Consider the following 72089-nt stretch of genomic DNA (forward strand, 5'->3'; position numbering starts at 1 on the left):
TTTTTTGGCCAGCACTATGACACTGTGCTACTACTACTACTACCACCAGTATGTTGCCATGGTCCTTCTGTGCTGCTGAATTGACCGCCGGCATTGTCCTCCTCCTCCTGACTCACTCGCTTCCACCAATGCACTCTGTCTGCGTTCACACTGCCCGGGTCACCGGGTGCATTTAATTTTTTGGCCAGCACTATGACGCTGTGCTACTACTACTACCACCAGTATGTTGCCATGGTCCTTCTGTGCTGCTGAATTGACCACCGGCATTGTCCTCCTCCTCCTGACTCACTCGCTTCCACCAATGTACTCTGTCTGCGTTCACACTGCCCGGGTCACCGGGTGCATTTAATTTTTTGGCCAGCACTATGACGCTGTGCTGCTACTACTACCACCAGTATGTTGCCATGGTCCTTCTGTGCTGCTGAATTGACCGCCGGCATTGTCCTCCTCCTCCTGACTCACTCGCTTCCACCAATGTACTCTGTCTGTGTTCACACTGCCCGGGTCACCGGGTGCATTTAATTTTTTGGCCAGCACTATGACGCTGTGCTGCTACTACTACTACCAGTATGTTGCCGTGGTCCTTCTGTGCTGCTGAACTGACCGCCCGCATAGTCCTTCTCCTGACTCAGTCGCTACCACCACTGCACTCTGCGTTCACACTGCCTGTGTCCACTGACAACTCTGCTGCGATGTCATTGCTAATTGCTGCAAAAAAAACAACAAAAAAAATTACAAAAACCTCTCTGGGGCCTTTTTGGCGTCAGCCACTCATCCTCCTCCAGCGGTACCTTCGCCGCCAAGTGCCATTGGAACTCGCCTTCACCGCTTTGACTGCTTAACGCGTATATCCCTTTTTAAAACCACTTATTACCAATTAATAGCCCCATTTAAAGTGTTGATTTCACTTTAAAATCCATTTTCTCTAGAAAAAAATGTTTTGGGGGAATTTTTTATGTTGAAGTTATGTTGCCCCTTATCACCTCGATAATCCATGCAATTTGGGGGATTGTACCATGTATGGGGGCTTTGTTATTAACGTTAAAAGAAAATCCGCCTCCGGGCGGGAATCCACGCGTGATTACGCCATTCACGGCAGAAAATCCGCGTGATTGCGTGGACGCGAACGAAAATCCGCATGCGGCGGGGCCGAATGCAGATTTTTTTTTGCAACCACGCGGATTTCCGAATTCGTGGATGAGGCACATCCGAGCATCCCTGCTTACCAACAGGAGGTTCCAGAGGGGAAGCCTAATGGGGTCAGTTGCTCTTGCAACTGTTTCATTCCCATAAGAATGCTGGTCATCCCGGGGCCACCAGAACTCAGGATTTACTGGGCGGATGTGCTTGGTGGCCTTCATTGGCAACAGATTGTAAGGAGTTTGTAAGAGAGTGCGCAGTGTGTGCTAGAAGTAAACCCTCTCGTCAGGCCCCTGTTGGTACTTTGTAACCCTTGCCTGTCCCCAGTGAACCATGGACCCATGTGTCCATGGATTTTGTGGGTGAACTCCCCAGGCCTGAGGGCAAAATGGTCATTTGGGTGGTAGTGGACAGATTCAGTAAGATGGCTCATTTTGTTCCTTTGAAAGGACTCCTCTCGGCCCAGGAACTGGCTGATCTCTTCATCCAGCATATTTTCCGGCTGCATGGCATTCCGGAAAACATAGTGTCAGATCGGGGAGTCCAATTTGTTTCTAAGTTTTGGAGAGCCTTTTGCCATCAACTGGATATGGACCTTGCTTTTTCATCAGGCTACCACCCACAGACCAATGGCCAGACCGAGAGAGTTAACCAATTCCTAGAACAGTTCCTCAGATGTTATGTTGCAGATGCGCAAGCTGATTGGGTAAAATTTTTGCCGTTCGCAGAATTTGCGCACAACAACCTGAAAAGCTCCTCTTCAGGATTTTCTCCATTTCAGGTGGTCTCGGGAAGATCACCTAAGTTTGCTCCATTGCCAGTGGCATCTACACCATTCCTCTGGAGGATTGGCAGAGAGCTTCAAAGAGAGTCTGAAGCGAGAATAAATCTCGTTTCAGACCTCATAGATAGCAGGGGCATGTGTGCCCCTGCTAAAATGCCGCTATCCCGCAGCTTAATGGGGGTCCCTGATCCCCCAAATCCCCTCCGTGCAGCGGGGGAGCGCTTCCGCATTGGGGCAGGGCTAACCGCCGCAGACCTGCCTCCCGCGCGTCTATCAGACGCGTACCTCCGCCTCTCCCCGCCCCTCTCAGTCTTCCTTCGCTGAGAGGGGCGGGGGAGAGGCGGCGATGCGCGTCTGATAGACGCGCTGAGAGGCAGGGCTGCCGCCATTAGCCCTGTCTCCAGGAAGAGCAAAACTTATGACCAAGTTGGTCGTTGATTTTGCAGGGGGGGTTTGGGGGTGAAGGGACCCCATTTAGCCGCAGGATAGCGGCGATTTAGCAGGGGCACACATGCCTCTGTTAACTATGAGCTTTGAAGCGAGATTTATTCTCGCTTCAGAGTCTCTTTAAAGGAAATTTGGGGAATGGTTAAGAGGAACCTAGGGAAAGCTTTTCAAACCCAGAAGAAGCAGGCCAATAAAAGGCGGTCTGTAGAGTGGAAGTTTTCTCCAGGAGATCTTGTGTGGGTATTGTAACGATTGCGGAATCGTCTCCGTGGTCAGCGCACCAGATGTGCGCTGACGCGGCGGATTTCCTCCACAAGCGTATATTTGAGGACACCTAGGCTAGGTGCTATGCACCCGCAGAGGGCAATTCCCTCCGGCAGATGGCGCTGTGGAGTGCAGGCGAACACAGTCGCTGCACAGCCACAGATGTCAGACGGGAATTGTACAGATCCAGGACAAGGTACGATCAGGCAGGGCTGGATAGCCCACAAGAAACAGAGCAAAGGGACAGAACCAATGTGTGTCCACCAAACTAGTCACCACCCAGCGACGGTGAACACACAACGGCGGAAACGAAGTGGGAATGCAATCGCAAGAATGGCAATTGCCGACAGAGACACAAGACTGAGCAAAACAGGGCACGAGGGTAGCAAAGGCACAGCAAATAATACAATGAGGAGATACGGAACATAAAAAACGCTAGCTAACTGCGAACACCGCACTCATTCACAACAGTGCAAGCGGTTATGCGCGGTCTCCACGTGATAAGCACAATAGAGACAAGCACGCCTAACTAACCATTAACAGACAAACATGAAACAGAGGACGCGAGCGCTTGCTTAACGGTTACCTCACCGAACCTCCAGCAAGCGTAGCAGACAAGACAGACACACGAAAACAGGGACAAGCGAGAGATAGGATCCACAGCACTAGCGAAAAGTGGCTAGCGCGATCCCAGGAGACAGAACAGAAGGATCCACAGCGCTAGCGAAAAGTGGCTAGCGCGATCCCAAGAGACAGAACAGAAGGATCCACAGCGCTAGCGAAAAGTGGCTAGCGCGATCCAAAGAGACAGATCAGAAGAGATAGCTGGTAGCAACCGCTGCACCAGCTATACTCCAAGAACAGAGATCAGAACCATTTCCTGTCGACCGCCGTTGGGACAGGACAATGGCAACAGAACAAAAAAACAAACAAATACAACCTGACTGGGCTAGAAGGGGAGCCTAAAGCAACCCCCAGGAATTAACTATACTAGATAGCAATGGCTGACACTCCAGCAGTGTCCATCAGGAACAGACCATGGAATGGAAATGACCAGCCAAGCCTTCTGGGAAACATAAAGCTCTTATAGTGCCAGTCATCAAAGAAGGCAGGTAGGGGATTTGCATAACGAATGTATGCAAATTCCCCAGCAAGAGAACAGACCAGAAACTTGCAATGGAAAGACAGGTCTCTGTTCCAGAGACCTGCAGCCCACAGACTAGAGGAATGGACAAACAGCTGTCTGCCTGTGCAGCCAGCTGAGCGGATCATCACAGGTATCCACTCGGTATTTGGCCTTAAAGCAGCTGTCACCCAAACTGGTTCCTAGATTTATAGGACCATTCCCAGTGTCCAAGAAAATTAATAATGTCACTTACGCGATTGATCTCCCAGCCAGTATGAGAGGTGTGAGATCATCCCATGTGTCTCTATTGAAACCAGCAGTGCACGTGGATTCCTCTCCCCCCCCCCCCCCCTGTGTTGGTTGATGACCAACCAGAATATGAGCAGAATTCCGTACAGTATCTGGTCCACTGGAAAGGATATGGTGTGGAGGAAAGAACTTGGGTGCCAGATTGTCGCATGCATGCGGAGGAATTAAAGAAAGAATTTCATGACTCACATCCTGGGAAGCCGGGTGGGAAGTGTCCGGAGTCAGGGGGGGGGGGGGGATACTGTAAAGGATTGCGGAGACACACAGTACAGCGGCACAGCAACATGCGTCTGGTGTGTCTGAGACTAGTGCACACAGATGGAGAGCTACGTGCGTGCGCGCTAGGAGGCGCTAGGAGGCAGGCCCTTTATGCCAATAGGAGAAGGATCAGCTGATCAGGACGATCAGCTGATCCCAGCGCAGCAGATGATTGGCTGAGTGGGGCTGGGCGGCGCTGAGGAGAGCTGCTCTATATATACTTCTTACCTGTCAGTTGCTGGTTGTCTGCCATTGCGAATACTTACGTGTGAGCACTCAAACCAGTCAGATCCCACAGTGTGTTAGAACCAGGAGGACCTGGGAATTCACACTGAGCCAGATTACTATTGTGTTATATGTTAGAACAGTTCCAGGGTGTTGAGACCACGGACCTCACACCCAAGCTTAGGAATATTGTGACATCACTGTGTTATACTTTAGACCAGTTCCAGGGTGTCGAGATCACGGACCTCACACCCCAGCTTAGGGATACTGTGTCATTGCTGTGTTATACTTTAGACCAGTTCCAGGGTGTTGAGACCACGGACCTCACACCCAGGCTTAGGGATACTGTGTCATTGCTGAGTTATACTTTAGACCAGTTCCAGGGTGTTGTAACCAAGGACCTCACACCCAAGCTTAGGGATACTGTGTCATTGTTGTGTTATACCTTAGACCAGTTCCAGGGTGTTGTGACCAAGGACCTCACACCCAAGCTTAGGGACTCTGTGTCAATACTGTGTTATACTCTAGACTAGTTCCCGGGTGTCGAGATCTAGGAGCTCACATCCCAGTCTAGGACACTGTTATATTCATATGTTATGACTATTTGCTCTGTCGACCTTTCTCTTACTTTCTGATTCGGTACCTCTGCATATCTGTCTATCTGTTGCCAGACCCTGCCTGTACCCGGTTACCGAATCAGTCTTCTGTCTCTGTACCTCATCTGCTCGTGTGTTGCCGACCTGGCCTGCCCGATTATCCTAGCTGTCACTCTCCCTGAGTGTTCAGTTTATCAGTATTAGCAGTGACACCATTCCACCAGGTGTCAGCTGCAACCAGGACTCCCGCACCTCAGAGAGTCCGGCCTGTTAGCAGCCAGTGGTCACTTCCTTTGGCTGCAGTACAGTTCACCATCTAATACTGTTATCCCTGGTTACCAGGTCATCACTATCTAAGAGATAGTTTCTGCACGGCCCAGGGCCACCTGCCCCTCAGGTGGCTCTTGGCCGAGTCACTTATATCTCCCGCTCCTCGGGAGATAGCCTACAGTTCATCAATCACATTACTCATTAGGTGTCCAGAGGTTAGTCATACCTGTATTATTGGTGATTCTGCAGATCATCCATAATCAGGTATACATCTGTATTGTTGATGATTCTGCAGATCATCAACAATCAGATTCTCTCTGTGTGCTGACACGATCGTTACAGCCCTGAGGCTGGAGCCTCTCCAGCCTCTGCCTCGGCCCGGCCCTGAATATAACATCCCCCCACCCAACATATCAAACAGACTGTCGGCACATATAGCCCCTATCAGGAGCTTCTAAGTACGACAATGGTTAATTTGCATATATTGAGCAGTGATGCACTGGGAGACATCTTGGAGCTCACTCCAACCTGAATTATCGCAAATACTTTCTGTTTTAAGAAAGCAAACTTTTGTAGTTCAACTGAATTAACTTATTCCCCACACAGATATTGAGAGTACATGCATGAGGGGAGGATGTCACATCACTCCAACTGACTTACTACTTGTCAGAACGTTATTGCCATGCAGCGCACAATATAAGCAGCTCAAGGACGATAGGAGATATGTATTTGTAATATATTTTGTCAAACTATCTGCAGTGCAGTGAATCATCGAGAGTAGCCACCTTTTGCTTTGATTACTGCTTTGCACACTCTTGGCATTCTCTTGATGAGCTTCAAGAGGTAGTCACCTGAAATGGTTTTCACTTCACAGGTGTGCCCTGTCAGGTTTAATAAGTGGGATTTCTTGCCTTATAAATGTGGTTGGGACCATCACTTGCGTTGTGGAGAAGTCAGGTGGATACACAGCTGATAGTCCTACTGAATAGACTGTTAGAATATGTATTATGGCAAGAAAAAAGCAGCTAAGTAAAGAAAAACGAGTGGCCATCATTACTTTAAGAAATGAATGTCAGTCAGTCCAAAAAATTGGGAAAACTTTGAAAGTGTCCCCAAGTGCAATCTCAAAAACCATCAAACTCAAACGCTGCAAAGAAACTGGCTCACATGCAGACTGCCCCTGGAAAGGAAGACCAAGAGTCACCTCTTCTGCGCAGGATAAGTTTATCAGAGTCACCAGCCTCAGAAATCACAGGTTAACAGCAACTCAGATTTGAGACCAGGTCAATGCAACACACTTCTACCAGCAGACACATCTCTAGAACAACTGTTAAGAGGAGACTGTGTGAATCAGGCCTTCATGGCCTTCATGGTAGAATATCTGCTAGGAAACCACTGCTAAGGACAGGCAGCAAGCAGAAGAGACTTGTTTGGGCTAAAGAACACAAGGAATGGACATTAGACCAGTGGAAATCTGTGCTTTGGTCTGATGAGTCCAAATTTGAGATTTTTGGTTCCAACCACTGTGTCTTTGTGCGACGCAGAAAAGGTGAACGGATGGTCTACATGCCTGGTTCCCACCATGAAGCATGGAGGAGGAGGTGTGATGGTGTGGGGGTGCTTTGCTGGTGACACTGTTGGGGATTTATTCAAAATTGAAAGCATACTGAACCAACATGGCTACCACAGCATCTTGCAGCGGCATGCTATTCCATCCAGTTTGCGTTTAGTTGGACCATCATTTATTTTTTAACAGGACAATGACCCCAAACACACCTCCAGGCTCTGTAAGGGCTATTTGACCAGGAAGGAGAGTGATGGGGTGCTGCACCAGGTGACCTGGCCTCCATAGTCACCAGACCTGAACCCAATCGAGATGGTTTGGTGTGATCTGGACCGCAGAGTGAAGGCAAAAGGGCCAACAAGTGCTAAGCATCTCTGGGAACTCCTTCAAGACTGTTGGAAGACCATTTCAGGTGACTACCTCTTGAAGCTCATCAAGAGAATGCCAAGAGTGTGCAAAGCAGTAATCAAAGCAAAAGGTTGCTACTTTGAAGAACCTAGAATATTACATGTTTTCAGTTGTTTCACACTTTTTGGTTATGTACTATACTTCCACATATGTTAATTCATAGTTTGGATGCCTTCAGTGTGAATCTACAATGTTCATAGTCATGAAAATAAAGAAAACGCTTTGAATGAGAAGGTGTGTCCAAACTTTTGGTCTGTACTGTATATATATATATATATATATATATATATATTAGAAAGAGTGAAATTGCACTTTCAAGTTTAAACAATTGTGTGCATGGTTAAAAGTTCTATCATGCTGCATATGGACTGTACTGCAACAATGCAGTAGATGATTCAAGCTTCTCTGTTTCCATAAGTGTGACAAAGAACTGAAGCTTCTGGTATAGTGAACAACAATATATACACGGGACAAAAAAAAGCTGTACATTTTCCTTAGCAGACAAAAAGGTCATTATTCTTTTGAAGTACAGCATGCATGCATCAGCATCAGAGAACTGTATAAATGGTTCTTTTTTTGTACCTAACAACACACTGAGTTTCATACATTTAATTGTAAATCAAAATGGGAAAGGTAAGCTAAGCTTTTAGTATTGCTATATTAATATTACATGAATAGATTATTAGGAGTTGATCGACATGTTGTAGATTACCATATCTAATTTTGTAAATAATACATACTTGTATAATTATTATTATTTATATGTTTTATATGAAGTCAGGTGTACAAGAAAGCCAGGACAGGACAAAATGCATGAACTTCCCTGTCTACCTTCTTTTCCATATAATGGTTCTACATCATGGCTCATGACAAGCACTGTGCCACTGATTTGTCCTTATCTCTTTTTCTCAGGTTGTAGTGTATTATCTCTTTTTCTCAGGTTGTAGTGTATTACCTCTTGGAAATGATATTGGAAAGTACCACTTGCCATCAGTCATATTAGCATATAGTAACAATGGTATAGAGGGGGCAGAACAAGATATGCAGGACAGAAAGAAGGTTAAAATATACGATATAGTATAAAGGGAATAGAGGTGCCAAAAGAATAAAATCTACTAAAAAATTGTAAAAACATAAAGAGGAGGTACTCGGGGTTTACAGTGGTTACCTTTGTGGTGCTGCTATGTGAGTATACTGCATTTACTCTAAACATTTATCATTTGTTAAGAATTACTACACTATAATTGGCTCTCGGTGTTCTGTTTTTAATATAAATGTATATAGGATGTCAGTTAATCCCCTACCGTTGAGATAAATGAAGAGAACATAGTCAATGGAGCAGGTAAATCTCCAGTGCAAGATTCTTTGGGAGAGAGGCAATGAGCCTGTCTGTTCTTATGAAGAGGGCAGGGGCGTAGCAATAGGGGTTGCAGAGGTTACGGCCGCATCGGGGCCCTTGGGCCCTGAGGCGTCCTCCCTCAACTTCAGTATGAGCTCTCTATTGGTCCTGCGCTCATAATAATCACTTATATAGATACTTTAAAATAGTGGTAATTATTAACAAAGTGCTCCCTATTCCCTTCTTGCACCTCTGACACTGTAGTTGCCAGTGGCCGGTTTTGGTGCACCGTATCAATTGTAATGTATAGATTGCTTGGGGGGCCCCAATGTAAAACTTGCATCAGGGCCCACAGCTCCTTAGCTACACCACTGGAAGAGGGCAAGCAGAAGAGATGAAGAGTAGTAATGTATTCTCTATTAGCCATAATTTTCATTAACATTTCACATTTTCACATAAATGAGAATATGAGTGAAAGCATATGAGCTTGATAAAACATTTTCACACAGATGAGAAAACATGTAGACATATAACGACATGTGAAAATGCATTTATGCCAACTGCTTTGACATCAATGGGCATGAGAAAAGTCATTTTCGCACAAAAAAGAATATTTGTGAAAAATCATGTGCATACGAAAAATACACTTTTTCTATTTATTTATTTAATTATTATTATTATTTTGTACAACAACAATACAACGTTTGTAAAGCACTTTTCTACCATAGGATCAAAAGTGCATAAGCTTGTCTCAGATTAGTACAAAATTGCGTTTTGTGATGAGCTACAGTGGAAAAAGTTATGTGATCATAAATGCCAGACTAAACAGGTGGTTTTTCAATTTTGACTTAAACGCTTCCAGGGTTGGTGCTGTCTTGATTGGGTTTCGCAAGTCATCCCAAAGGGTAGGGGCAGCATGGCAGAAGGCTCTGGCTCCAAAGGTTTTTAGTTGGACTGTGTAGGTGGTTAAGCTTTTAGATCCTGTTGATCTGATGTTGTGGTTGTGGGAGGTGTGAAACAGTTTCAACAAATCCTTCTGGTATATGGGGCCTAGGCGGTGTATAGATTTGAATATTAGTATGCAGATTTTGAAGTGGATTCTCCATTTTATGGGTAGCCAGTGGAGTGAGCAGAGGATTGGTGCTCTGTTGCAATGGTGGTTTTGCTTGCTAACAACCTTGTGAAACATTCTGTACTGGCTGCAGGCAGTATAGTTCTTTATTTAGGAGGCCTGCATAGAGGGCATTGCAATAGTCCAGCTGAGATGTGATGAAGGCGTGAACTAGGGTATGAAGATGCTCTGAAGGAATGAGGTGCTTAATTTTTGTGATGTCCCTTAGGTAGCAGTAATTACTGTTCACCACATTTAATTGCATATATCAATTAAAATAGTATCTTAAAATAAGTTTGTCACTGTTTTGCATGTCAATATTGTTTCCAGATGGCACTCACACACATCGCGACCGCTTCCACAACTACTCAATCACACCTACACTAGTCTAGCAGTAGGAGAACAGAGGCGCCAGCAGGATAAAAGCGGATAAAAACTTTAAAATTTGCTGGGAGGAAGTGGTGGACTTACCTCCATAAAGCAGACACGAAAGACTGTCTGAATAGTAGCAATCACATTTATTAAATAGTACCCAAAAAAAGTGCAACGCGTTTCGCAGGCCCAGCCCGCTTCATCAGGCAATAAACGTGGGGACAAAACAGAATTTCGGCATTAGCAGGTGTAGCGCCTCTGAGGCGCTACACCTGCTAATGCCGAAATTCTGTTTTGTCCCCACGTTTATTGCCTGATGAAGCGGGCTGGGCCTGCGAAACGCCTTGCACTTTTTTGGGGTACTATTTAATAAATGTGATTGCTACTATTCAGACAGTCTTTCGTGTCTGCTTTATGGAGGTAAGTCCACCACTTCCTCCCAGCAAATTTTAAAGTTTTTATCCGCTTTTATCCTGCTGGCGCCTCTGTTCTCCTACTGCTATACCGTGTCCACCCCTGGTGGAGGGGTGATCTACCCCCTTTCGCATCTACAGAGAGCGACTTCTTATCCCTGAGTGAGGACAGGTCTAATCTCCTCACCTGCCTATACAGTGGCTGCCTTTGTGGTAACCCATGTTTGTGAGTATAATTTTCTCACGATAACCTTTATTTCATTTATGCTTAACATACTACACTATATTGGGCTCTCGGTTTCTCTACACTACACTAGTCTATTGCTTTGTCCAAAAGCCAGCTCCAGAAAAATATATAGATCAATCAAGGGCCGCCTGTATATGTACAAACAACAGTTCCCCTGAGATGTACTTATGTGGCAGTATTAGAAGTCCGTCCCTTGACTGCACTGCACTAACAGTAAAAAAATCAATGTAAAAACCACATAAAAATATTCCCGGTTGTAAAAAAATATATAAATGGCTCTCCCATAGATAACCATCTCTAATTAGATAGTTTAATTCACAGTTCTTCGCTTATTGCAATCCTACTGTCCCAGCCTTAAATAAAGTCCATGCGCGATGGTCCGCTGCAGCGGGCATATTTGTATTAACCTCCTTAGCGTTATGGACGAGCTCAGCTCGTCCATTACCGCTGGAGGGCGCCGTTTAGGCCCCGCTGGGCCGATTTTGTTAATTTTTTTTAAATCACGCAGCTAGCACTTTGCTAGCTGTGTGGGGGTTTCGATCGCTGCTGATCCGCCGCCGATCCGCCGCTACCCGACACGAAAGGAGCCCCCCTGCATACCCCGTGCACAGCCTGGCCAATCAGTGCCAGGCAGCGCTGCAGGGTGGATCCGGACTCCGGATGACGTCACGACATCGATGACGTCATCACGATCATCGCCATGGCGATGGGGGAAGCCCTAAAGGAAATCCCGTTCAGAATGGGATTTCCAGGCGGGCTAATGCGCCAGCGGCGATCGAAGGGTAGGGAGGGAGGCCGCAGGGAGGGGGGAATCATGTAGCTAGCGCCAGGCTAGCTACATGATTACAAGAAAAAAAGCAAAAAATAGTGCTGCGCTGCCACCCTGGCGATGTTGATAAAACGCCAGGGTGGTTAAAGTCACGTATCCACAAGAGGAGTGGAGGAGAGAAAGTCCAAAGCTTGATGTTGCAATCCGGCTCTACAAAGGCCTCGGTTCCGACCGAGAACACCCCGGAGTTTAGAGCCGCTCGATGTCAGGAATCGTAGTTCCGGCAAACCGGAAGTCCTCGGGTGATGTCACCACACTCGTAGGACCAATCAGAGCCGGCGCGTTTCAATAGGCACGCCTATCTTTTTCAGGGCCTCTACTGATTGGTTCTCAGACTCCTTCCTTTATTCTCTATAGCTCCACCTCGCTCTTTCATCTCTATGTGGATTCACGTACCGTGTTGGCAGTTGCCTTACTGGGGAAAATGTTTATTTCATACAGATATCACTCTTCTCCTCAGTATTTCGTTTAAAAAGCAAATAAATCTATATCACTATTTAATCCATTTGGAATTAGGCTGTCTAAAATGTAAATCCATTCTGTTTCTTTTTTAGACATTTTTTTAAATGAAATTTCTACCTCTCCACTCCTTCTCCACTTTTTGTATAGCATAGAATGCCAGTGAACTCAGATTACCATCATGTTTCTTTTTGAAATGTTTACTTAGGGGAAACTTCACACTGCCACCTTTAATGTTATTTATATGTTCTCCAATTCTGGATAGTAGCTTCCTCTTGGTCCTACCTACATATTGTTTTTGACATCCACACTCCACCACATATATAACCCTTGTGCGCATACAATTTAAATTATCTTTAATCTGAAATTCTCCATGTGTTGCACAGGATTTAAATTTCTGTATAGGGCCCATATATCCAGTGTTTTTACATGGAGCACAGAATCCGCATCTTTTGAAAGAACCCTTTATATTTTTCTTTTTATCTAGTTTTGGTACAGTTGGGGCAATAGTACTTTTAATATTTGCTGCTCTACTAAAAGTGAATTTAGGTTTCTCAGATAAGATGCCATTCAGTGTTTTATCTTGTTGCAAGATATGCCAATACCTTGCAACGATTTTCTTTACCCTATTGGACTGCTGAGTGTACTGCATCTTAATACTTAGAGGAGAAGAGGTGGGAGGCCTATTCTTAGAGACCAAGAGATCCTCTCTCTTAAGACCCCTCACCTCTTCTTCTATCCTTTCTAACGTTGCCCCCTCATAGTTCCTTTCCAGGAACCTACTTTTCAAGGTGGCAGCCTGTACGTTATAATCATGCACATCGGAACAATTTCTGCGCAATCTTAAAAACTGACTTTTGGGAATATTGGCTAGCCATTTAATCATATGACAACTGTCTAAAAATATAAAACTATTGGTATCTAACTTTTTAAAGAAGGTTTTGGTATTGATATTACCACCTTCTATAAATATCTTAAGATCTAAAAAGTTGACCTCTCTACTACTATACTCACTAGTAAAAGTCAAATTATATTCATGTATATTTAAAGGGACTCCGAGCAGTGCAGAAACTATGTAAAGATGCATATCATTTTAAAGCTCTCTTTCTCCTCTTTCCAATGATATATAAACCGCTGCCCTACGCCTTTTAGTTTTCACTATTTTCGTGATTGAAATTGCCGCGGCGTCTGCTGAATGGAGCTGCTGACTTTGAGAAAAAGTCGCCCTGTGTAATACAATGTAACTATGGAAAGATGTATATCATTTTAAAGCTCTCTGTGATAATACACAGGCAGTCGTGGATGGGCTTGAAGTACATTAGAGATGGCCCGAACGGTTCTAATGCAAATGTATTCACGCAAACTTCGGTGGTTCGCGTTCGCGGCGAACTGCAAACTATATGCGAGTTCGACCTGCCCCTATACTACATCATTAGGGTCAACTTTGACCCTCTACATCACAGTCAGCAGACAAAGGGTAGCCAATCAGGCTACACTCCCTCCTGGAGGCCCCCCCCCCCCTTATAAAAGGCAGGCAGCATCATCCTTTTCACTCACTCGTGTGGCTGCAGTAATTAGAATCAGAATCATTTATTTCGCCAAGCATGACTGGGTCCTGTCTGGAATTGGGTTTGGCACAGTACATACGCAGCTCGAAAACACATAGTTACAAAAGATAGGTTTAATTATGCAGTTAACAGAGCTAGAAAGGAGAAACAGAACAAAAACACAGTATACAACTAAGATTAAAAATCACAGTATGCATAAAAAGTACGCAAAAGTACACCAAAATCTGCATGGGGAGATCGAACAGTTAGTCTGGAGAGCAGGTTGATGGGGGGGGGGGGCAGTATGTGAAGGGAGTTCAGGAGGTTGAAAAACATAATGACCTTAGCCGAGTCTGCCGTTGACCTGCAATTATTCAAATAAAGGGAGAACAGCAGTGGAGACAGGACGCAGCCCTGGGGTGCCCCCGTGTTGGTGACCATTTCTTGTGAGTAGATGGTCCCCAGCTTAACGACCTGGGTCCTATTGGAGAGGAAGTCCATGATCCAGTTGCGCATGGTGGGATGAACCCCCAGTATGGCAAGGTCTCTCAGGAGAATGCGTGAACAGATGGTATTGAAGGCAGAGCTAAAATCCAGCAGTAATATTCTGGCATATGTGTTTAATCTGTCCGGGTAGTCGTAGATGTGCTCCAGTCCGATATTTATGGCATCATCAGTGGACCTATTTGCCCTGTAGGCGAATTGGAAGAAGTCTAGCAGGGGCAAAGTGGAGAGCTTAAGGATAGATAGGACCACCTTCTCCAGGGTCTTCATGATAACCGATGTCAGGGCCTCGGGTCTAAAGTTGTTAAGGTCAGAGACCCCCTGTTTTTTAGGAATGGGTATGATGTTAGACCTCTTGAAACATGCTGGGACCTTTCCATCCTCCAGAGACTTGGAGAAGATAGCAGAGAGGATGGGGTAAAGTTGCCGTGCACAGGTTTTAAGACAGGCTGGAGACACGCCATCGGGGCCCGAGGCTTTCCTGGCATTTAGTGTGGATAGGAGGCGCAGGACATCGGCCTCGCTCGCCTCCAAAGAGAGTGTGCCGATGTACTCGGTAGCTGAGGAGGGGGTGGGTGGAGGTAGGTGTCATTCTGGAGCTGCCTGGCTCTCAAATCTGCAGTAGAATTTGCTGAGTTCTGCAGCTAGTTCTGGGCTGGGTGATGCATGTTGGGGGGGAGACTTGTAGTTGGTGGCAGGCAGCCTTGAGCCCTTTCCATACAGCCCGTGAGTCATTCGAGCATAGGTTATCCTTCATCCTCTTAGAGAACTCCCTTTTGGCAGCTCTCAGTTCTCGATTAAGGTCATTTCTCGCCCTCCTGTAGTCCTCCAGGTTGCCTGACTGACTTGTGTGCCACTTCCTTGTGCTTCAGCAGTTGCCGTAGTTTGTTGGAGAACCACGTAATTTGTTGGAGAAGGGAGAGAACATGCTGTAGACATGGGGAAAGCTTAGTTAGGCTCATGTGTTAGGCTTGTTAGCTTGCTCCTTCTGTGCCACTGCCAGGCCCAGCACATTCAGAGACTACCTGTGTGTGTGACAGCTGCACATTTGTACTACCAATCCCTGCATACCTGTTCAGTAGTGCACCTACCTACGTGATGGCAAGCAGTGTTATATTATATACCAGTCACTCGCTGCACCTGTTCACGGAACCTGTGTTTGTGACAGCTGCACATTTGTAATACCAATCCCTGCATACCTGCTCAGTAGTGCACCTACCTACGTGACCGCAAGCAGTGTTATATTATATACCAGTCACTCGCTGCACCTGAGCACGGTACCTGTGTGTGTGACAGCTGCACATTTGTTATACCAATCCCTGCATACCTGCTCAGTAGTGCACCTACCTACGTGACCGCAAACAGTGTTATATTATATACCAGTCACTCGCTGCACCTGTTCACGGTACCTGTGTGTGTGTGACAGCTGCACATTTGTAATACCAATCCCTGAATACCTGCCTGTTCAGTGCACCTACCTACCTACGTGAGCACCCGCAGTGCTATATGCCAGTCACTGCACCTGTTCATGGTACCTGTGTGTGTGTGTGACAGCTGCACATTGTATTCATACCAGTCACTGCATACCTGTACAGTGCACCTACAGGACCGCACTCAGTGTTATATTATATACCAGTCACTGCATACCTGTTCACGGTACCTGTGTGTGTGACAGCTGCACATTTGTAATACTAGTCATTGCATAATGGTTCACAGTACCTGTGAGACCGCACGCTGTTTAATATACCAGTCCGTGCATACCTGTTAACTGCACCTGTGTGACAGCTGCACATTGTATTGTAATACCAGTCACTGCATACCTTTCACTGCACCTGTGTGACTGCACATTGTATTGGTCAAGTCAGTGCATACCTTTCACTTCATCCCCCTTGATATGGACAAAACAACAGGCAGAGGCAGAGGCAGACTCAGAGGCAGGCCACCTGGCAGGTCTGTTCGAGGTCATGCTGAAGTGATTTCGTGTGGCCCTAGACCAAAGTACACTGCTCAGAAGAAGGCATGTCCCATCAACTCCCAAGATTGTCAGGACATGGTTGACTATTTAACACAGAACACCTCATCTTCCGCAGCCACCAGCACTACTACAAGCACCACAACCGCTGCATTTGACACTTCGCAGGAGTTATTTGGTGGGGAATTAACTGATTCACAGCCATTATTGTTACAACAAGATGAAGGCGCTAAGCAAGTTACACCAACTCACATGTCTGAGTTAGACGACACTATGGACGTAAGGTGTGAGAAGGAGGATGATGAAGTACCTGCTGCTGGTGCAGTTTTGGAGGTGTCTGGTGCAAGCAAAGCTGGGGAAGATGATTATTATGATGATGATGATTATGATGATATGGATGTCACGTGGGTTCCCAAAAGAGGAGATGAACAGGGGGACAGTTTAGAGGGGAGTCAGAGAGGAGTAGGAGGAGACGAGTTCCAGAATGAAGCAGGGGGAGCTCGTTGTCAGAAACAGCTGTTGGCAGTGTCCGGCGTTATGTATCGCCACCTATGGACAGCCAGCCAACATGCCCTTCAACGTCAGCTGCTGACGCCACCATAGTGCCCACACCCCAGGGCTCAGCAGTGTGGAAATTTTTTTGTTTGTCTGCCTCAGATGAGAGCAATGCCATCTGTTCTCTCTGCCACCAAAAATTGAAGTGATGGAAAGGCCAACACCCGCGTAGGGACAACTGCCTTACGAACGCACATGGAGAAAAGGCACAAACGGCAATGGGAAGACCACCTGAGGAAAAGCAGCACACAAAAGCAAAGCCACTCTCCTTCTCCTCTTCCTCCATCAGGTGCATCATCTTCAGCTGCTTTCTCCCTTGCACCTTCACAATCACAGCCACGCTCCTCCACTTCGCTTCTCACCTTGAGCGGTTTCTGCTCCTCTGCCCACAGCAGCAGCCAGGTGTCCGTGAGGGCAATCTTTGAGCGGAAGCCAATGTCTGCCAGTCACCCCCTTGCCCAGCGTCTGACAGCTGGCTTGGCGGAACTGTTAGCTCGCCAGCTGTTACCATACCAGCTGGTGGACTCTGAGGCCTTCTGAACATTTGTGGCCATTGGGACACCGCAGTGGAAGATACCAGGCCGCAATTATTTCTCAAAAAAGGCGATACCCCAACTGTACTGTGAAGTTGAAAGGCAAGTGGTGTCATCTCTGGCACACAGCATTGGGTCAAGGGTAGAGATGGCCCGAACCTCCATTTTTCGGTTTGCAAACCGGGTTCACAAACTTCCGCTAAAGGTTCGGTTCGCGCAAACTTTCGCGAACCGCAATAGACTTCAATGGGGAGGCGAACTTTGAAAACTAGAAAAAATTATGCTGGCCACAAAAGTGATGGAAAACATGTTTGAAAGGGTCTAACACCTGGAGGGGGGCATGGCGGAGTGGGATACATGCCAAAAGTCCCAGGGAAAAAATCTGGATTTGACGCAAAGCAGCGTTGTAAGGGCAGAAATCACATTGAATGCTAAATTGCAGGCCTAAAGTGCTTTAAAACATTTTGCATGTGTATATATCAATCAGGGAGTGTAATTAGAGTACTGCTTCACACTGACACACCAAACTCATTTTTGTAATGCACCTCAAACTGTTGTGTAGTGACGGCCGTGCTGGACTACTGCGCACCATGGCGAGATTGCTCTTCCTCACTCAGCGATATCAGGTAATGTCTGACTGCCTTATCAACTTTCAATGGTTCTTTCTCTAACATAGTTAAAGCTTACATCTATTTATTTAAATGACTTTTTCTGCTGGCTGTTCACTGCCTGTAACGAGAATCTGTTATGGAGGGCAAGTCTGCCATTGTGACCACGGGTAATGGCCGGAGAATCAGGGTTCGATTCCGGTCCGAGTGGGAGCCTGTGAAATGGCTACCACCACACATCCAAGGAAGGCAGCAGGCATGGCAATGCACATCCCAAGGTAGTGACGTCCGGAAGTGGGTGCACTGAATACAACAGGTAGGTATATGCATTGATGAGGTGGATGCACTTAACACAACAGGTAGGTATATGCAGTGATGAGGTGGGTTCACTGAACACAACAGGTAGGTATATGCAGTGATGAGGTGGGTGCACTCAACGCAAAAGGTATGTATATGCAGTGATGAGGTGGGTTCACTGAACACAACAGGTAGGTATATGCAGTGATGAGGTGGGTTCACTAAACACAACAGATAGGTATATGTAGTGATGAGGTGGGTTCACTGAACACAACAGGTAGGTATATGCAGCGATGAGGTGGGTTCACTGAACACAACAGGTAGGTATATGCAGTACTCAGTGGCGGACACAGCCAGCAGTGGGCCCCTGTGCAAAATTGTAATTGTGGGCCCCCTATGACCTGCGGCGCGCGTAGCGCGCCGCAGCAAAATATGGGCGTGGCTACAACCTGCGCCGCGGCAAAAAATAGTGGATAGAACCTTACGCGCCGCGGCAAAAAATGGGCGTGGCAATGACCGGATGAGGGCGGAGCTAACTGTAACTTAAAGCGAACCCGGGGTGAGGGTTTATTTCCTTTTAAACAATACTAGTTGCCTGGCGGCCCTGCTGATCTATTTGGCTGCAGTAATAAACTGAATTACACCAGCAACAAGCATGCAGCTAATCTTCTCAGTTCTGACAATATTGTCAGAAACCCCTGACCTGCTGCATGCTTGTTCAGGGTCTATGGTTGAAAGAATAAGAGGCAGAGGACCAGCACGGCAGCCAGGCAACTGGTATTGCTTAAAAGGAGAGAAATATGTCAGCCTCAATATTATTCTCACCTCAGGTTCCCTTGAAAAGTGCAACGCAAAGACAGTGGGCCCAAGTTTTGGTGACCCTTTCCCCAGAAAATTCACATAATTGTGCAGGTTTTCTCAAGAAAATACACATATATGCCCAGAAAATACGTGCAATCATGTCGGCAGATATGCCCAGAAAATACGTGCAATCATGTCGGCAGATATGCCCAGAAAATACGTGCAATCAAGTCGGCAGATATGCCCAGAAAATACATGCAATCAAGTCGGCAGATATGCCCAGAAAATACGTGCAAACAAGTCGGCAGATATGCCCAGAAAATACATGCAATCAAGTCGGCAGATATGCCCAGAAAATACGTGCAAACAAGTCGGCAGATATGCCCAGAAAATACGTGCAATCATGTCGGCAGATATGCCCAGAAAATACATGCAATCATGTGGCAGACCTGCCCAGAACATACACCTGCTAATATAAATAAAACAAAAACATTTACTCACCTGCAGCAGCAGACCTCCTGTCCCAGCCTCCATCCGGCGCGCAGCTCCCATGGGTGGTTGGGTGGATAGGTAGCCTAGTGGGTGAGTGAGTGGGTGGGTGGGTGGGTAGGTAGCCTGGTGGGTGGGTGGGTAACTAGCCCGGTAGGTAGGTAGGTAGCCCGGTGGGTGGGTAGGTAGGTAGCCTGGTGGGTGGGTTGGTAACTAGCCCGGTAGGTAGCCGGGTGGGTGGTTAGGTAGGTAGCCTGGTGGGTGGGTAGGTAGGTAGCCTGGTGGGTGGGTTGGTAACTAGCCCGGTAGGTAGCCGGGTGGGTGGTTAGGTAGGTAGCCGGGTGGGTGGTTAAGTAGGTAGCCGGGTGGGTGGTTAGGTAGGTAGCCTGGTGGGTGGGTAGCCTGGTGGGTGGGTAGGTAGCCTGGTGGGTGGGTTGGTAACTAGCCCGGTAGGTAGCCGGGTGGGTGGTTAGGTAGGTAGCCGGGTGGGTGGTTAGGTAGGTAGCCGGGTGGGTAGGTAGGTAGGAAGCCTGGTGGGTGGGTAGCCGGGTGGGTGGGTAGGTAGGTAGCCGGGTAGGTGGTTAGGTAGGTAGCCGGGTGGGTAGGTAGGAAGCCTGGTGGGTGGGTAGGTAGCCGGGTGGGTAGATAGGTAGCCGGGTGGGTAGGTAGGAAGCCTGGTGGGTGGGTAGGTAGCCTGGTGGGTGGGTGGGTAGGTAGGTAGCCTGGTGGGTGGGTAGGTAGCCTGGTGGGTGGGTTGGTAACTAGCCCGGTAGGTAGCCGGGTGGGTGGTTAGGTAGGTAGCCGGGTGGGTGGTTAGGTAGGTAGCCGGGTGGGTAGGTAGGTAGGTAGCCTGGTGGGTGGGTGGGTAGCCGGGTGGGTGGGTAGGTAGCCTGGTGGGTGGGTTGGTAACTAGCCCGGTAGGTAGCCGGGTGGGTGGTTTGGTAGGTAGCCGGGTGGGTGGTTAGGTAGGTAGCCGGGTGGGTGGTTAGGTAGGTAGGTAGCCGGGTGGGTAGGTAGGTAGGTAGCCGGGTGGGTAGGTAGCCGGGTGGGTAGGTAGCCGGGTGGGTGGTTAGGTAGTTGGGTGGGTGGTTAGGTAGGAAGCCTGGTGGGTGGGTAGGTAGCCGGGTGGGTAGGTAGCCGGGTGGGTGGTTAGGTAGTTGGGTGGGTGGTTAGGTAGGAAGCCTGGTGGGTGGGTAGGTAGCCGGGTGGGTAGGTAGGTAGGAAGCCTGGTGGGTGGTTAGGTAGTCGGGTGGGTAGGTAGGAAGCCTGGTGGGTGGGTAGGTAGGTAGCCGGGTGGGTAGGTGGTTAGGTAGCCGGGTGGGTAGCTATCCGGGTGGGGGGCCCGACTCCTATCCTCCCTCCCTCCCTTCCTTCCTCACCTCGGGGGGCCCCCTCCCGATATGCGCGGCGGGAGAGCGAGCGGCAAATGCAGGAAGTCTTCAGGGCTCTCCAGGCATCCGCTAGAGGCCCAGCCGCTGAGTCTCCAATATGTCTCCAACTGGAGACATATTGGAGACTAAGCGGCTGGGCCTCTAGCGGATGCCTGGAGAGCCCTGAAGACTTCCTGCATTTGCCGCTTGCTCGCTCGCTCTCCCGCCGCGCATATCGGGAGGGGGGCCCCCCGAGGTGAGGGAGGGAGGGAGGATAGGAATCGGGGGGCCCCCCGGGGAATAAAATAATAAAAAAAAAATTTAAAAAAAAATACTTAATGGGCCCCTGAAGAAAACGGAACTTCAGGGGCCCTCGTGCGGCGGCACGGCCTGCACGGCCGTATGTCCGCCACTGGCAGTACTGGGTATTACAATTTACACCTGTCACACACAAAGGTAGTCACTGAATGTGCTTGGCCTGGCTGGCAGTGGCACACACACAGTATGAATTAGCAAGGCTGTCTATGCAAGGCAGTGGCACACACACAGTGTGAATTAGCAAGGCTGTGTATGCAACACAAGTATCAGTGGGACACACAGAAAAAAAAATAGCTCACAAGAACAAGATTATCTCTCAAAAGAGCTGCTGTGGGGAGCTATTTTAGCAATAAGAATCAGCAAGGAGCAAGCTAACAAGCCTATAAGAGCCCAACTAATCTTTCCCTATGAGAGAGTCTGATGCAGCTGTCCCTTCACTAATTACTGCAGGCACACGAGTGAGTGTAATGGCCGGCGGGGCATGCCTTTTATAAGGCGGGGGGATTGGCTCCAGGAGGGAGTGTAGCCTGATTGGCTACAATGTGCCTGCTGACTGTGATGTAGAGGGTCAAAGTTGACCCTAATGGTGCACTATGGGGGCGAACCGAACTTCCGGAAAAGTTCGCCTTACATGGCGAACGCAAACCACTGGAAGTTCATCGGGAACTATTCGCCGGCGAATCGTTCGGGCCATCTCTAGTCAAGGGTCCATCTGACCACGGATGCCAGGTCTGCCAAGCACGGTCAGGGCAAGTTCATTACTTCCACAGCCCATTGGGTCAACCTGGTGACCGCTGGCAAGCAGAGAGTACATGGCTGTGCAGCGGACCTTGTCGTGACACCTCCACGGCTTGCAGGCAGGCCTGCTGCCACCTCCTCTCCTCCTGCTACATCCTCTTTGCTGTCGTCCTCCTCCTTGGCTGAGTGGCAGTTCAACTCTACTGGTGCTGCGATCTCCTCTCCAGCTACACAGCCCCAGCTCCCCAGGGCCTATGCTGCATGCCAGGTATGACGGTGTCACGCCATCTTAGACATGTCTTGTCTCAAAGCAAAGAGTCACACTGGAGCAGCTCTCCTGGCTGCTCTGAACAAACAGGTGGATCAGTGGCTGACCCCGCACCAACTGGAGATCGGCAACATGGTGTACTACAACGGCAGCAATCTCATTTCAGCTTTGAATTTGGGAAAGTTGATACATGTACCCTGCATGGCACATGTGCTGAATCTAATAATTCAGAGATTAGTGTGTAAGTACCCAGGCTTACAGGACGTCCTGAAGCAGTCCAGGAAGGTGTGTGGACATTTCAGGCGGTCTTACACGGCCATGGCACACTTTGCCGATATTAAGCGGAGAAACAGACGCTTGATTTGCGATAGCCCGACTTGCTGGAATTCAACGCTCCTGATGTTCGACCACCTGCTACAACAGGAGAAAGCCGTCAAACAGTATCTCTACAACTACAGTCAAAGGACATGCTCTGGGGAGATGGGGATGTTCTGGCCGAAGTACTGGACACTCATGCAAAATGCCTGCAGACTCATGCGGCCATTTGAGGAGGTGACAAACTTGGTGAGTCGCAGTGAAGGCGCCATCAGCAACTTGATCCCATATGCTTTCTTCCTGGAGCATGCCGTGCGTAGAGTGGTGGATCAAGCTGGGGAGGAGCATGAACAGGAACAGGAATAGGAGGAAGAGTTGTGGGATCAATTCTCAGCAGAAGCAGATGTTTCCTCAACACCTGCGGCAGCACAGAGGGGGGAGGAGGAGGAAGAGTCGTGTGGGGAAGAGAAGTCAGATGAGGAAGGAGGTTTTTTTTTTTGAGGAGGAGGAGGCGGAAGAACAACCGCAGCAGGCGTCACAGGGGCTTGTGTTGCTAAACTTTCCCGTGGTATTGTTCGTGGCTGGGGAGAGGAGGAGAACTTAGCTGACATCACTGAGGAAGAGCAAGAGGAGATGGATAGTACGTCTGCATCCAAATTTGTGCAGATGGCGTCTTTCATGCTGTCTAGCCTGTTGAGGGATCCCCGTATAAAAAACTCAAGGGGAATGAGCTGTCCTGGGTGGCCACGCTACTAGACCCTCGGTATAAGCACAAAGTGGCAGAGATGTTTCCAAATCAACAGAAGGCAGAAAGGATGCAGCACTTACAGAACAAGCTGGCAACTATGCTTTACAGTTAGAGTTGGGCCGAACCTCCGATTTTAGGTTCGCGAACCGGGTTCGCGAACTTTCGCGGAACGTTCGGTTCGCGTTAAAGTTCGCGAACTGCAATAGACTTCAATGGGGATGCGAACTTTGAAAAAAAAAAAATAATTATGCTGGCCACAAAAGTGATGGAAAAGATGTTTCAAGGGGTCTAACACCTGGAGGGGGGCATGGCGGAGTGGGATACACGCCAAAAGTCCCCGGGAAAAATCTGGATTTGACGCAAAGCAGCGTTTTAAGGGCAGAAATCACATTGAATTCTAAATGACAAGCCTAAAGTGCTTTAAAACATCTTGCATGTGTATACATCAATCAGGTAGTGTAATTAAGGTACTGCTTCTCACTGACACACCAAACTCACCGTGTAACGCACCGCAAACAGCTGTTTGTACTAGTGACGGCCGTGCTGGACTGGTGCGCACCATGGCGAGAGTGCAGGTTTTTGTGGCTTTACAGCCCATATGGTCGGCCTGGCTGATGTAGCTGAATGACAGAACAGTGACTGTCCAGCTGATCAAATTTGGTCTGACCACAATGAAGCAACGACCTTATTATCTTTTGTGTGCCCCCCGAGACACTCATCTAGGCGCCGGTCATTGCTTCATTGTGATACGCAAGCCCCTTCACCACGGCAAGGTAATGATCACGAAGGGGAATGGGCGCATGTACATGCCTTTTCTTTTGTTGTTGCAGCTGCCCTCAGTGCAGCCAGAAAAATTAGGCAGTCATGTACACGCACCATAAAAATTATTACAGCGGCCGCTGCTAGCAGCGGCCTAAAAAATTCAGCAATCCGCCTGGAGTCCCGGACCCTGTTGGTGGTGGCGGAGAAGGTAGTGAAGCGGCCTGCAGGCAGACATGCTGTGTGGAGGGACTGGGAGCGACTTAGTCTTTTTGGGGCAGGCCAGGCAGCCAGTCACACGGCGTGCAGGCAGAGATGCTGTGTGTGCGGGGACTGACTTAGTCTTGGGGCGGGCAGCAGCCCTCCGGGATCCATGCCTCATTCATTTTGATAAAGGTGAGGTACTTAACACTTTTGTGACTTAGGCGACTTCTCTTCTCTGTGACAATGCCTCCAGCTGCGCTGAAGGTCCTTTCTGAGAGGACGCTTGCGGCAGGGCAGGAGAGAAGTTGGATGGCAAATTGGGACAGCTCTGGCCACAGGTCAAGCCTGCGCACCCAGTAGTTCAAGGGTTCCTCATCGCTGTTCACAGCAGTGTCTACATCCACACTTAAGGCCAGGTAGTCGGCTACCTGCCGGTCGAGGCGTTGGTGGAGGGTGGATCCGGAAGGGCTACGGCGAGGCGTTGGACTAAAGAACGTCCGCATGTCCGACATCACCATGAGATCTCTGGAGCGTCCTGTCTTTGACTGCGTGGACACGGGAGGAGGATTAGTGGCAGTGGTACCTTGCTGGCGTTGTGCCGTCACATCACCCTTAAAGGCATTGTAAAGCATAGTTGACAGCTGGTTCTGCATATGCTGCATCCTTTCCACCTTCCGGTGAGTTGGTAACAGGTCCGCCACTTTGTGCCTGTACCGAGGGTCTAGTAGTGTGGCCACCCAGTACAGCTCATTCCCCTTGAGGTTTTTTATACGGGGGTCCCTCAACAGGCAGGACAGCATAAAAGACGACATCTGCACAAAGTCGGATCCAGTACCCTCCATCTCCTCTTGCTCTTCCTCAGTGACGTCAGGTAAGTCAACCTCCTCCCCCCAGCCGCGAACAATACCACGGGAAGGTTGAGCAGCACAAGCCCCCTGCGACGCCTGCTGCGGTTGTTCTCCTGCCGCTGTCCCCTCCTCCTCCTCCTCCTCCCCCAAAGAAACACCTTGCTCATCATCCTCTGAGTCTGACTCGTCTTCTGCACACGACCTCTCTTCTTCCTCCTCCTCCCCCCTCTGTGCTGCCGCAGGTGTTGAGGAAACAGCTGGGTCTGATGAAAATTGGTCCCATGCCTGTTCCTGCCGTAACGGTTCCTGGTCACGCTCATTCGCAGCTTCATCCGCCACTCTACGCACAGCACGCTCCAAGAAGTACGCGTAGGGAATTAAGTCGCTGATGGTGCCCTCACTGCGGCTCACCAGGTTGGTCACCTCCTCAAACGGCCGCATGAGCCTGCATGCATTTTTCATCAGTGTCCAGTTGTCGGGCCAGAACATCCCCATCTTCCCAGACTGTTTCGTTCTACTCCAGTTGTAGAGGTACTGGGTGACGGCTTTCTTCTGTTCTAGCAGGCGGGAGAACATGAGCAGGGTCGAGTTCCAGCGAGTGGGGCTATCGCAAATGAGGCGTCTCACCGGCATGTTGTTTTTACGCTGAATTTCTGCAAATCGTGCCATGGCTGTGTAAGAGCGCCTCAAATGCCCACAGAACTTCCTGGCCTGCTTCAGGACATCCGCTAAGCCAGGGTACTTTGCCACAAATCTTTGAACCACTAGATTCATGACATGTGCCATGCAGGGTATGTGTGTCAGCTTCCCCATATGCAAAGCGGCAAGCAGATTGCTGCCGTTGTCGCACACCACGTTGCCTATCTCCAGGTGGTGCGGGGTCAGCCACTCATCCACCTGTTTCTTAAGAGCAGCCAGGAGAGCTGCTCCAGTGTGACTCTCCGCTTTGAGACAAGCCATGTCTAAGATGGCGTGACACCGTCGTACCTGGCATGCAGCATAGGCCCTGCGGAGCTGGGGCTGTGTAGCTGGAGAGGAGAACTGCCACTCAGCCAAGGAGGAGGAGGAGGACAGCGAAGAGCATGTAGCAGGAGGAGAGGAGGTGGCAGGAGGCCTGCCTGCAAGCCGTGGAGGTGTCACAATTTGGTCCGCCGCTTTCTGCTTGCCATCGTTCACCACCAGGTTCACCCAATGGGCTGTGTAGGTAATGTAGCGGCCCTGCCCGTGCTTGGCAGACCAGCCATCCGTGGTCAGGTGTACCCTTGACCCAACGCTCTTCGCAAGAGATGACACCACTTGCCTCTCAACTTCACGGTGCAGTTGGGGTATGGCCTTTCTCGAAAAATAAGTGCGGCCTGGCATCTTCCACTGCGGTGTTCCGATGGCCACAAATTTACGGAAGGCCTCAGAGTCCACCAGCCGGTATGGTAACAGCTGGCGAGCTAACAGTTCCGCCACGCCAGCTGTCAGACGCCGGGCAAGGGGGTGACTGGCCAAAAGTGGCTTCTTCCGCTCAAACATTTCCTTCACGGACACCTGACTGCTGCTGTGGGCAGAGGAGCAGGAACCGCTCAAGGGCAGAGGCGGAGTGGAGGAGGGTGCCTGTGAAGGTGCAAAGGAGAAAGCGGCAGAAGCAGATGATGCACCTGAAGGAGGAAGAGGAGAAGGAGGGTGACTTTTCTTTTGTGTGCTGCTGCTGCTTTTGCTCAGGTGGCCATCCCATTGCTGTTTGTGCCTTTTCTCCAGGTGCCTTCGTAAGGCACTTGTCCCTACGTGAGTGTTGGCCTTTCCACGGCTCAATTTTTGTTGGCAGAGCGAACAGATGGCTTTGGTCCGATCTGAGGCACACACATTAAAAAATTTCCACACCGCTGAGCCACCCTGGGATGTGGGCACTATGGGGACCTCAGCAGCTGATGCTGAAGGGCAAGTTGGCTGGCTGTACATAGGTGGCGATACATGGTGCCGGACTCTGCCACCAGCTGTTTCTGACGAAGAGCTGCCCCAGCTTCTTTCAGCAACTTCTCTCCTCCTACTACTCTCTGACTCCCCCTCTGAACTGTCCCCCTCTTCATCTCCTCTATTGGGAACATACAGAGGATCCCTATTACCGTCATCATCGTAGTCATCCTGCCCAGCTTCGCTTGCCTCAGACAAATCCAAACTTGCACCATCAGTAGGTCCTTCATCCTCCTGACACGTTACATCCATAGTGTTGCCGCGTAACTCAGACATATTAGCTGGTGAAAACTCATCTGGCTGTAACAACAATGGCTGTGCATCAGTGATTTCAACACTAAATAATTCTTGCGAAGTGTCAAATGCAGCGGAAGTGGTGCTAGTAGTAGCGCTGGTGGCTGAGCAAGATGAGGTGTTCTGTGTCGCTAAATACTCAACCACGTCCTGACAATCTTGGGAGGTGATGGGACGTGCCTTCTTCCGAGCACTGTACTGTGGGCCAGGTCCACACGAAATTACATTTACACGACCTCGCGCAGACCTGCCGGGTGGCCTTCCTCTGCCTCTGCCACTACCTCTTCCTCTTCCTCTACCTGTTTTGTCCATATTGGGTATGCACGGAGTGGTATATCACACTGCGTGCACTCACGTAGGTAGGTGGGTTCACTTAACTGCACAGGTATGCGCACTGATGCGGTGGGTTCACTGAACAGAACAGGTATACAGTGGCGGGTTCACAGAACAGGTATGCAGTGGCAGGATCACTGAACACAATAGGTATGCAGTGGCGTGTTCACTAAACAGGTATACAGTGGCGGGTCCACTGAACAGAACAGGTATACAGTGGCGGGTTCACAGAACAGGTATACAGTGGCGGGTCCACTGAACAGAACAGGTATACAGTGGCGGGTCCACTGAACAGAACAGGTATACAGTGGCGGGTCCACTGAACAGAACAGGTATACAGTGGCGGGTCCACTGAACAGGTATACAGTGGCGGGTCCACTGAACAGAACAGGTATACAGTGGCGGGTTCACAGAACAGGTATGCAGTGGCGGGTCCACTGAACAGAACAGGTATACAGTGGCGGGTCCACTGAACAGAACAGGTATACAGTGGCGGGTCCACTGAACAGAACAGGTATACAGTGGCGGGTTCACAGAACAGGTATACAGTGGCGGGTCCACTGAACAGAACAGGTATACAGTGGCGGGTTCACAGAACAGGTATACAGTGGCGGGTCCACTGAACAGAACAGGTATACAGTGGCGGGTTCACAGAACAGGTATGCAGTGGCGGGTCCACTGAACAGAACAGGTATACAGTGGCGGATCCACTGAACAGAACAGGTATACAGTGGCGGGTCCACTGAACAGAACAGGTATACAGTGGCGGGTTCACAGAACAGGTATACAGTGGCGGGTCCACTGAACAGAACAGGTATACAGTGGCGGGTTCACAGAACAGGTATGCAGTGGCGGGTCCACTGAACAGAACAGGTATACAGTGGCGGGTCCACTGAACAGAACAGGTATACAGTGGCGGGTCCACTGAACAGAACAGGTATACAGTGGCGGGTTCACAGAACAGGTATACAGTGGCGGGTCCACTGAACAGAACAGGTATACAGTGGCGGGTTCACAGAACAGGTATACAGTGGCGGGTCCACTGAACAGAACAGGTATACAGTGGCGGGTCCACTGAACAGAACAGGTATACAGTGGCGGGTCCACTGAACAGAACAAGTATACAGTGGCGGGTCCACTGAACAGAACAGGTATACAGTGGCGGGTTCACAGAACAGGTATGCAGTGGCGGGTCCACTGAACAGAACAGGTATACAGTGGCAGGTCCACTGAACAGAACAGGTATACAGTGGCGGGTCCACAGAACAGGTATACAGTGGCGGGTCCACTGAACAGAACAGGTATACAGTGGCGGGTTCACAGAACAGGTATGCAGTGGCGGGTCCACTGAACAGAACAGGTATACAGTGGCGGGTCCACTGAACAGAACAGGTATACAGTGGCGGGTCCACTGAACAGAACAGGTATACAGTGGCGGGTCCACTGAACAGAACAGGTATACAGTGGCGGGTCCACTGAACAGAACAGGTATACAGTGGCGGGTTCACAGAACAGGTATACAGTGGCGGGTCCACTGAACAGAACAGGTATACAGTGGCGGGTTCACAGAACAGGTATACAGTGGCGGGTCCACTGAACAGAACAGGTATACAGTGGCGGGTCCACTGAACAGAACAGGTATACAGTGGCGGGTCCACTGAACAGAACAGGTATACAGTGGCGGGTCCACTGAACAGAACAGGTATACAGTGGCGGGTTCACAGAACAGGTATGCAGTGGCAGGATCACTGAACACAATAGGTATGCAGTGGCGTGTTCACTAAACAGGTATACAGTGGCGGGTCCACTGAACAGAACAGGTATACAGTGGCGGGTTCACAGAACAGGTATGCAGTGGCGGGTCCACTGAACAGAACAGGTATACAGTGGCGGGTCCACTGAACAGAACAGGTATACAGTGGCGGGTTCACAGAACAGGTATACAGTGGCGGGTCCACTGAACAGAACAGGTATACAGTGGCGGGTTCACAGAACAGGTATGCAGTGGCGGGTCCACTGAACAGAACAGGTATACAGTGGCGGGTCCACTGAACAGAACAGGTATACAGTGGCGGGTCCACTGAACAGAACAGGTATACAGTGGCGGGTCCACTGAACAGAACAGGTATACAGTGGCGGGTCCACTGAACAGAACAGGTATACAGTGGCGGGTTCACAGAACAGGTATACAGTGGCGGGTCCACTGAACAGAACAGGTATACAGTGGCGGGTTCACAGAACAGGTATGCAGTGGCAGGATCACTGAACACAATAGGTATGCAGTGGCGTGTTCACTAAACAGGTATACAGTGGCGGGTCCACTGAACAGAACAGGTATACAGTGGCGGGTCCACTGAACAGAACAGGTATACAGTGGCGGGTCCACTGAACAGAACAGGTATACAGTGGCGGGTTCACAGAACAGGTATACAGTGGCGGGTCCACTGAACAGAACAGGTATACAGTGGCGGGTTCACAGAACAGGTATGCAGTGGCAGGATCACTGAACACAATAGGTATGCAGTGGCGTGTTCACTAAACAGGTATACAGTGGCGGGTCAACTGAACAGAACAGGTATACAGTGGCGGGTTCACTGAACAGGTATACAGTGGCGGGTCCACTGAACAGAACAGGTATACAGTGGCGGGTTCACAGAACAGGTATGCAGTGGCAGGTTCACTGAACACAACAGGTATGCAGTGGCAGGTTCACTGAACACAACAGGTATGCAGTGGCAGGTTCACTGAACACAACAGGTATGCAGTGGCGGGTTCACTGAACAGGTATACAGTGGCGGGTCCACTGAACAGAACAGGTATACAGTGGCGGGTCCACTGAACAGAACAGGTATACAGTGGCGGGTCCACTGAACAGAACAGGTATACAGTGGCGGGTCCACTGAACAGAACAGGTATACAGTGGCGGGTCCACTGAACAGAACAGGTATACAGTGGCGGGTTCACAGAACAGGTATACAGTGGCGGGTCCACTGAACAGAACAGGTATACAGTGGCGGGTTCACAGAACAGGTATGCAGTGGCAGGATCACTGAACAGGTATGGAGTGGCAGGATCACAGTACAGGTATGCAGTGGGCTGAGGGCTCACTGAACAGAACAGGTATGCAGTGGCAGGATCACTGAACAGGTATGCAGTGGCAGGATCACTGAACAGGTATGCAGTGGCAGGATCACAGTACAGGTATGCAGTGGGCTGAGGGCTCACTGAACAGAACAGGTATGCAGTGGCAGGATCACTGAACAGGTATGGAGTGGCAGGATCACAGTACAGGTATGCAGTGGGCTGAGGGCTCACTGAACAGAATAGGTATGCAGTGGCAGGATCACTGAACAGGTATGCAGTGGCAGGATCACAGTACAGGTATGCAGTGGCAGGATCACAGTACAGGTATGCAGTGGGCTGAGGGCTCACTGAACAGAACAGGTATGCAGCCAGGAAGAAGTTAAGCCTAACTAATCTTTCCCTATATGAGAGACTGCAGCAGCTCGCCCTACTCTCACTAATGCAGGCACACGAGTGGCCGTAATGGCCGCCGCTGCCTGCCTTATATAAGGGGGGGTGGGGCTCCAGGGGCTAGTGTAGCCTAATTGGCTACACTGGGCCTGCTGACTGTGATGTAGAGGGTCAAAGTTGACCCTCAGTGCATTATGGGGCGAACCGAACTTCTTCCGCAAAAGGTTCGCGTGCGGTACCCGCACGCGAACCACCTACGTTCGCGCGAACCACGTTCGCCGGCGAACCGTTCGGCCCAACTCTATTTACAGTGCGTGTCACAGCACAAGAGAATAAAGGTACCACTGCCAGTAATCCTTCTCCCATGTCTACTCAGGCAAGGACAGGACGCTCTAGCGATCTCATGGTGATGTCGGACATGCGGACATTCTTTAGTCCAATGATCCACCCTCCACCAATGCCTCGACCGGCAGGTAGTAGACGCTGTGAGCAGCGATGAACCCCTGGACTACTGGGTGCGCAGGCTCGACCTGTGGCCAGAGCTGTCACAATTTGCCATCCAACTTCTGTCTTGCCCTGCCTCAAGCGTCCTGTCAGAAAGGACCTTCAGCGCAGCTGGAGGCATTGTCACTGAGAAGAGAAGTCGCCTAGGTCACAAAAGTGTTCAGTACCTCACCTTTATCAAAATGAATGAGGCATGGATCCTGGAGGGCTACTGCCCACCCGAAGACTAAGTCAGTCCCCGCACACAGCATCTCTGCCTGCAGGCCGCTTGACTGCCTTCTCCGCCACCACCAACAGGGTCCAGAACTCCAGGTGGATTCCTGAATTTTTAAGGCCGCTGCTAGCAGTGGCCGCTGTAATAATTTTTCTGGTGCGTGTACATGCCTGACTAATTTTTCTGGCTGCACTGCGGCTGCAACAACAAAACAAAAGGCATGTACATGTGTCAATTCCCCTTCATGAACGTCACCTTGCCGCGGTAAAGGGGCTTGCGTATCACAATGAAGCAATGACCGCCGGCTATATAAGTGTCTTGGGGGGGGGGCACACCAAAGATAATAAGGTTGTTGCTTCATTGTGGACAGACCAGCTACTTCCGCCTGGCGACCATATGGGCTTGAAAACCGATATCGCCTGCACTCTCGCCATGGTGCGCACCAGTCCAGCACGGCCGTCACAACACAAACAGCTGTTTGCGGTGCGTTACACAGTGAGTTTGGTCTGTCAGTGTGAAGCAGTACTCTAATTACACTCCCTGATTGATGTATACACATGCAAGATGTTTTAAAGCACTTTAGGCCTCCAATTTAGCATGCAATGTGATTTCTGCCCTTAAAATTCTGCTTTGCGTCAAATTCAAATTTTTCCCTGGGACTTTTGGCATGTAGCCAACCACCTGCCTTAAGTGTGGATTTAGACACTGTGAGCAGCGATGAACTCCTGGACGACTGGGTGCGCAGGCTTGACCTGTGGCCAGAGCTGTCACAATTTGTCATCCAACTTCTGTCTTGCCCTGCCTTTAAGCGTCCTGTCAGAAAGGACCTTCAGCGCAGCTGGAGGCATTGTCACTGAGAAGAGAAGTCGCCTAGGTCACAAAAGTGTTCAGTACCTCACCTTTATCAAAATGAATGAGGCATGGATCCCGGAGGGCTACTGCCCGCCCGAAGACTAAGTGAGTCCCCACATACAGCATCTCTGCCTGCAGGACGCTTGACTGCCTTCTCCGCCACCACCAAGAGGGTCCAGGACTCCAGGCAGATTCCTGAATTTGTAAGGCTGCTGCTAGTAATGGCAGCTATAATAATTTTTCTGGTGCATGTACATGCCTGCCTAATGTTTCTGGCTGCAACAACAAAACAAATGGCATGTATATGTGTCAATTCCCCTTCGTGATCATTACCTTGCCGCGGTGAAGGGGCTTGTGTATCACAATGAAGCAATGACCGCCGGCTATATGAGTGTCTCGGGGATGGGGGGGGGGGTGTCTGGAGGGGCACACCCAAGATATTAAGGTCGTTGCTTCATTGTGGACAGACCAAATTCGATCAACTGGACAGTCACTGTTCTGTCATTGAGCTACCTCAGCCCGGTGACCATATGGGCTGGAAAGCCACCATCACCTGAACTATCACCATGGTGCGCACCAGTCCACCATGGCCATCACTACACAAACAGCTGTTTGCAGTCACTGCATACCTTTCACTGCATCTGTGACTGCACATTGTATTATACCTGGTAGTCAGTGCATACCTTTCACTTGAATGAATGGCAGACTTGCCCTCCATAACATTCTTGTTGAAGGTACTCTAGAGCCAGCAGAAAAAGTAATTTAAACAAATAGAGGTAAGCTTTAACAATGGTAGAGAAAGAACCATTGAAAGTTGATAAGGCAGTCAGACATTACCTGACATCACTGAGGATTCGGGAAGAGCAATCTCGCCATGGTGCGCACCAGTCCAGCATGGCCATCACTACACAAACAGCTTTTTGCAGTCACTGCATACCTTTCACTGCATCTGTGTGACTGCACATTGTATTATACCTGGCAGTCAGTACATACCTTTCACTTGAATGGATGGCAGACTTGCCCTCCATAACAGATTGTCATTAAAGGATTTAAAGTTTATTCGTCTCATATACAGCAGGGCCTCGAAAGAGTCCTCCTGTATTGTTATTTTTCGTCAGTACCTCCCTGAGTCAGGACTTGCGTGCCATGCCTGCTGCCTTCCTTGGATGCGTGGTGGTAGCCGTTCCTGCTCCTTTGCCCACAGCATGCCTGCTGCCTTCCTTGGATGTGTGGTGGTAGCCATTTCTCAGGCTCCCACTCCGGACCGGAATCGAACCCTGATTCCCAGGCCATTACCCATGGTCACCATGGTACTGAGAAAGCACCATCAAAAGTTTCACAGTTGAATGAATGGCAGACTTGCCCTCCATAACAGATTCTCGTTAAAAGGTACTGAACAGCCGGCAGAAAAAGTAATTTAAAAAAATAGATGTAAGCTTTAACAATGGTAGAGAAAGAACCATCAAAAGTTGATAAGGCAGTCAGATATTACCTGATATCACTGAGGAAGGGCAATCTCGCCATGGTGCGCACCAGTCCAGCACGGCCGTCACTACACAAACAGCTGTTTGCGGTGCGTTACACAGTGAGTTTGGTCTGTCAGTGTGAAGCAGTACACTAATTACACTCCCTGATTGATGTATACACATGCAAGATGTTTTAAAGCACTGTAGGCCTGCAATTTAGCATGCAATGTGATTTCTGCCCTTAAAACGCTGCTGTGCGTCAAATCCAGATTTTTCAACCGGGACTTTTGACGTGTATCCCACACCGCCATGCAAAAACTCAGATATTAGACACCTTGAAACATATTTTCCATCACTTTTGTGGCCAGCATAAAGGTTTCTAGTTTTCAAAGTTCGCCTCCCTATTAAAGTCTATTGCGGTTCGCGAAAGGTCGCGCAAACCAAACTTTTGCGGAAGTTCACGTTCGAGGTTCGTGAACCGAAAATCGGAGGTTCAAGCCATCTCTAGAGTACATAGTCAGCCTCTCTTTCATTTAAAATACCTTGCTCTTTACCTTCTTTTATCAGAGCCTTTAATTCTTTCTCAAATTCTCTACAGGGGTCCCTTTTAAGTTTCAAATAGGTCTCGTCATTGTTCAACTGTCTCTCTGCTTCTCTATTATAGTCATCCAGGTCTTGAATTACGACTCCTCTCCCCTTATCTGCTGGTCTAAAGATAATTAGAGGGATAATTCTCTTAAGGTGGCCATACACTGGTCGATTTGCCATCAGATTCGACTAACAGATAGATCCCTTTCTGATCGAATCTGATCAGAGAGGGATCGTATGGCCACCTTTACTGCAAACAGATTGTGAATCGATTTCAGCCTGAAACCGATCACAATCTGTGGAGCTGCCGCCTCCCCTGCATACATTACCTGTTCTGCTGGCGCGACTCCCCTGGTCCCCGCTGTCTTCTTCTTCTAGAGGGCGCTCTACTGTTTAAACTTGCTGCCGGGACAGGAAGTTTTGTGTAGCTGCAGCGGTCCAGAACCCAGCGCGGAAAGAAGACAGCGGGGACCAGGGGAGTCGCGCCGGCGGAACAGGTAATGTATACCCGCTATATTGCGTCGGTCGTCGGGCATTCGAACGCCGCTATCGACGCACTCCCGACCCGCCGGCGATCGAGAAAAATCTTCCGCATGGACGGATCGACTGGAATCGACGGGAACGATTGATTTCGGACGGAAATCGATCGTTCTGTCAGCGGTGTGTGCGGCGATTTCACAGCCGATTCGATCACTGTGATCGAATCGGCTGTATATCGGCGGGAAAATCGTTAGGTGTATGGGCCCCTTTAGTTTCTTCATTGCCTCTCTCTCTTTAGATGTTAAATTAGAACTCTTATCTTTGATCTTCCTATGTCACCCATGACCATTGCCTCAAACGTCACCATTGAATTGCTCATCTCATACGTTGGATTAAACTTAGATCGATTTCTCAGTTCTGTGTGTATGAAGACCTCTTTTTTAGGGATTTCCATTGTTTTTTTTTTAAAGAAGTATTTTTTAAGACATAATTGTCTCATATATTTTTTGATACCCACAAGCGTATTGAATTTATTAATTGCCATTGTTGGGGAAAATTTTTGCCTCTTCTTCAAAAGAGACACTTCCGCTGGGCCTAATTCCCTACTACTCAAATTAAAGATCCCATCTTTACACTCTTTTGGACCAATTGTGTCGATTAATTAATAATAAATTCGATACGTTTGTGAGTATAAAAAAATATGAGACAATTATGTACTTCATTAAAAAACACCCAATGGAAATCCCTAAAAAAGAGGTCTTTATAAACACAGAGCTGAGAAATCGATCTAAGTTTAATCCAACGAATGAGATGAGCGATTCAATGGTGACGTATAGAGAATAAAGGAAGGAGTCTGAGAACCAATCAGAAGAGGCCCTGAAGAAGATAGGTGTGCCTATTGAAACACGTCGGCTCTGATTGGTCCTACGAGTGTGGTGACGTCACCCGAGGACTTCCGGTTTGCCGGAACTACGATTCCTGACATCGAACGGCTCTAAACTCCGGGGTGTTCTCAGCCGGAACCGAGGAGTTTGTAGAGCCGGATTGCAACATCAAGCTTTGGACTTTCTCTCCTCCGCTCCTCTAGTGGATACGTGAGTTTAATACAAATACACCTGCTGCAGCGGACCATTGCGCATGGACTATATATAAGGCTGGGATAGCAGGATTGCTATAAGCGAAGCACTTGGAATCAAACTGTGCATTAAACTAATTCTAATTAGAGACGGTTATCTATGGGAGAGCCATTTATATATTTTTTTACAACCGGGAATATTTTTATATGTTTTTTACATAGATTTTTTTACTGTCAGTGCAGCGCACTGCCACATAAGTACACTTCAGCAGGCATGTGCAGAGGGGGGTGCTCTGGGTGCCCAAGCACCCCGCTTATTTAAATAACCATAAAAAGGCCCTTTTGGCTGAAAAAAAGAAGCCCCGCCCCAACCATGATAAGACCCGCCCACCACATGTGGCAAGCTCCTCCCCATCTGGGACACTTTGGAGTAAGGACGTCCCATACAGGATTCCTAGTGTAACCATCCCTGCAACTGTGTGGGAGCAGGTAAGATGGTGTCTCCCTGACAGCAGTGACCTCTCCCCTCCCCAGCATTCACAGTGACCTCTCCCTTCACCTAGGACTCATACTGACCTCTTCCTCCCCAGCATTAGCTCTGCAGTGATCCTGCCTTTGCAGCACCCACAGTGACCTCTCCCTCTCTCAATGGCACCATTCTTGTTCCCAGCAGCACCCATAGTGACCTCCCTCAGCACCTAAACTGGCCTCTCCCTCCCCCAGCACCCCCAATTACTTCCCCTTCCTGCAGCACCCACACTGATTTCTACTGACCTACTTCTCCCAACATCCACCCACACCTCTTTCCCCCATAGCTGGCACCCAGTAATCACACTCACATTACACCAAGTGCCTGCACCCAGGCCTGACATTGGACCTAGTACACACACCTGCACACAGCCTCCACATGGTACCCACTATCTGCACCAAGCACCCACTTAACCAGTAACCACACCCACAATACTGGCATTTAAGACCCACATGAAACCCAATGCCCACCCATATCCAGCACCCAGTACAGGCCAAGTATTCCCACCCAGTACTTGCACCCAGCACCCACATGACATCCAGTACATGCACCCAGATCTCACATGGCACTAAGTATCTGCAATCAACACCCGCATGACACTTAATACCCACCCATAGCCAGAACCCACATGACACCCTATTCCTGCACCCAGAACCCACATAGTACCCAGCATCTGCATTCTGCACCCACATGACAACCAGTACCCCCCTAGCCAGAAATGAGGAGTGGGGATTGTGCGGCCACCTGTGACAGGTCCGACTGACTCCACACCATTGCCTGTAGCTAGCACTTCTGTGACTGAATGTGTGTCAAGCAGAGGGGCTCAGGGGTATGTTTTTGGACACTTAGAGGAGAGCCCGGAAGGGGGGGGGGGGGTTGTGCAAAACAGTGACAAACTTATTTTAAGAGACTATTTTAATAAATGATATATGGAATTAAATGTAGGGTGAACAGTTATTACTGTCAGGGTGCAGGAGGTTATCAATTTGATATTTTTAGAATGGGGTCTGTCATGTGGGGTTTGAATGATAAATAAAGCTGGGTCAGCATATTGGTGGTATGAAAAAAATGTTTTTATGATTTTTAAGTGGCAGCTTGTATATGTTGAACAAAGGGAGTAGTATCAAGCCCTGGGGCACACCATAGTTTAGTGGTATAGGGTTGGACAGGAAAGACACCAAGGCTACCCTTTGTGTTCGGCCAGCCAAGGAGAAGAACCTCTGGAGGACTAGACAATAAATGCCACAGTACTCCCCCTGCCGCCTAGCCACAGTGTTGGAAGTATGTCCTCCCAATATAGGTAACCAGGATGACCCCTCAGTATAGATAGCCAGGATGACTCCTCAGTATAGGTAGCCATATGTCCACCCAGTATAGGTAGTCAGATGACCCCCAGTATAGATAGCCAGATGTCCCTCTGTACAGGTAGCAAGATGATCCCCTAGTTTAGATAGCCATATGACACCTGTATAGGTAACCAGATGTTCCCCCAGGAAATATAGCTAGATGATCCACCCAGTACAGGTAGCCAGATTTTCCTCCAGTCTAGGTAGCGACACATGACCCCTAGTAAAGGTAGCCAGACGGCTTCTTCTACCTGTATAGGTAGCCATATTACCTTATACTTAAAATAAAAAGGGAGTGCACAACCTCAGAGAAAAATTACTAAAACCCCTATGACAGGAGGAAGCTGCAAACCAAACAGGTCATATGTAACTCATAGGCAAAAACTACTATTAATAGTAATTGGAAAAGTGCAAAACCTTTATTGAAATCATCATGTAGTTGTGACCAATAAAGATTTTGTAGTTTTCCAGTTGTTAGTGAACACAACCCTTCTTTTTTTGCCTATGTAGTCATATTACCCTAAGTTTAGGTAGCTAGATTATTCCTCAGTATAGGTAGCTAGGTTAACCCCCCCTTTCCCCCATATAGGTAGCCAGAGTCAAATTCCCCCCAGCCAGTGTCTCACTTCTCCAGCTTCCTCTCCCCAGTTCCACCTTGTGTCCAGTCTCCACGGCTGCTGTTGAGCAGGGATGCTCCTATACCCCTTTTTATTATTCGAGTTAGGTCGAATTCGAATAGTAAATTATTCGAGTTAGGTCGAATATTCGAGTCGCATATTTTTTTACTATTCGATTCGACCTCGGTGTTCAAGCTCACTATTCGAGTCGGTATTCGAGCTCATTATTCGAGCTGTACTGCGCATGCGCAGTACAGCCCGGCGGACGTCCGATGACGTCAGAGCGCCGGCGTGGGACGCAGAAGTACAAGGACTTGGAGCGCAGAAGAGCCCGACCTGGCAGCCGGCCTGGCCAGGTCGGGTCGGCCACCGGGAGCCTGCGGAGCGGCGGCGAGGGCACCTCCTGCCTGCCACGGGCTGGAGGAAGCCCCAGGTAAGTGGAAATTGATTTTTATTTTTTCCCCACCCTCCCTGAACCTTCCCTTTAAATAGCTTCCAACACTTGTTTTGGGGGTGAATGATGCAAGAAACATCCTTTTTTCCAAGTAACAACAGCAAGTGATTATGTGGGGATGTTCCTTAAAAAAAAAAAGTTTGAATGATATCTTCTATATCTTCTTCTTCTTCTTCTTCTTCTTCTTCTTCTTCTTCTTCTTCTTCTTCTTCTTCTTCTTCTTCTTCTTCTATTTCTTCTATATCTTCTTCTTCTTCTATATATTCTTCTTCTTCTTCTTCTTCTTCTTCTTCTTCTTCTTCTTCTTCTTCTTCTTCTTCTATATCTTCTTCTATATCTTCTTCATCTTCTTCTTTATCATCTTCTTCTTCATCATCTTCTTCTTCTATTTCTTCTATATCTTCTTCTTCTATTTCTTATATATCTTCTTCTTCTATTTCTTATATATCTTCTTCTTCTTCTATTTCTTATATATCTTCTTCTTCTTCCTCTTCTTCTTCTTCTTCTTCTTCTTCTTCTTCTTCTATATCTTCTCCTATATCTTCTTCTATATCTTCTTCTTTATCATCTTCTTCTTCATCATCTTCTTCTTCTATTTCTTCTATATCTTCTTCTTCTATTTCTTCTATATCTTCTTCTTCTTATATATCTTCTTCTTCTTCTTCTTCTTCTTCTTCTTCTTCTTCTTCTTCTTCTTCTTCTTCTTCTTCTTCTTCTTCTTCTTCTTCTTCTTCTTCTTCTTCTATATCTTCTTCTTCTTCTATATCTTCTTCTTCCTCTTCTTTTTCTATATCTTCTTATTATAATTATTTTTCTATATCTTCTTCTTCTTCTTTTTCTATATCTTCTTCTTCTTTTTCTTCTTCACTTCTTTCTCTTCTATATCTTTTTTCTTTTTTTAAAGAAATGCAGCTATTTTTGAGCATAATAAATAGCTGGTGGCGCATGGTGGAAGCGCCATTGTATGTGCTCCCTGGCAGTGGAAACACTGCTGCTGGGAACAGTAGTACACCGCTCACCCACCACTGTATAGCATTGTGCTCTGTGTCGCTGCTGGGAACAGTAGTACACCGCTCACCCACCCACCACTGTATAGCATTGTGCTCTGTCTCGCTGCTGGGAATAGTAGTACACCGCTCACCCACCACTGTATAGCATTGTGCTCTGTGTCGCTGCTGGGAACAGTAGTACACCGCTCACCCACCACTGTATAGCATTGTGCTCTGTGTCGCTGCTGGGAACAGTAGTACACCGCTCACCCACCACTGTATAGCATTGTGCTCTGTGTCGCTGCTGGGAACAGTAGTACACCGCTCACCCACACTATATAGCATTGTGTTTACTGCCACTCTGTGTCTCTGCTGGGAACAGTAGTACACCGCTCACCCACCCACCACTGTATAGCATTGTGCTCTGTGTCGCTGCTGGGAATAGTAGTACACCGCTCACCCACCACTGTATAGCATTGTGCTCTGTGTCGCTGCTGGGAACAGTAGTACACCGCTCACCCACCACTGTATAGCATTGTGCTCTGTGTCGCTGCTGGGAACAGTAGTATACCGCTCACCCACCACTGTATAGCATTGTGCTCTGTGTCGCTGCTGGGAACAGTAGTACACCGCTCACCCACACTATATAGCATTGTGTTTACTGCCACTCTGTGTCTCTGCTGGGAACAGTAGTACAGCGCTCAACCCACCACTGTATAGCATTGTGCTCTGTGTCGCTGCTGGGAATAGTAGTACACCGCTCACCCACCACTGTATAGCATTGTGCTCTGTGTCGCTGCTGGGAACAGTAGTACACCGCTCACCGACCACTGTATAGCATTGTGCTCTGTGTCGCTGCTGGGAACAGTAGTACACCGCTCCCCCACACTATATAGCATTGTGTTTACTGCCACTCTGTGTCTCTGCTGGGAACAGTAGTACACCGCTCACCCGCCACTGTATAGCATTGGTTGTTGTGTCTCAAAGCGTGGCCTTCTCCTCCTGCGCCACCCTCCTCCTGTTCCATCACATGTGCTGCTGCTGGGTTAGCGTTACCGGTCCCTTTTCCTGGAACCTCTCATCTGTATTACATTTATGACTGCATGCCGACAAAAAGCAAATTGCTATCCGCACGCTTCTTGTCTGCATGCAAGGCCTGGGTTGTTGTGTCTGAAAGCGTGGCCTTCTCCTCCTGCGCCGCCCTCCTCCTGTTCCATCACGTGTGCTGCTGCTGGGTTAGCGTTACCGGTCCCTTTTCCTGGAACCTCTCATCTGTATTACATTTATGACTGCATGCCGACAAAAAGCATGTTACCTGTGCAAAGAAAACAGACATTTCCCGCATTTAAAAGACAGTTTTCCCTTTGAAACTTTAAAATCGATTTTCTCAAAAACTATAAGCTCTTTTTGCTAAATTTTTTTCCCTCTTGTACCCACTCCCAAGGTGCACATACCCTGTAAATTTGGGGTATGTAGCATGTAAGGAGGCTTTAAAAAACACGAAAGTTCGGGTCCCCATTGACTTCTATTATGTTCGGAGTTCGGCTCGAACACCCAAACATCGCGGCCATGTTCGACCTGTTCGGCCCGAACCCGAACATCTAGATGTTCGCCCAACACTAGCTGGTGGTAATGTTTAGCAGCAAGATGGTTCAGAAGAGAGCTGGTGCTGAACTTTAAGGGGTCTGCACCTCTGCTCAGCTTCCGCTGACAGTGGTTGCAAGTGGCGTACTTGCTGTCAACTGTGGGCATGGTGAAAAATTGCCAGATTGGTGACGTGAAATACCCCCTACGGACTGGAGCCGCTGCTGCCTGTCTCCCTGTGGTGGTTGGGAGGGGGGGGGGCTTGGATGCGGCTGGTGGTGGTACTGGCAGATGCTGCTGCTGCTGCTGAGCCTGAGACACCAGCAGGCTGTGGGACCTGCCTACTGCTGCCAATGCTTGCAATGATGCGCCTCCTTGCAAGGCCCACAAGCGCATCCTCCTCTTCCTCCTCAGAGCTGCTGATGATGACATCCCCAGGAGCTGGTGGCACCCAGTCTTTGTCCGTCACCCTGTCATCATCATCATCCTCCCCCTCCTGAAACATGTCCTGCTGGGATGATGACCCCCCCAAACTCCTCTCCTGATGCCTGGATGGGCTGCTTGACTGTCGCCACAGTCTTGCTGTCCAATCCCTCCTCCCCCAAAGTGCCCATCAGCATCTCCTCCTCAAAATCGCCAACAAGAGCAGACAATTCCCTCATGATGCCTGGGGTCAAAATACTGCTGAATGACAGGTCGCCAACTTGTGCCGGTGAACTGGCCTCCTCCCAAGGCCCTGCTGGGCGGCTGCTGCGAACAGGGGTGGTGGTGGTGGTGGTGAGGGTGGAGGCCTCGGATGCAGAGCTGATGGCGGGCTGCTCATCCTCCATCATCAGTTGCATCACAGTGGCTGCATCCTTTTCCTCAATGGGACGTTTCCGACCCGGCTGGAGGAAAATAGGAGCAGGTACTACACGCTGCTGCTTCTGTGTCTCTGCAGCGTGAGTTGCAGATGGTCCTGCTGGGTGCCCAAGGCGTCCACAGCCAGTGGCTATAGGCGGAATGTTAGCCACTGACGCAGCTGCTGCTGCTGCAGAACTGTGCATGGTGGCGCGGCTTGCCACAATGCTGCTTCCTCTCCTCCTGATTCCCTTGCTGCCCTTCCCCTTGCCCAAACAGCGCTGGCTGCCACTTCCAGACATCTTACATGTTTTTGGCGTAAACAAAAAAGTTTTTTAAAAGGGCGGGTGAAAAAGTGGGGTACTTTAATGGAGTGGGTTGGTGGGTGAGGTGACACTAATCACTAAGTGATTAGATCGCTAAGTGATTACTAGTACACAGTACAAATACAAAATACAATAATCAGTAATCAGTAAGTGTGAACAGTGAACAGTGAGTGTGTCCCCTAGTACACTAGTACAACTAGAAAATACAATAATCAGTAGTAATCAGATTCAGTAGAAGGAAATAGAGTGTGTGTACACTACAGACAGTGCACGCACACACACACATGCAGGAGCTAGCCTATGAGCAGTGAGTGTCCCTAGTACAGTACAACTAGAAAATACAATAATCAGTAGTAATCAGATGATTCAGTAGAAGGAAATAGAGTGTGTGTACTGTACACTACAGACAGTGCACGCACACACACACGCAGGAGCTATGAACAGTGACAGTGAGTGTCCCTAGTACAGTACAACTACAAAATACAATAATCACTCAGTAGTAAAGGACAAGACAGGGTAGAATACACAGCAGAAACACAGGTATAGATGAGAAATAAACAGAGGACAGGAGGACAGCTGCCCACACAGGCAAGGCCCTGAGGCCTAAAGCTGTAAGCTTGCCTGCAGCAGCAGCTGTCTCTATGTAACACACAAGCTACTAACTAAAATACAATCTCTATCTAGCTAACAACAATATAGGTGTGTATAGCAGGTGTATGTGAGCAAAAACGCTAGGTGATTGACCACAATAGAGCACTTGCTAAGCCAAAGCACAAAGGAGCAGATCTCTCTCTGTACAAGTCTCAAGCAAGGATGGAAAAACCGAACATGGCTGCCGCTATTTATAGGGTAGGGGCTGGCCAGGGTCCCCCTCTGTGATTGGCTGCCGTCAGAGGGCCTGGGAGCCCTCTGATTGGCTCTAAGGACATCAATCTGGGCTATGACGCTATTCGAGCTCGGTATTCGAGCTCGAATACCGCTGTTTGCTCGAATAGCACGAATAGTGCATGGGATATTCGAGTTCACTCGAATAGCCCATTTGAATAGCTGTAGCTATTCGAGCTCGAATACCGAGCTCGAATAGCTGAAAAAGAGCTCGAATATTCGAGCTACTCGAATATTCGAGCTCTGCTGAGCATCCCTACTGTTGAGGTCTCTTATCATGTGACTCTCTGGAATGTGTTGATGGATCACATGATGAGAGACCCATTGGAGAATGGACACTAAGCAGCACTGAGGAGAAAGTGAACATGTGAGAATATGTGGCAAGGGAATCTGGAGAGGTAATAGACACTTTGCTCTGCTCGTACTCTGCAGTTTCAAATTACCAACCTAAAGGGGCCCCCTGTGGAGCTCCATAAGATCAGTGTTTCCAACTATTCAATTTATTTTTGACTGTCAAAGATCTAAAATTGTAATCACAAACAGGGCCGGGCCGAGGCATAGGCTGGAGAGGCTCCAGCCTCAGGGCGCAGTGTAGGAGGGGGCGCACAATTCATTCAGCTGTCATTCCTAATTGTGTTTGAAGCAGAAAGAAATAAGAAAAGGGGATACATAGCAGTGACTGCAAGCCAGATAACTAGATATTAAGGTGTTGGGGAGGTTGTGGGCCCTGTGGCACCTCTTAGTCTAATAGCAATCAGTGTGTGACGGCCGGGGTGGGAGGGATGGAGGGGCGCACTTTGGTGTCTCAGCCTTGGGTGCTGGAGGACCTTGTCCCGGCTCTGATCACAAACGACATGCCCACCATGCAATGTCAAATCTGTGCTGCTCCATTGGCACTCTGCCTCCTCTCACATTGCAATAGAAAGCGTTGTTAGCATTCTAGTCAGGTAACATCCTTCTAGCTCGTGTATAGGCCTTAGTTAGTTATTAAGAAGAAGTGCCAAAGAATTGATTATTGTTAGTGATAGACACAGGAGAGGGAGCAGTCACGGTTGGCAAGGTATAAGGTAGAAGATGGAAAAGAAAGTTAGCTTTAGGAAGGTGATGCATGTGCTTTTTTACATACTACTGTATATGCAGCTTATAACTACAATGTACAGCATACCTAACAGATAAGTTAATATCATCTTTTGACAGATATTTTTCTACGAGGACAGGAACTTCCAAGGTCGCTGCTATGAATGCAGCTCAGACTGTACTGACATGTCCTCTTACTTTAACCGTTGCAACTCTATCCGAGTAGAGACTGGAAACTGGATACTCTATGAATATCCCAACTACAGAGGACACCAGTACTACTTATGGAGAGGAGAATATCCAGACTACCACCAGTGGATGGGCTTCAATGACTCAATTAAATCCTGCCGCCTTACACCTCAGGTATGTATGTTGTAATGTTGGGAATACACGGTTTGTTTCCCTCTACAGGTTCTCAATTGGATTCAAGTCAGGACTCTGACCGGGCCACTCCAAAACATTAATGTTGTTGTCTGCTAACCATTTCTTGACCACTTTTGCTGTGTTTCAGGTCAGCGTTTTTCAACCAGTGTTCCGGGATGTTGCCTGGTGTGCCGTTCAGGTCTGGCCTCTCGCTCCTCCCCTCCCCGCGGCCGCCGCTCCTGTCACCTTATCATGAGCGGGTGGCCGCTTGTCCGATTAGATTCCCCCGTAGTAGCCGCTCTCCTCTGTGGCTTCTCCTATTACAGCAGCGCGCTCGGCGGCTGCTGTGATGACCAGGAAGCGGTACAGCGGTTCCTATGGTAATGGTGATGCATATCGCCGCTACAGGAAGCCGCTGTACCGCTTTCTGCTCAACACAGCAGCCGCCGAGCGCGCGCTGCTGTAATAGGAGATGCCACAGAGGAGAGCGGCTACTACGGGGGAATCTAATCGGACAAGCGGCCACCCGCTCATGATAAGGTAACAGGAGCGGTGGCCGCGGAGGGGGAATGGGCACATCTACCCATACTAGGAAGCTATATTGGGCACTATAATAGCTATACTGGGCACTATACTGGGGCACTACCTACCGATACTGGGCACTATACTAGCTATACTGGGCACTACCTACCTATACTGGGCACTATACTAGCTATACTGGGCACCATGCTAGCTATACTGGGCACTATACTGGGCACTATACTAGCTATCTGGGCACTATACTAGCTATACTGGGCACTACCTACCTATACTGGGCACTATACTAGCTATACTGGGGCACTACCTACCCATACTGGGCACTATACTGGGGCACTACCTATCCATACTGGGACTATACTAGCTATACTGGGGCACTATACTAGCTATACTGGGGCACTATACTGGGGTAACTATACTAGCCATACTGGGGCAACTAAACTCCCTATACTGGGGAAACTATGCTAGCTATGCAGCCGCACCCCAGACCCTCCCCCCCCCCCCATAGCCTGCTGCGCATGGCACTGTCCACTAGGTCGCGCAAACACCCGCGCTGTCATTGTCATGATGAAATGGTGCCCAAGGCCAAGTTTCACTGCAGACTACCTGATGTTGTCATTGAGAATCCTCATGTATTGCTCTTTTTTCATGGTGCAGTTTACTGTGATTAGGTTCCCTGGTCCATTGGCTGAAAAACACCCCCAAAGCATTAGGTTCCCACCACCATGTTTGACAGTGGGGATGTTGTTCTTTGGGTTGAAGGCTTCTCCATTTTTAGCACCAAATGAAGGAAACATTACTGTGATCAAACAATTCAATTTTTGTTTCATCTGACCATAACACAGAAGACCAGAAGACTTTTTCTTTGTCCATATGGGCATTTGCGAAGGCCAAGCAAGCTTTTGTGTGACATATCTGGAGAAATGGCATCCTCCTTGGTCGGCATCTGTGGAACCCAGCAGTGTGCAGTGTCTGTTGGATTGTCTGCCTTGAGACACTGCCACCAGCAGAGCCCAGATTCACCAGGATGACCTTAGTGGTGATCCTTGGATTCTTTTTCACCTCTCTCAGAATCAGAACCAGAATCTTTTTATTTCGCCAAGCATGAGGGGTCATGCCCGGAATTGTTTTTGGCACAATACAATAGCTCAGAAAGAATACATAGAGAGAGATACACACAACAGGCATCAGATTAACATTACATTGTAATTCACATCACATTCCCAGTGTGTCACTGAGATGTCTAATAGTTAGTCTTGTGGGCTGGTCGGCTGTTCAGCCGTAGCGCCGCCAGCCTCACTGCTCGTTATAGCTTGCTTGATGGCAGATTGTGGAGGGACTTTAGGAGGTTGACTGCTGAGGGGAAGAACGAGTTCCTGAGTCTCATGGTCTTAGTGGAGATGGCTCCCTGGTCCACTATCCTCCTAGCCAGCACAGGTGTCACTTTTGGCTTCCGACTGACCATGTCCTCTGAGATTTTCCACAGTGCTGAACATCTTGTATTTTTTAATAAAACTTTGTACTGTAGCCACTGGAACTTAAAAGCATTTAGAAATGGCCTTGCACCACTTTCCTAACTTGTGAACAGCCACAATGCGCAGCCGCAGGTCCTCACTGAGCTCCTTTGTCTTACCCATGACTGTCCACAAGCCAACTGCAGAGAGCTGCTGTTTTTCACCTGTTGAGTTGATTAAAACAGCTGTTCCCAATTAATCAGGGCAATTAGGATGCTTTAGAACAGCTTGGATTATTTAGAATAGTATATAACTTTGGATTTTCCCACAGACTGTGACAGTTTGAGAAGGGTATGAATAATTTTGGACTAGACACTTTTTACTCAGATGTAAATGAAAGCGGAGAAATGTTTTTTCCCCCCACAAAAATGCTTCTTGTACATGTCTTATCTTTTGGGAGACACCTATTTCCTGTCACAAAATTACTTGCTGGTTGAATAAAAGTAACTTTAAATCAAAATTTCCCAGCGGTATTAATAATTATGGGCATCACTGTATGTAAACACACACTATATGCATTATGGTCAAAACTCAAATTTCTAGAAGTGTCTGAATTCTTTCCAAGATGACCTTGAAATGTTTGTGATTTAGCCAGTGTTACAACGAAAACACAGCTACAATGTCAAACTAGCCTACACTGCACTAATCTTCCTTTCTCCACTGCCTAAAACTAACCCTCCCCCCTCCTGTAACTAACACTAACGACTTCTGAACTTCTGATATTTCATATCTTTGCTGCATCCAACGGCCAGTTCCAGAATAGAGACGGCCTAAACTGTTCAATGGCGGACAGTTCCTGGCAAATAACACATGTTCGTGCTCACGTCGGTAGGCAGACACATGACGTGTTTGACCCGCCCCCTACACATCATCATGGAGCCAAACTTTGACCCCTTACCTCACAGTCAGCAAACAATGGCAGCCAATCCGCATACCCTCCCTCTGTGACCCCCCTGCTACCCATAAAGACGCTAGCACGGCAGCCATCTTAGGCTCATTCTGAGGCTGCTGTGTAGGAGAGCAGGGAGAGAGCTGCTGGAGATAGGGAAAGCGTTAGCTAGGCCTGTGTTCTTGGTCCTTACTGACTTACTTGCTGTGAAAGCACCCCAAATAACCCCTTTTGAGGGCTGGTACATCAGTCTCCTATTTTTTTTTATTTTTTTTTGTGTGTGTGATAGTCCACAGCCCACCGACATCCAGAGCAGTGCACACTACTGCTATTGTTGCCACATTAACTTGCTAGCACAGTACCACTCCAGTGCATTATTTGTCCCTGAATTCTGATTGTACAATTGCAGTTCTCTGTGTGTGACAGTCCATAGCCCTGTGACATCCAGAGCTGTGCACACTACTGCTATTGTTGCCACATTAATTTGCAAGCACAGTACCACTCCAGTGCATTATTTTTTCCCTGTATTCTGACTGTATAATTGCAGTTCTCTGTGTGTGACAGTTCACAGCCCACTGACATCCAGAGCTGTGCACACTACTGGTATTGTTGCCCTTACACTACCTGAAACCCATGTACACACTCTGGACATTTTAAAGCAGCACTTTCTTCCACAAATGCAGGAATGTTATATGATTTCTGCCCTTTAGCGATTATAACACGACTCTGCACCAACTACGTAATGTTTGGTAGGACTTTCGCCATGGATCCCCCTCCGGCATGCTACGGTCCAGGTGTTATGCTGGGCATACACGGTAAGTTTTTTTCCTTATCAATCGAGCCGCTGATGGCTCGATTGATAATATCCGACAGGTCCGATGACCCGCCGGATAGATTCCCCGCTCGATCCCCACGGGCGGACAATAGCGGGAAATCAAGCGGCTGATAAGGCATGCCCGTGGGGACGAGCGGGAATAGATCCGCGCACACACACGGACAAGTAGTGACGCGCCGGCATCGAGCCGCTGGCTCGATACCGGCGCATAAACTTACAATGTATGCCCAGCATAAGGCCCCTTGAAACATTATAAGGCCCCTTGGAAGATCAAGTTCAGAATTGGAAGACACACACACAGAAAACGAGTGGTTAATAATTACACTATTTCTTTTTACAGCACCATGGACCTTATAAATTGAGAATCTATGAGAGGGGAGATTTCAAAGGTCAGATGATGGAATTCACTGAGGATTGCCCTCACGTCTATGACAGGTTTCGTTATCATGACATTCATTCTTGTCATGTACATGATGGTCACTGGATGTTTTATGAAGAGCCCAACTACAGGGGACGTCAATATTACCTGAGGCCTGGAGAGTACAAAAGATATTCTGACTGGGGAGCTCTGAATGCCAGAATAGGATCATTTAAAAAGGTGCATCACTTGTAGTAAAGTAAAATATTGTGGCACACTATCCTATATTTTATTCTGAATAAAATAGAATGCTGCTATCTGAGTCATCTGTTTACTAGTACGGTTATATATTTTTTACAATACTTCTGACATACAAAAAACTGAAACTATGCTAAATGGTGAAAATGTATAAGTGAGTTTATATATATATAAAATCGTATGTATGTATGTATGTATGTATGTATGTATGTATGTATGTATGTATGTGTGTGTATGTGCCGCGATCACTCGAAAATGCCTTGACTGATTTGAACGAAACTTGGTATACAGATCCCTTACTACCTAGGATGATATGTTCTTGCGTCCCCCCTGCACAAAAAGCAAATCAGATTTCACCCATTCGTGTCAATGGAAAAAATGTAAAAAGCTGCCATTCTCACAGTAATCAAGCCAGAGTCCCCATACTTGGCACAGTTGGTCACTTGGTGACCGAGGTTACAAATCTAGGAAAAGTGGGTGGAGCATAAAATAGCCAATCAAGTTTCAGGTATTCATTTTTAATGGGAAAATGTAAACTGCAGCCATTCTTAGACTGTTAATCGCAGGGTTCTCAAACTTGTCACACTTGGTCACTGGGTGAATGAGATTAAGATTTGGGAAAGTAGGTGGAGCCTACAACAGCCAATCAAAATTCACCTATTGATTTTCAAGGGGAATATTTAAACTGCTGCCATTCTTACACTGTTTATGGCAGAGGCTTCAAACTTGCTACAGTTGGTCATTGGGTGAATGGGGTCCAAATTCACTAAAGGGGCGGGGCCACAAAAAGCTAATCAGATTTCTGTGCTGGATAAACTATTTCCATTCACACATTTTTCATGCCAGGAACCGGAAAGCTCACAAACTTGGTCATTGAGTGACTGTCTGTCAAGTTTACAAAACGTGCGTGAAGCCAAAAACCAATTTTACTGGTCAAATATAAACTGCAGCCATTCTTACACTGTTAATGGCAGGATTCTCAAACTTTGCACAATTGGGTGACTGGGATTAATATTCAGGAAAATGGGTGGAGTCTACAACAGCCAATCAAAATTAAGCTGTTGATTTTTTAAGGGGAATATCTACATTGCTACCATTCTTACACTGTTAAGGTGCCCATACACTGAGCCGATTAACGGCCGATCGATCAAAATCGATCGATCGCAAATCGATTGACCAATCGATCAATTTGCAGCCGATTTCGATTGATTTCGATAGATTTCAATCAATCTGACATGCTGGAAAATCTAGGTCGATCTGTTGAGATTGCTTGTCATTTTGCATTGGACCTAATGGAAATCTGATGGCAAAAAATGCCATCGGATTGATTTTTAGTAGATTTCATACTGAAATCTACTGGAAATCTGTTCCTAGTAAAAAATGTTCCTAAACACATCCGATAGATCAGAAATCTATCTGATGATTTATCTGCTGCTAATCTAATGAGTGTATGGTCTGCTTTAATGACAGATGCCTCAAATCTGATACAGTCACTCAAATTGACTAAAGGGGTGGAGCCACAAACAGCCAATCAGATTTGTTAGATTGATTTCAGCCATTCTGTTATTGGCATGGTTCTCAAACTTGACACAGTTGATTACTGGATGACTGGGGTTCAAATTCAGAAAGGGGGTGGATCCACAAACAGCTAATTTCAAGGGGAATATACAAATTATTGATACCAAGGACCCCAAAGCTCATAAACTTGGTAAATAAGTGACTGTATGTCAAGGTTAGAAAAAGTGGGCGGTGCCAACAACTACATTTTTTACATTGTAAAATATAAACTGCAACCATTCTTAAGGTGGCCATACACTGGTCGATTTTCCATCAGATTCGACCAACAGATAGATCCCTCTCTGATTGAATCTGATCAGAGAGGGATCCTATGGCCACCTTTACTGCAAACAGATTGTGAATCGATTTCAGCCTGTAACCGATCACAATTTGTGGAGCTGCCGCCCCCCTGCAGACATTACCTGTTCCGCTGGCGCGACTCCCCTGGTCTTCTCCGCTCCGGGCTCCGGACCATTCCTGCAGCTACTGAACTTCCTGTCCAGGGGAAGTTTAAACAGTAGAGGGCGCTCTACTGTTTAAACTTCCTGCTGGGACAGGAAGTTCTGTGTAGCTGCAGTGGTCCGGAACCCAGCACGGAAAGAAGACAGCCGGGACCAGGGGAGTCGCGCCGGCGGAACAGGTAATGTATACCCGCTGTACTGCGTCGGTCGTCGGGCCTTCGAACGCCGCTACCGAAGCACTACCGACCCGCCGGCGATCGAGAAAAATCTTCCGCACGGACGGATCGACGGGAATCGATGGGAACGATCGATTTCGGATGGAAATCAATCGTTCTGTCAGCGGTGTGTGCGGCGATTTCACAGCCGATTCGATTTCACTGTGATCGAATCGGCTGTATATCAGCGGGAAAATCGTTAGGTGTATGGGCCCCATTACACTGTTAATGGCAAGGTTCCCAAACTTCCCACAGTGGGCCACTGAGTGACTGGGATTAATATTTAGAAAGTGGGTGGGGTCTACAACAGCCAATCAAAATTCACCTATTGATTTTTGAAGGGGAACATTTACATTGATACAATTCTTACACTGTTAATGGCAGAGACTTGAAACCTGATACAGTCAGTCATTGACTGGGGTCCAAATTCACTAAAAGGGGTGGAGCCACAAACAGCCAATCAGATTTGTTAGATTGATTCGATTGATTTCAGCCATTCTGTTATTGGCAGGGTTCTCAAACTTGACACTGTTGGTCACTGGATGACTGGGATTAATATTCAGGAAAGTGGGTGGAGCCTATAAAAGCCAATCAACATTCACCTATTGATTTTCTAGGGGAATATTTGCATTGCTGCCATTCTTACACTCTTAATGGCAGAGGCCTCAAATCTGGTACAGTCCGTCACTGGGAGACTGGGGTTTAAATTCTGAAAAGGGGTGGGCTACAAACAGCCAATCAGATTTGTTTAATTTCAATGGAAAAATGCAATTTATTGCTGCCAAGGACCACAAAGCTCATAAACTTGGTCATTGAGTGACAGTATATCAAGGTTAGCATCAGTGGGTGGAGCCAAAAACAACTAAGTTTTTACAGGGGAAAATATAAACTGCAGCCATTCTTGCACTGTTAATGGCAGGGTTCTCAAACTTGACATAGTTGGTCACTGGGTGACTGGGATTAATATTCAGAAAAGTAGCTGGTAGAGATTGCCTGAATGGTTCGCCCGCGAACTTATTTGCGCAAACTTCGGTGGTTCGCGTTCGCAGTGAACCGCAAACTTTATGGCGGTTCGACCTGCCCCGTATACTACATCATTAGGGTCAACTTTGACCCTCTACATCACAGTCCTCAGGCACAGGGTAGCCAATCAGGCTACACTCCCTCCTGGAGCTCCACCCCCCTTATAAAAGGCAGGCAGAATCAGGCATTTCACTTACTCGTGTGGCTGCAGTAATTAGAGAAGGGAGAGGTGCTGCAGAGACATTAGGGAAAGCTTAGTTAGGCTACAGTTAGGTAGGCTTGTTAGGTTGCTCTTTCTTGCTGATACTTATTGCTAAAAAGCACTCCTCATCCTCAACAGCTCTTTTGAGAGCTAATGTTGTTCTTGTGATCTATTTTTTGTGTGTTTGTGTCACAGACACTTGTGTTGCATATACAGCCCTGTCAGTCAGTCTTAGCTGCTGGACCAGAGCCGGGCTGACACAGAGGCTGGCGAGGCCCCAGCCTATGAGCGCTGGTCTGGATGAGCGCTATGTGTACGTCCTGCTGTATGCCTCCTGCCACTGTTTTCACCTGGTACTGCTGTGCGCTATACTTCTGGGAAGCAGGAGGGCCTGTAAAACAAAGTATCCAGAGGACAACAGCTGCCCGCCTGCACAGCTTAACATGCTACTTAATCTAGACAGGCCGCCCCTCCTCCTCTCTGTGTCTGTCACGTGGTGCGTCACTAGCCAGCGCGAAATTTAATAGAAGGGAAGAGGAGGACAGATGTCAGTGCTGGAGCGTGTCTTCTAGAGCACAGGGAGCAGAGAGCCATACGCTGAAAGGAGGGGGGAAGAGAAGAGACATCGACAAGAGCCAGCATGTCTGAGGGAGTCAGAGAGTGACACGGAGGACAGAGCCAGCCCACAGCCCAGCAGTATATTTTAGAGAGGAGCAGAGGCCGGGCCAATGACCAAAAAGGAAGAGGTAACATGCCCTGTAATGTAATGTTTTTACCATAGGCATTCTCTCTTTCTTTTACCGCTGTCTGTCTGTCAGTCTCTCCTCCTCAACTTTTCCCTGTCCTTCCACCTCTCTGCCCAGTGCCCACCCTGTCACACTCACCTCCTGGACACTCCAGTACTGTTCACAACTCTGTCAGTCAGTCCAATCTGCCCTGTCAGTCAGTTTAGTTTACCATATTGCACAAATTGGAGAGGAAGTGAAGCTATGGGTAATCCAAATGAATACAAAAAATATTAGGGTTCAAAATATCAAAAAAAAACTTTATTCAATGTATATCATAATCTAAACAGTGAAGTTAAAAATACCATGAGATGGCCATCCCACCACAATAGTCCACCCATACCACACACACACTAGCCAGATAATCACACACCACTAAAGAGGGTCATATAATATGATGTAGCCAAAGGTTCCGTGATGATAATAATATCCTGGATCCGTATTGCCTAATGGTAGGTATTCCACAGCAATGCACAAGGATAAACAATAGCAAGTTCAAGCGTGTTGCACATTAAAGATGCAGGCAGGCAGCAGCAGGAAAGTTCATGCACATATATGGATAGCTTGCACAGTCTTGTATTGAACTCAAAGGTAACCAGCTGTGACTGCCCGGGTCAAGTCATGCAAAGCTTCACAACACAGCTAGTGGAGATAGCAGGGACAAACAAGGTACTCTGTAGAAGCGTGTGATGCATACAACAATAACTTGCTACCACAAAGTGCAGTTCTTAGCTGAAGAGACGCCTCTCAGGAGCGGCAAGTCACTGAGGGCAACAGTCATGCAGGCATGGGCAGGTAGTGACAGTAAAGTGCTCACCATGCGGGTATAGAGTTCCAATGGTGTGGTGGGTCCAGCTGGGTGAAGTGTGGACCAGGCTCAAGAGGGTGGAGAACCAAAGAGGCAGTGCGGTGGAGGCGCGGACCTTGGTGTGTTACGGCGTCTCATGAGGATCACAACCCTGACATGTTTCGCTGGCTTCCGACGTCTTCAGAAGGCATGTCCCAGTTCGCATGACATGCGTACTTATCAAGCTGAGTGGCCAACCAGCCGCCAGAGGGGGAGGTAGAGGCTGGAGATGACGTATCTGCTCCAGTGGAGAGGAGGAAGCAGGAAGCAACCTCCCTTCCCACCGTTGCCATGCCGGCCTTCAACACTCCAGGGGCGACTAAACAATTTCAGTTTACCAGCCTGTCCTGTAGTACCATAGTTATAGTCTAATGTCCTACCATATTATTATTATTATGCTTTTATATAGAACTGACATCTCCTGCAGCACTTTACAGTGTACATAGTCATGTCACTGACTGTCCTCAGAGGAGGTCACAACCTAATCCTACCATAGTCATAGTCTAATGTCCTACCATAGTATTATTATGTATTTATATAGCACTGACATCTCCTGCAGTACTTTACAGAGTATGTAGTCATGTCAGAGGAGCTCACAATCTAATCCATGCCATATACAGGGTAACTAGAACACTATCTTTATTTATTATCTTATTTTATTATTTTATGACCAATTGCAATGTTGTTGTTTTTTGAGGGGGAGGGGCGCACTTGAGCAGCTCAGCCTCTGTTGGTGGTGGACCTTGGCCCCTTGGTAATCCCTACTGTGCCACTGCCAGGCCACCCACTGGTCGTAGTGATGGGGGTGACAATCATGGGCATCATTATACAGGTGAGTTTGTGGGTGAAATTACGCAAACAAATCAACACGGTTAAGAGATTGGTGCCACATAAACAATCTCATGAACCAATATTTCCAAATTAAGCAACATACGGGGTTATGGGTAGAAGTTTCAGCAGTACCGATGATAGAGCTGATTGTTTAAAGGCTTTTTTTTAGAGGACACCTGGCACTGCTCCTTTGCTTAACCGACAAACAAGTTTCACTTTTCTGTGATCATGCAAGTTTGTAAGTGATACGCAAGTGACGCAAATGCTGAGAATATGGTATATAGGGACCTAGAAGTAGGGCATCCCCAGATAGCCTAGTTACCGGAAGGTCAAGAGGTCCTGCCCTCTCTCCCAGGGATAACCACCTAGAGCAGAGGAAGTGTGTGAGCACAAGCTTTGAAAAGTGAAACATAAAGAAAAGAAAACGGGTGCTATTGGAATCAGAAGCAGGGATCTGCAGATCAAGCCTTTTTAGGGGGGATTGTTATAATTTAAGTAGGCCTCAATTATTTGGCCTGAGTTTAGGTAAAAGGCTTGGTGTGCAGAATATACCTTTAAGACGGGTTTCTCGCAGAAGAGATGATGCAGTCAGTTACCAGGAATATGTCCCTGGTGCAAGGCCATAGGTCTGAGCTTCCCCAGACCGTTAGTTGACAGAAAGGTAAACATAGCCAATATTTACAAAACATGGCATTCCTTATATGTAGGGTAGAAAGCACTTGGAATATTAATTAAGTAGGTGGCTTTCAACAACTTTTGACTTTTATTTATGCTTTTACATAGTTACATAGTTGCATAGTTATTTTGGCTGAAAAAAGACATACGTCCATCGAGTTCAACCAGTACAAAGCACAACTCCAGCCGTCCCCCACATACCCCTGTTGATCCAGAGGAAGGCGAAAAAAAACCCACCAGGCATGGTCCAATTAGCCCCAAATGGGAAAAATTCCTTCCTGACTCCAGATGGCAATCAGATAAAATCCCTGGATCAACATCATTAGGCATAACCTAGTAATTGTAGCCATGGATGTCTTTCAACGCAAGGAAAGCATCTAAGCCCCCTTTAAATGCAGGCATAGAGTTTGCCATAACGACTTCCTGTGGCAATGCATTCCACATCTTAACCACTCTTACTGTAAAGAACCCTTTCCTAAATAAATGGCTAAAACCTTTTTCCTCCATGCGCAGCTCATGTCCTCTAGTCCTTTGAGAAGGCCTAGGGACAAAAAGCTCATCCGCCAAGCTATTATATTGCCCTCTAATGTATTTATACATGTTAATTAGATCTCCTCTAAGGCGTCTTTTCTCTAGACTAAATAAACCCAGTTTATCTAACCTTTCTTGGTAAGCGAGACCTTCCATCCCACGTATCAATTTTGTAGCTCGTCTCTGCACCTGCTCTAAAACTGCAATATCTTTTTTGTAATGTGGTGCCCAGAACTGAATTCCATATTCCAGATGTGGCCTTACTAGAGAGTTAAACAGGGGCAATATTATGCCAGCATCTCGAGTTTTTATTTCCCTTTTAATGCATCCCAAAATTTTGTTCGCTTTAGCTGCAGCGGCTTGGCATTGAGTACGATTATTTAACTTGTTGTCGATGAGTACTCCTAAGTCCTTCTCCAAGTTTGATGTTCCCAACTGTATCCCATTTATTTTGTATGGTGCTAGACCATTGGTACGACCAAAATGCATGACTTTACATTTGTCAACATTGAATTTCATCTGCCATGTATGTGCCCATATAGCCATCCTATCCAGATCCTGTTGCAATATGACACTATCTTCCTGAGAGTTGATGATTCTGCACAATTTTGTATCATCTGCAAAAATAGCAACATTGCTCACTACTGCATCTACTAGGTCATTAATAAATAAATTGAAGAGCACTGGACCCAGTACAGACCCCTGTGGGACCCCACTGCTAACAGTCTCCCATTTTGAGTACGATCCATTGACCACAACTCTTTGTTTTCTGTCCATTAGCCAGTTCCCTATCCATGCACACAAACTCTTCCCCAGTCCTTGCATCCTCAACTTTTGCACCAGACTTCTGTGGGGAACAGTGTCGAAGGCCTTTGCAAAGTCCAAGTATATCACATCTACAGCATTCCCAATATCCATATTAGCATTCACTACCTCATAAAAGCTGAGCATGTTAGTCAAACAGGACCTGTCTTTAGTAAACCCATGTTGATGCTGAGAAATAAGATTATTTTCTACTATGAAGTCATGTATAGTATCTCTTAGTAACCCCTCAAATAGTTTGCATACAACTGATGTTAAAGGGGAACTGAAGAGAGAGGTATATGGAGGCTGTCATGTTTATTTCCTTTTAATCAATACCAGTTGCCTGGCAGCCCTGCTGGTCTATTTCTCTGCAGTAGTATCTGATTAAAACCAGAAACAAGCATGCAGCTAGTCTTGTCAGATCAGACTTATAAGTCTGAACCACTGAAACACCTGATCTGCTGCATGCTTGTTCAGGGGCTATGGCTAATAGTATTAGAGGCAGAGGATCAGCAGGGCTGCCAGGCAACTGGTATTGTCTAAAAGGAAATAAACATGACAGCCTCCATATACCTCTCTCTTCAGTTCCCCTTTAAGCTTACAGGTCTATAATTTCCTGGATCAGATTTTTTGCCCTTCTTAAATAATGGGAAAACGTGGGCTGTACGCCAATCCACTGGGACTCTGCTAGTTGCAAGAGAGTCACAAAAGATAAGATAAAGGGGCTTAGCTATAACTGAACTTAATTCTCTTAGGACCCGAGGATGCATGCCATCCGGGCCAGGTGCCTTGTCTATTTTTAATTTATTTAGTCTTGCCTTTACTTCTTCCTGCGTTAAGTATTTAATATTACAGTTAGAAGATTGAGACTCTTCTGCCTCTGTAATTTGCAACAGTGCTGTTTCCTTTGTGAAGACAGAAGCAAAGAAAGCATTTAATAACTCTGCCTTACCTTGGTCGTCCACCATCGAGTTCCCACCCTCATCCTTTAGGATTCCTATACAGTCAACCTTTCTTTTTTTAGAGTTGATGTACTTGTAAAACTTTTTTGGGTTAGATTTGATATCCCTAGCGATTTGATTTTCAGCTTCGATCTTTGCCAGCCTAATTTCTTTTTTACAATTTTTATTGCACTCCTTATAATTGCTTAGTGCAGCCTCAGTCCCCTCCTGTTTTAGGACCTTATAGGCATTCTTTTTCCTCTTCATTTTATCCCTAACCTTTCTATTCATCCATAGAGGCCTTTTTTTATTCCTAGACATTTTGTTTCCATATGGGATATACATACTACAATATTGATTGAGAATACGTTTAAAAGCTTGCCATTTCCCTTCAGTGTCGTCCACTTGTAGTACATTATCCCAGTTCACCAAACTTAGTGCCTGCCTAATTTGATTGAACTTTGCTTTTCTAAAATTCATAGTTTTAGTGGTCCCGCTGCCCCGTGGCCTATCAGTCACCAGATCAAACGTTATCATGTTGTGATCACTATTTCCCAAATGTTCTTGAACCTGCACATTTGATACATTATCTGGTCTATTAGAAATGATAAGATCCAGTAACGCATTCCCCCTAGTTGGTTCCGTTACCATTTGAGTCAAGTAATTGTCCTGTAGTGCTGCCAGAAATCTGCTGCTTTTACCAGAATGGGTAGCCTCAATACCCCAGTCAATGTCTGGAAAGTTGAAGTCGCCCATAATTATGACCTCGTTTTTACTTGCAGCTTTTTCAATCTGCTGTAGTAATTGCAGTTCTGCAGCTTCATTAATAAGAGGTGGTCTGTAGCATACCCCAATAAGCAATTGGCAACTTTTATTTCCACCATGAATATTTACCCAAACGGACTGTCATTTTATAATGGTATGTTGTATATACTAGATAGGTTTCCGGGCTAGGTAGTATAGATGTAACGTAGAATAGACAGAAGATAAAGACTGCTTACCATTCACCAGGAATGGGACCAAGAGCCTGTGACTCCAAGAAGATGTACTACAGAAGAATCTGCTTTGCTAAGATGTAACGAACTGTACTGTATATTTGTTGACTGAATAAACTCCTAAACTCTGAAGACGCCTGAGGAATTCTATCTCCAATGCTGTTGCTGTGATGAGCGTCGTGTTTGCAGCTCCTGTTAATAAGTTGCTGGTGCCGAACAAAGGTGTTGTGTTGTTGCTCATAGCAACCAACATATAGGCCTCGATTCATAAACAGCAGTGCGATAAACAAAATCTTGTCGGGAAAATACCGCACTCGGTATTTTCCCGGTCTGTGTGCTAATTCATAAAGAGTTCCCCAGCTGCCCTTGGAGGTCGGTAAATTACCGCAGCCCATTGAGCGGTAGAGTAGAGCAGTGTCCCGATTCCCTCTTTGCCCTGCAGAAATGAATCACACAGACGGCTCTCTCTGGCTCTCCCACTGATGACTCAGACAGATGAGTCACACAGTCTTTCCCTGCCTGCAGAAATTACTCACACAGCAGGCTCTTTTTTCACTGATGACTCAGACAGATGAGTCACACAGTCTTTCCCTGCCTGCTGAAATGATTCACACAGACGGCTCACTGGCTCTCTCCACAGATGAATCAAACAGACTTTCGGATCTCTGCACTTTGCATTAATCAGAGCTGTCAGAGCTGTCGGTAACTTGTTAAGACCTCACTAGAGGTGTCGGTAACTACCGCCAGGCTTACCGCATGTTGAAGGCTTTATGAATTGACATTTGCTGACAATTTACTGACATGTGTTGTCGGTAACTGCAGCCAAGTCGGTAATTTAGCTCCCTGGTCGGTAATGTCAGCTTTTCATGCGGTAACAGCCTTTATGAATTGACATTTTGCTAAGTGGTCGGTAAAGTCTGCTGTTTTAAGCATTACCGCATGAGGTAATGCTTTATGAATCGAGGCCATAGTTTCTTACAGTCGCCACCTAACTCAGACATATGAGGTGGTGTAACTTGCTTAGTGCCTTCATCTTGTTGTAGCAGTAGTGGCTGTGAATCTGTGATTTCACCACCAAATAACTCCAGCGAATTGTCAAATGCATCAGATGTGGTGCTTGTAGTAGCGCTGGTGGCTGCGGAAGATGAGGTGTTCTGTGTTAAATAGTCAACCACGTCCTGACAATCTTGGGAGGTGATGGGACGTGCTGTCAGAATTCTAGCGGTTTTATTTATGCAGGAAAAGCTGTCATATGTGTATGTATATATAAATATTAATAATCAATACAGTCCTTCTAAAGAAAGAAATAATTATTGTTAAACCCTATATAATAGAATCTATTACTTTGAAATACATTTAGAAGCTGTATTCTACCCGTGAAAGATGAGACAGTAAGCCATTCTCGTGAGATTGTTGTGATTCTGGAAGGTTGTTGACGTGTTCTAGTCTCAGCTAGCTGATAACACATGATGTTTTGGTGAACAAGCTTTATAAAATATAAACAATAGAAGGTGTTTTCCCAATTAGTTAAAGATGATTCAATGATGCCACCTGGCGGTTTAATAGTCTTATAAAATTAATATTATTTGTTATGAAATGCTGACATCTTGCGGTTGAAATTATATATTTATTTATAAGAAAGACAAATATATAGCACATGAGTTTATATTATTAAGATTTAATATGCAATTATTTCTTATATGATTAATTGTTTTAAGAAGAATTATATAATAAGCTTTATATTTAAATTTATATTTAAATAAGTATATTAAATAAGTATATTAGAAGCCCTGTATGCTTCAATAAGCCTTAAAGCTGCATTTCAACTTTGCTCTAAAACATTATTTACAGCATATTATATGCAAAAAGCATTTTTTTTACTAGACCAGCATTGGAAGGGTTAAACACAGAGGTTTTAAGTTCCGTGCAGACGTTCAGATAGTTACATTCTATTTAGTTATATGTATATATTTAGAAATGTTACACACTCTTTGGCTGTCCTCCAACTCCTTCTCAGTGAGAGAGATGAGTCACAATAAACACTTAGATACATTTGTGTAAACAAAAAGTATCTAACTCAAGTTCGGATGCATCCGCAAAAAATCTCCAGGGACTTTAAAGCCCTGTGTAACCCTTCCAATGCTGGTCTAGTAAAAAAAAAATGCTGGTTGCATATAATATACTGTAAATAATGTTTTAGAGCAAAGTTGAAATGCAGGGTTATATTCCGCTTTAAATTGCTGAAGGCTCTTACAGGTCTGTGTACAGTGTTATAGTGTCAACCTGACCAATCTTATGTCTGGGAAAGTACCGAGACATTCAAACATAATTAGCAGAGAACACTTTATTAGAAATACGTCATGAATGACATTGTTTAGTCTCAATGTCTGGGGCAGCCAGCAGATAAGATGGCTGGTGACGTCCATTTTTAATTAACTGCATCAGAAATGACCCTATATCAAATGTCAAGCACTCCAAATGACGTTAATTCCCACAATATAAGGTCATTAAGGAATTTATAAATAATAATATTATGATTTAGGTATTGAAAACATGATAAAGCATTGGCGCATGGAAGCTTTAGCCAATCATAACCTGGGATTCAGGGAAATTCCAGATTAGGCAGCCATATTGCTTCCTATCCCTATAAAAGTAGGGGCTGAAAGCTCATAGTTTGCAGAAGCCCAACAATCTCCTGAGAAGACACATGAGGCAGAAGCTGCCTTCCCACAAGTGGTTCTAGATGCTGAAGAGATGACAGAGAAGGGGTAATATGCTTAATATTCTGGTGATTTACTTTATTAATTTTTAAGCATTAAAGAGACTCTGTAACAAATTTTTCGGCTGTATTTCTTCTGTCCTACAGGTTCCTAAAGCAAATCTAATGTGATCTGGCTTACTGCAGCCCTTTGTAGCTGCAGAGTCAGTGTAATCAATCATCTTATCTCTCTTCAGTCGTACTTGTCGTGCCGTCTCTGGAAGGGGCTGACTCTTCATTGTTGTTTATCTGTTAGGCAGGCCTTCCCTCCACGCCCCCTCCACGCCCCTCTATGCTCGCTCCCGTGAGTTTCATTAGGAAGTCTCTGCTCTATCTGGCTGTGAGGCTGCAGACCAGGAAGAGAGCTGATTGTGTGTGAGATAACTTCCCCTGGCTTTGGAAGGAGCTGCCGGGGCTTTCTGCGTGATTACTGACACAGGCAGAGGGCTCCAGTCTGCAGGCTCGGATAACACAGTCTGCCATGCTGCATCACAGACGCTGGGAGAAACAAGGTATGCAAACTAATGACCTCTTGAGATTCAATCTCTTACTGTTCAAAACGAGGTCTGTATGCAGCTTGCTTGTGTATAGATTTTTTTTATGTGTTGAGATACTGTACATCAACCTCTCTCTCTCTCTCTCTCTCTCTCTGTCTCTCTCTGTCTCTGTCTCTCTCTCTCTCTCTCAATATATATCTTGGCTAAACAGTCCTGTGGCCCCTATACCCTGGCTAACCTTCCCTATGGCCCTAGTACGCTGCCTAACCTGACCTATGGCCCTAGTACGCTGCCTAACCTGACCTATGGTCCTAGTACGCTGCCTAACCTGACCTATGGCCCCATAATGCTCGCTAAACTGTTCTGTGGACCCATAACGCTAGGTAAACTCTCCTTTGGCCCCTATACGCTGGCTAACCTGTCCTTTGGCCCCTATACGCTGCCTAACATGTTCTGTGCCCCCTATAGGCTGGCTAACCTGTCCTGTGCCCCTATACAACGGCTAACCTGTCCCGTGCCCCCTATACAATGGCTAACCTGTCCCATGCCCCCTATACAATGGCTAACCTGTCCTGTGCCCCTATACAACGGCTAACCTGTCCCGTGCCCCCTATACAATGGCTAACCTGTCCAGTGCCCCCTATACAATGGCTAACCTGTCCTGTGCCCCCTATACAATGGCTAACCTGTCCCGTGCCCCCTATACAATGGCTAACCTGTCCCGTGTCCCCTATACAACGGCTAACCTGTCCCGTGCCCCCTATACAATGGCTAACCTGTCCCGTGCCCCCTATACAATGGCTAACCTGTCCTGTGCCCCCTATACAATGGCTAACCTGTCCTGTGCCCCCTATACAACGGCTAACCTGTCCAGTGGCCGCATAATGCTGGCTAATCTGTCCTGTGCCCCCTATACAATGGCTAACCTGTCCTGTGCCCCCTATACAATGGCTAACCTGTCCTGTGCCCCCTATACAATGGCTAACCTGTCCTGTGCCCCCTATACAATGGCTAACCTGTCCTGCGCCCCCTATACAATGGCTAACCTGTCCTGCGCCCCTATACAACGGCTAACCTGTCCCGTGCCCCCTATACAATGGCTAACCTGTCCCGTGCCCCCTATACAATGGCTAACCTGTCCTGTGCCCCCTATACAACGGCTAACCTGTCCCGTGGCCCCATAATGCTGGCTAACCTGTCCCGTGCCCCCTATACAATGGCTAACCTGTCCTGTGCCCCCTATACAACGGCTAACCTGTCCTGTGCCCCCTATACAACGGCTAACCTGTCCCGTGGCCCCATAATGCTGGCTAACCTGTCCCGTGCCCCCTATACAATGGCTAACCTGTCCCGTGCCCCCTATACAATGGCTAACCTGTCCCGTGCCCCCTATACAATGGCTAACCTGTCCTGTGCCCCCTATACAACGGCTAACCTGTCCCGTGGCCCCATAATGCTGGCTAACCTGTCCTGTGCCCCCTATACAATGGCTAACCTGTCCTGTGCCCCCTATACAATGGCTAACCTGTCCTGTGCCCCCTATACAACGGCTAACCTGTTCCGTGGCCCCATAATGCTGGCTAACCTGTCCTGTGGTCATTATATGCTGGCCTATGTTTCACTCTCCATAAAACAGTACATGCATCCTCCTGCCTCTTTCCCTCTCCATAAGACAGAACATGCATTCTCCTGCCTCTTTCCTTCTCCATACAACAGTACATGCATTCTCCTGCCTCTTTCCCTCTCCATACGACAGTACATGCATTCTCCTGCCTCTTTCCCTCTCCATACGACAGTACATGCATCCTCCTGCCTCTTACCCTCTCCATACGACAGTACATGCATCCTCCTGCCTCTCCTCCCCTCTCCATACGACAGTACATGCATCCTCCTACCTCTCCTCCCCTCTCCTTAGGACCATACATGCATCCTTCTGGCACTCCTCCTCTCTCCACAGTACAGTACATGCATCCTCCTGCCTCTTTCACACTCCATAAGACAGTACATGCATCCTCCTGCCTCTCCTCCTCTCTTTACAGGACAGTACATGCAGCCTCCTGCCTCTCCTCCGCTCTCCATAGGACAGTACATGCATCCTCCTACCTCTCCTCCCCTCTCTCCATAGGACAGTACATGCATCCTCCTGCCTCTTTCCCTCTCCATACGACAGTACATGCATTCTCCTGCCTCTTTCCCTCTCCATACGACAGAACATGCATCCTCCTGCCTCTTTCCCTCTCCATAAGACAGAACATGCATCCTCCTGCCTCTTTCCCTCTCCATATGGACAGTACATGCATCCTCCTGCCTCTTTCCCTCTCCATATGGACAGTACATGCATCCTCCTGCCTCTTTCCCTCTCCATACAACAGTACATGCATCCTCCTGCCTCTTTCCCTCTCCATACAACAGTACATGCATCCTCCTGCCTCTTTCCCTCTCCATATGACAGTACATGCAGCCTCCTGCCTCTCCTCCCCTCTCCATATGACAGTACATGCAGCCTTCTGCCTCTCCTCCCCTCTTCATAGGAAAGTACATGCAGCCTCTTGCCTCTCCTCCCCTCTCCATAGGACAGTACATGCAGCCTCTTGCCTCTCCTCCCCTCTCCTTAGGACCATACATGCATCCTTCTGGCACTCCTCCTCTCTCCACAGTACAGTACATGCATCCTCCTGCCTCTTTCACACTCCATAAGACAGTACATGCATCCTCCTGCCTCTCCTCCTCTCTTCACAGGACAGTACATGCAGCCTCCTGCCTCTCCTCCCCTCTCCATAGGACAGTACATGCATCCTCCTACCTCTCCTCCCCTCTCTCCATAGGACAGTACATGCATCCTCCTGCCTCTTTCCCTCTCCATACGACAGTACATGCATTCTCCTGCCTCTTTCCCTCTCCATACGACAGAACATGCATCCTCCTGCCTCTTTCCCTCTCCATAAGACAGAACATGCATCCTCCTGCCTCTTTCCCTCTCCATATGGACAGTACATGCATCCTCCTGCCTCTTTCCCTCTCCATATGGACAGTACATGCATCCTCCTGCCTCTTTCCCTCTCCATACAACAGTACATGCATCCTCCTGCCTCTTTCCCTCTCCATACAACAGTACATGCATCCTCCTGCCTCTTTCCCTCTCCATATGAGAGTACATGCAGCCTCCTGCCTCTCCTCCCCTCTCCATATGACAGTACATGCAGCCTTCTGCCTCTCCTCCCCTCTCCATAGGACAGTACATGCAGCCTCTTGCCTCTCCTCCCCTCTCCATAGGACAGTACATGCAGCCTCCTGCCTCTCCTCCCCTCTCCATAGGACAGTACATGCAGCCTCCTGCCTCTCCTCCCCTCTCCATAGGACAGTACATGCATCCTCCTACCTCTCCTCCCCTCTCCATAAGACAGTACATGCAGCCTCCTGCCTCTCTCCACAGGACAGTACATGCACCCTCCTACCTCTCCTCCCCTCTCCATAGCACAGTACATGCATTCTCCTACCTCTCCTCCCCTCTCCATAGGACAGTACATGCATCCTCCTTCCTCTTTCCCTCTCCATATGACAGTACATGTATCCTCCTGCCTCTTTCCCTCTCCATATGACAGTACATGTATCCTCCTGCCTCTTTCCCTCTCCATACGACAGTACATGCATCCTTCTGCCTCTTTCCCTCTCCATATGACAGTACATGCATCCTCCTGCCTCTTTCCCTCTCCATACGACAGTACATGCATCCTCCTGCCTCTTTCCCTCTCCATATGACAGTACATGCAGCCTTCTGCCTCTCCTCCCCTCTCCATAGGACAGTACATGCAGCCTCTTGCCTCTCCTCCCCTCTCCATATGACAGTACATGCAGCCTCCTGCCTCTCCTCCCCTCTCCATAGGACAGTACATGCATCCTCCTACCTCTCCTCCCCTCTCCATAAGACAGTACATGCAGCCTCCTGCCTCTCTCCACAGGACAGTACATGCACCCTCCTACCTCTCCTCCCCTCTCCATAGCACAGTACATGCATTCTCCTACCTCTCCTCCCCTCTCCATAGGACAGTACATGCATCCTCCTGCCTCTTTCCCTCTCCATATGACAGTACATGTATCCTCCTTCCTCTTTCCCTCTCCATATGACAGTACATGTATCCTCCTGCCTCTTTCCCTCTCCATACGACAGTACATGCATCCTCCTGCCTCTTTCCCTCTCCATATGACAGTACATGCATCCTCCTGCCTCTTTCCCTCTCCATACGACAGTACATGCATCCTCCTGCCTCTTTCCCTCTCCATATGACAGTACATGCAGCCTTCTGCCTCTCCTCCCCTCTCCATAGGACAGTACATGCAGCCTCTTGCCTCTCCTCCCCTCTCCATATGACAGTACATGCAGCTTTCTGCCTCTCCTCCCCTCTCCATAGGACAGTACTAGAGTTGGGCCGAACGGTTCGCCTGCGAACGGTTCCATGCGAACTTCAGTGGTTCGCGTTCGCGTCCCGCAGGCGAACCTTTGCGGAAGTTCGGTTCGCCCCATAATGCACATGGAGGGTCAACTTTGACCCTCTACATCACAGTCAGCAGGCCCAGTGTAGCCAATTAGGCTACACTAGCCCCTGGAGCCCCACCCCCCCTTATATAAGGCAGGCAGCGGCGGCCATTACGGTCACTCGTGTGCTGCCTGCGTTAGTGAGAGTAGGGCGAGCTGCTGCAGACTGTCTCTCAGGGAAAGATTAGTTAGGCTTAACTTGTTCCTGTCTGGCTGCATACCTGTTCTGTGAACCCACCACTGCATACCTGTGCTGTGAACCCACCACTGCATACCTGTGCTGTGAACCCACCACTGCATACCTGTGCTGTGAACCCACCACTGCATACCTGTGCTGTGAACCCACCACTGCATACCTGTGCTGTGAACCCACCACTGCATACCTGTGCTGTGAACCCACCACTGCATACCTGTGCTGTGAACCCACCACTGCATACCTGTTCAGTGAACCTGCCACTGCATACCTGTTCTGTTCAGTGGACCCGCCACTGTATACCTGTTCAGTGAACCCGCCACTGCATACCTGTTCTGTTTAGTGAACCCGCCACTGTATACCTGTTCTGTTTAGTGAACCCGCCACTGCATACCTGTTCTGTTCAGTGGACCCGCCACTGTATACCTGTTCAGTGAACCCGCCACTGTATACCTGTTCTGTTTAGTGAACCCGCCACTGCATACCTGTTCTGTTCAGTGGACCTGCCACTGTATACCTGTTCAGTGAACCCGCCACTGCATACCTGTTGTGTTCAGTGAACCTGCCACTGCATACCTGTTCTGTGAACCCGCCACTGTATACCTGTTCTGTTTAGTGAACCCAAATTTGATCAGCTGGACAGTCACTGTTCTGTCATTCAGCTACATCAGCCAGGCGACCATATGGGCTGTAAAGCCACCAAAACCTGCACTCTCGCCATGGTGCGCACCAGTCCAGCACAGCCGTCACTACACAAACAGCTGTTTGCGCTGCGTTACACGGTGAGTTTGGTGTGTCAGTGTGAAGCAGTACCTTAATTACACTACCTGATTGATGTATACACATGCAAGATGTTTGAAAGCACTTTAGGCCTGTCATTTAGCATTCAATGTGATTTCTCCCCTTAAAACGCTGCTTTGCGTCAAATCCAGATTTTTCCCGGGGACTTTTGGCATGTATCCCACTCCGCCATGCCCCCCTCCAGGTGTTAGACCCCTTGAAACATCTTTTCCATCACTTTTGTGGCCAGCATAATTATTTTTTTTTTTCAAAGTTCGCATCCCCATTGAAGTCTATTGCGGTTCGCGAACTTTAACGTGAACCGAACCTTCCGCGGAAGTTCGCGAACCAGGTTCGCGAACCTAAAATCGGAGGTTCGGCCCAACTCTAGACAGTACATGCAGCCTCTTGCCTCTCCTCCCCTCTCCATAGGACAGTACATGCAGCCTCCTGCCTCTCCTCCCCTCTCCATAGGACAGTACATGCAGCCTCCTGCCTCTCCTCCCCTCTCCATAGGACAGTACATGCATCCTCCTACCTCTCCTCCCCTCTCCATAAGACAGTACATGCAGCCTCCTGCCTCTCTCCACAGGACAGTACATGCACCCTCCTACCTCTCCTCCCCTCTCCATAGCACAGTACATGCATTCTCCTACCTCTCCTCCCCTCTCCATAGGACAGTACATGCATCCTCCTGCCTCTTTCCCTCTCCATATGACAGTACATGTATCCTCCTGCCTCTTTCCCTCTCCATATGACAGTACATGTATCCTCCTGCCTCTTTCCCTCTCCATACGACAGTACATGCATCCTCCTGCCTCTTTCCCTCTCCATATGACAGTACATGCATCCTCCTGCCTCTTTCCCTCTCCATACGACAGTACATGCATCCTCCTGCCTCTTTCCCTCTCCATATGACAGTACATGCAGCCTTCTGCCTCTCCTCCCCTCTCCATAGGACAGTACATGCAGCCTCTTGCCTCTCCTCCCCTCTCCATAGGACAGTACATGCAGCATCCTGCCTCTCCTCCCCTCTCCATAGGACAGTACATGCAGCCTCCTGCCTCTCCTCCCCTCTCCATAGGACAGTACATGCATCCTCCTGCCTCTTTCCCTCTCCATACGACAGTACATGCATCCTCCTGCCTCTTTGCCTCTCCATATGACAGTACATGCATCCTCCTGCCTCTTTCCCTCTCCATACGACAGTACATGCATCCTCCTGCCTCTTTCCCTCTCGATATGACAGTACATGCATCCTCCTGCCTCTTTCCCTCTCCATACAACAGTACATGCATTCTCCTGCTTCTTTCCCTCTCCATACAACAGTACATGCATCCTCCTGCCTCTTTCCCTCTCCATATGACAGTACATGCAGCCTCCTGCCTCTCCTCCCCTCTCCATAGGACAGTACATGCATCCTCCTGCCTCTTTCCCTCTCCATACGACAGTACATGCATCCTCCTACCTCTCCCCCCCTCTCCTTAGGACCATACATGCATCCTTCTGGCACTCCTCCTCTCTCCACAGGACAGTACATGCATCCTCCTGCCTCTTTCCCTCTCCATACGACAGTACATGCATCCTCCTGCCTCTCCTCCCCTCTCCATACGACAGTACATGCATCCTCCTACCTCTCCCCCCCTCTCCTTAGGACCATACATGCATCCTTCTGGCACTCCTCCTCTCTCCACAGGACAGTACATGCATCCTCCTGCCTCTTTCCCTCTCCATACGACAGTACATGCATCCTCCTGCCTCTCCTCCCCTCTCCATACGACAGTACATGCATCCTCCTACCTCTCCCCCCCTCTCCTTAGGACCATACAAGCATCCTTCTGGCACTCCTCCTCTCTCCACAGGACAGTACATGCATCCTCCTGCCTCTCCTCCCCTCTCCATATGACAGTACATGCATCCTCCTGCCTCCTACCCTCTCCATACGACAGTACATGCATCCTCCTGCCTCTTTGCCTCTCCATATGACAGTACATGCAGCCTCTTGCCTCTCCTTCCCTCTCCATAGGACAGTACATGCAGCCTCCTGCCTCTCCTCCCCTCTCCATAGGACAGTACATGCAGCCTCCTGCCTCTCCTCCCCTCTCCATAGGACAGTACATGCATCCTCCTACCTCTCCTCCCCTCTCCATAAGACAGTACATGCAGCCTCCTGCCTCTCTCCACAGGACAGTACATGCACCCTCCTACCTCTCCTCCCCTCTCCATAGCACAGTACATGCATTCTCCTACCTCTCCTCCCCTCTCCATAGGACAGTACATGCATCCTCCTGCCTCTTTCCCTCTCCATATGACAGTACATGTATCCTCCTGCCTCTTTCCCTCTCCATACGACAGTACATGCATCCTCCTGCCTCTTTCCCTCTCCATACGACAGTACATGCATCCTCCTGCCTCTTTCCCTCTCCATACGACAGTACATGCATCCTCCTGCCTCTTTCCCTCTCCATATGACAGTACATGCATCCTCCTGCCTCTCCTCCCCTCTCCATAGGACAGTACATGCAGCCTCCTGCCTCTCCTCCCCTCTCCATAGGAAAGTACATGCAGCCTCCTGCCTCTCCTCCCCTCTCCATAGGACAGTACATGCATCCTCCTGCCTCTTTCCCTCTCCATACGACAGTGCATGCATCCTCCTGCCTCTTTGCCTCTCCATATGACAGTACATGCATCCTCCTGCCTCTTTCCCTCTCGATATGACAGTACATGCATCCTCCTGCCTCTTTCCCTCTCCATACAACAGTACATGCATCCTCCTGCCTCTTTCCCTCTCCATACAACAGTACATGCATCCTCCTGCCTCTTTCCCTCTCCATATGACAGTACTGTACATGCAGCCTCCTGCCTCTCCTCCCCTCTCCATAGGACAGTACATGCATCCTCCTGCCTCTTTCCCTCTCCATACGACAGTACATGCATCCTCCTACCTCCCCCCCCCCCTCTCCTTATGACCATACATGCATCCTTCTGGCACTCCTCCTCTCTCCACAGGACAGTACATGCATCCTCCTGCCTCTTTCCCTCTCCATACGACAGTACATGCATCCTCCTGCCTCTCCTCCCCTCTCCATACGACAGTACATGCATCCTCCTACCTCTCCTCCCCTCTCCATAGGACAGTACATGCATCCTCCTGCCTCTCAATATGAATTAGTTGTGCCTGTTTGTCATGCATTTATGTAACACATGGACAATTTTTATCTATAACATGATTAAAATGTTATAAATTAGTATGCTAATTTTATTTTTATTTTTTTCATTTCAGAACAATGCCGTACTGTGTGATTGAGAGTTGTCCAAATAGAAGAGTGAACCCAGACTCAGATGAAATATTTATCTATCATGTTTTCCCATCAACCATCAAAAATATTAAAATATGGTTAATGAAAACCGGCCAACAATTTAGTGATTTAGAGGGTGTAGCACAGAAAATCCTAGATGGAAAAGATACAGATGTCTTCAGAATTTGTTTAGCGCACTTTGAACCTCAGTGCTACAAAACCACTTCCAAACATAAAATACTTCAAAAGGGCTCCATACCAACCATATTTCCTACAGCACATAATAACATCTACATCAATGAAGACTCTGTTCTGAACTTCAAAAGAAAAAAAAAGAAAGCCCAAAAAAAAGGTGGATCTTCTAATACATGCACCCATTGTGGAAACACTACACCCACTGCAAAAAATATCTTCCGCACTGATGCATCAAGCCAAACAGACGTTATCACAACTGACGTATCCACCCAAACGGAAAATTTCAACTTC

At 47.8% G+C, this 72089-nt stretch overlaps 1 protein-coding gene across 1 annotated transcript; it reads left to right on the plus strand.

The window, feature by feature from the left end:
• The first annotated feature begins 7991 nt into the window (after positions 1-7991).
• On the plus strand, positions 7992-49672 carry LOC137525737 (gamma-crystallin-3-like). Its single transcript, XM_068246920.1, has 3 exons — positions 7992-8024; positions 45042-45284; positions 49400-49672. The coding sequence occupies exons 1-3, from the start codon at positions 8016-8018 to the stop codon at positions 49670-49672; spliced, it is 525 nt and encodes a 174-aa protein (XP_068103021.1). The 5' UTR covers positions 7992-8015.
• Positions 49673-72089: the final 22417 nt, after the last annotated feature.

This window comes from Hyperolius riggenbachi, chromosome 7 (assembly GCF_040937935.1).
Source record: "Hyperolius riggenbachi isolate aHypRig1 chromosome 7, aHypRig1.pri, whole genome shotgun sequence".
Taxonomy (NCBI): Eukaryota; Metazoa; Chordata; class Amphibia; order Anura; family Hyperoliidae; genus Hyperolius; species Hyperolius riggenbachi.

Excerpts from the sequence above, each read along its gene's own strand:
- LOC137525737 (XM_068246920.1), top strand. Across the intron at positions 45,285-49,399 it reads CCTGCCGCCTTACACCTCAG|CACCATGGACCTTATAAATT; the intron begins GTATGTATGTTG and ends TTCTTTTTACAG.